This window comes from Panulirus ornatus, chromosome 9 (genome assembly GCF_036320965.1).
Source record: "Panulirus ornatus isolate Po-2019 chromosome 9, ASM3632096v1, whole genome shotgun sequence".
Lineage (NCBI taxonomy): Eukaryota > Metazoa > Arthropoda > Malacostraca > Decapoda > Palinuridae > Panulirus > Panulirus ornatus.
In genome coordinates this window covers 37,459,196-37,531,284 of record NC_092232.1, presented here as the reverse complement: position 1 = coordinate 37,531,284, position 72,089 = coordinate 37,459,196, and the positions used below count along the sequence as shown (strand labels likewise).

At 44.3% G+C, this 72,089-nt stretch overlaps 2 protein-coding genes across 3 annotated transcripts; both read right to left on the bottom strand.

Annotated features, from left to right (window-relative positions):
• Positions 1-4,785: 4,785 nt before the first annotated feature.
• Positions 4,786-9,587, bottom strand: LOC139750348 (lactosylceramide 4-alpha-galactosyltransferase-like). 2 transcript variants are annotated; one of them, XM_071665033.1, is made up of 5 exons: positions 8,678-9,587; positions 8,342-8,440; positions 7,137-7,248; positions 6,091-6,284; positions 4,786-6,007 (listed from the first exon to the last, which is right to left on the bottom strand). In XM_071665033.1, exons 1-5 carry the CDS (start codon positions 9,083-9,085, stop codon positions 5,597-5,599), a joined length of 1,224 nt encoding a protein of 407 aa, XP_071521134.1. In that variant the 5' UTR covers positions 9,086-9,587; the 3' UTR covers positions 4,786-5,596. The 2 variants fall into 2 exon arrangements, with proteins under 2 accessions (XP_071521134.1, XP_071521135.1); XM_071665034.1 differs by lacking the exon at positions 8,342-8,440 and having other exon boundaries at positions 8,678-9,586.
• A 26,859-nt stretch (positions 9,588-36,446) lies between these two features.
• On the bottom strand, positions 36,447-41,255 carry LOC139750110 (probable peptidoglycan muropeptide transporter SLC46). The gene is made up of 6 exons (XM_071664453.1): positions 38,674-41,255; positions 38,389-38,484; positions 38,073-38,216; positions 37,881-37,964; positions 37,545-37,701; positions 36,447-37,417 (listed from the first exon to the last, which is right to left on the bottom strand). Exons 1-6 carry the CDS (start codon positions 39,647-39,649, stop codon positions 36,928-36,930), a joined length of 1,947 nt encoding a protein of 648 aa, XP_071520554.1. The 5' UTR covers positions 39,650-41,255; the 3' UTR covers positions 36,447-36,927.
• Positions 41,256-72,089: the final 30,834 nt, after the last annotated feature.

The window sequence follows — 72,089 nt, the reverse complement described above, 5'->3', positions numbered from 1 at the left end:
CCTGGACGCGGGAAGTACTTTCACCGGCGACACACAGCTGGTGAAGCTGGTAACAATATCTCACATGGTTGCTACCCACGCCCTGCTGGCGTGAGGGCTACCCACGCCCTGCAGCTGGGCCGGGTACTGCGGGGGGGCCGTTGCCTACTTCCTGTTGCTGCGCCAGGCGCTGCGAGGGGGGCGGTGGAGGGACGAAGGCGAGGGCAGGACGGGAGGAGGGTGGGACGGGGGCGTGGGCAGGATGTGAGGAGGGAGGGACGGTCACGACGCAAGCTCGCGATGCCCTCATCACTTGAGGTGATGAGGGCACTGGCACCCGGGGGAGGATCAGGGTAAGAAGGTGCACGTGATAAACGATGTCCGGAGGAGGGAAGTTCCCCTCCACCGCCCACCTACTGCCTGGTTGAGGTTACTACTGCAGGTCTAGCCTTGACGAAGGAAGTGTTCCCTTGTTTACTTCCATAACTAAAACTAACCAGTTGGCTGGAGTGGGTGCAGCCACACACTGTGGAAAAAGATACATCCTCCTCATCTGCTGATGTTATTTCACTCAGGGACCATTGGTAAGTGCACCTCATTTACCTGACGGACATGCACGGCTGGTAGTGTTCCACCAGCATGTACACTTGTGTCGATGTTTCTCCATGGTTCTCTACCTCCCTCATCTTGAACGGTGAGGCAGGACTCTGTACACAGTACAGCTGATGAGTGTGAAGACATCCATTGATGAACTACGAACACATGTGACACATCAATCTGGTGAACATCCGAACCTCTACTGTCTGATCAAGAATGTTTTCATCAGGTCAGATCCACTAGTTTGATATTTTCTACGTAATTATTAACTGGTAATCAATCATGAGATAATACGAAGTAATTACATGTCTGACTCTTCAATATTCAAAGCTTCTGGCCAGAGTGTGGCTACGGCTTCTGGTCTTCAAGCTTCCTTGTTCCGGTTTTCTTCTCTTTCCAGTTCTCTCCCACCAAAGATCCTTCCTGTGATTCTTGTGGACAAACCTTTCCTTCTAGTTTTATTTTTTTACCTTCTTCCTCTTTTTATCGATGACTATCTTTCCTCACCTAATGGTCCAGTTCACTCTGCAGTCCATGCTTTTTCAACGATCTATTTTTTTGTTTTATTTATTCAGTCTTGCACAACGTAAGCGCGGGCCTTCGGCCAGGATCGAGAGTAGGGTAGACATACCCTGGTAAGGTGCACGCATACAAGATCCAATTTCATCTTGATTGTTTCAAAAATTCCTCATAACTTTCCTATCTTCGATGATGAATCTGTAGATTCCTCATAACTTTCCCATCTTCAATAATGGATCTGTAGATTCGACATTCAGAGCAATAAACATACTTGGTATTACGGTAACATCTCATTCATCTCAGTGAACCTACATCATACACATGGTCTGTCTGTCTCAAAACATTGGTTATTCTGTCGTACAGATTCTGTTCAGATGGTGACAGTTCTTCACATGAGAGCAGTCTCCGCGATCACACAAAGGAATGGTTAGCTCTTGTACAGAGCGCTTTTTTGACATTGAAGGTGACTCTACTTTCTGTACGTATTCATCAGGGTTGAACCCGACTTATCAGCTCTCTGTCAGACGTAAAGGCTCGATGCCTCTTTTCGTACGCTGCCCTTTTGGTTCACTTTCTCTATTCTTCATATATTACCTTATCATCTAACATCAAAACACTAGAGTCAAAAACCACCTGGTTTTGATAGACGGTCTCTAACGTCCGCTTCCGTGTGTACATAGATTAACCAGGTCAACGTGTGTGTGCCATAGTGACCCAACTCCACCCTCAGCACTGTAGCTCAAATCCTCCAGACTTCTAATATGTGTCACACATCCAGGTGAGGTGTAGGTCCCATTTACTAAGATACATAGACCAGGTGACACACCATCCTTCCTCTGTCTTCCTACACTGTCTACTATAATGGGTCGCTGAGCAGAAAGAGACAGACCAGTGCAGGTGGACACTACATATATCCGAGGAAATGTACGAACAGCCATAGGCTTCATTAGGTGTAAGTAAATGATGCGGTGTTAGTAGACGTTCCACAAACCGTGGGAAAATGAGGCAGAGAGCAGACAAAACGTGAATTTCTTCTGCGATGGTAAGGTTACATACGCCACTGATACAAGAACACACGTTTTCGATACTACCCACTCAGTACTTACATCACAGCACGTAGATTGCGAAGAAAGGAATCTATGAATCAGGGAGAGGAAATGCAAGGGATCAAGCTATAAAGAGATGAATGCGTTCTGCATGACCGTAAATAGGGAAGCGGGATTCAAGTCAGAGTATAGAACAGTTGTACAAGAGGTTCTTTAGTTATGTCGAGAGGGAGTTGGGAGATGGATTTCAGTGATGGGGGACGGACACAGGTGGATAGAAAGGAAAAATGTGATTTAGTAGATGTTCTATGGAGAAGATTTTACATGTAAAACGGCCAAGCAGCGTCTGACAGGTCGAAGAAATCAAAGAAGGTTTACTATAGGATTAGAGAGGAGAACTGAAGAGGCATTTGAAAATAAACAAAGTTATTGAGACTAAGTTTGACAAAATATAATCCTCAACTGTTATATTATTATATTAAAAAAAACAAGAATGCATATAATTCATAGCGAACTGTACATTCTTATTTTTTCTTCCTATTTTTGGTTTATTCGTTAAGACCAAATGAAGTAAAACCCCTTTGGTATGAATAATATGATAAAGTCTACCATGAAAAGAAACATCGCTCGAAAATATACAGAAAACGATATTAATGGAGAACGACTTTATAAACTACAGTAGTTTTAGAATAGAAGTCTTCGATATGACATCGAATCAAAGTCTTTTGCTTTCTTTTAACACGATGTTTAAATTTTTCATCACAATCTACATAAAGAATTTCAATATAGGAAAAACTTAGAAAAACGGACGAAAACATTGAATTATACAGGTATCATTCAAAACATGCATGTCCTTTTGTATACACACTGTCACAACACACGGGTCGACCTGTGCCAGTAACAGAACACCCGAGAACACACACTGGACCTGTGCCAATAATGGAACACCCGAGAACACACGCTGGACCTGTGCCAATAATGGAACACCCGACAACACACACTCGACTTGTGCCAATAATGGAACACCCGAGAACACACACTGGACCTGTGCCAATAATGGAACACCCGAGAACACACACTGGACCTGTGCCAATAGTGGAACACCAGAGAACACACACTGGACCTGTGCCAATAATGGAACACCCGAGAACACACACTGGACCTGTGCCAATAATGGAACACCCGAGAACACACACGCACCTGTGCCGGTAACGGCACACCGAGCACACTCACCAGACCTTCGCTGTGGTGTGGTGGTTGGTGCAACTGGCCTACACCCGGCCCAGGTGTTCATCTTCCCCTCGAGGCTAGTTGATGAATGGACTCTTTTCTTAGGGTAGTGTGTGTGTGTATGTTTGTGTGTGATACTCACACACACACATACACACACACACACACACACACACACACACATGGATGGCATATGTGAGTGTGGATGTAGTAAACAACACACAGAACGTTTGACAATAGCAGATGATGCTGAAGCGATGACCCACACAAGTGTGGAACTTCCCTCCCGTACAGTGAAAATGGGTCATTGCAGATTTGGTAGTTACACAGAAAATATGTGGTTCTTTTGGCTGCTTAATACCACATGTCTTGAGGATAAAGTGTCATTAGAAATCGTAGTTAGTATTCATAGTAACGACACTAGAACGAAAAATTCTTAACTAAAACATCTTCCCAATAGGCGAGAGTCTTATCCCTGAGGGAACATAGATGCAGTGAGAGAGTGTGGCCCCCTAGAAATGAAGGGTTCCGACTCCTCTGAAATTATATCGGAACCCGTTAATTTGATGGGCCCTGAAGATCCGATTTTCCTTAAATCATTCAAGGGTCAGACAATACTGAGTCTCGAAAATGAGAAGAATTTTTCAAATGAGTTCTAAATGGATTCAAACAAGAGGAAATACCAAATTGTTCTGACGCGAGCCTTAACAAGAAAGAAGGCTAGGGGTGAGGATTATGTGGGTCTGACAACATATACAACAAATATCAACAGTAAAATGAAGGACACTTCCTCTGAGATCAAAAGACTGATAGAAACTGAGAGTAAACTATTGAAAAACAGGATAAGAGGTTACCACTACCGGAGATCATGAAGAAACTGGAGGATAGAATAAAAGAACGTGAAAAGAGTCACCAGATGGGAGAGGAACTCACGAAGTTAAAGGATAGAGTCACTGGACGTGAACATAAGTTAACATCAGTTGAGATACTGAGGAAAGAATACAGAACGATGAAATGTAGAAAACTGTCAGGTGGCTATTTTCTAGATACCCTAAAGGCTGTATAACAAGAGGAGTTGCCCATAACACAGAAAACAGAAATTAATGGGAAGGTTTGGGAAACAAGTACAATTTCTGGGACAGATCAACAGGATAGACTGATGTGGTGGGACAGAGACCTGGGAACAATGAAAAAGTGGGACGGGGAAATAAGTGAAACTGTACTGTATCTGGGGAATTATGGTATGTGGATAACAATATTAGAAAAGTACAACAGGGTCAGTGCTTGTTAGCCTTAGAGAGAAAAGGCGTAACCCATCAAAGCCAAACGAAGGGTCTTTACATCATGAGGATTATATAACCAGTTAGACACATATAAAGATGTATAAGAAGAAATGAAGGTTATGGAAGACATTTCTTTTATTAATCTTCAAGGCAATTTTTCAATGATATCACATTGAAACATAACGAATAGATATTCATTTTCTTTTCCTTTCCCACATGAAACCAGAAACAGTAACTAACATGCAACAAACAACAATAATGAAATACAAACTCAAAATCTTTATGAGTCTGTTGATAGATGATCATAAGCCTGCATGGTTATAGCCATGTTATCACTGTGATATACAGGGTCTTTAGAAAGTCCCAAATACATCTTCAGATTCTAAGTAAGATGCTGGATAACTTTATGAATAGCCTGAATGTATAGTATGTGAGTTGTTCAACACCACACAGGCAATCACCATTCACCTCCTGGCAGGTGAGCAGGTCGTCTGTGTCATTATATAATCGAACACATCTTACACATCCCACCGCCTGGTGGGGCTAACCCGAGCCTTGTGGCTGCCCCAGAGGTCATGACCTGATCACCGGGAGAGGGAACTGGTCGGATAGTGAGGCGTATTTGTGTGTTAGAGAGTTGGTAGGGGAGTAAGAGTAAAAGATAAAGGGGAGATGAGGGAGAAAGATTCTGAGGATGTCACACGCGTGCTGCATCACGTAACGCGGGGGTGTGGTAAGGTGCGTGGCTCCCAGCCGATGGTCACAACGGATGAGGAAGGTGAGGTTATCACAACTGCGGGAACTTGTGGATGGCGGGAGTGAGGGATGATGAAGACCTTCCTTTGTGGTGTTGGAAGACAACATAGCCTGACCACTGCTGCTGGTGCAACGTATCCCCCGCCAGTGAGGGATAGAGACATCCTGTGATGACTGGCAGGGATCCTACAGGAAGGTCCTGTGTTTCCTGAGAATCTGCATCACCTGGGGGCAGTTCCTGCAGAAGGCCTCCTTGAGGATGGAATCCCCAGTGAGTGTCACAAAGCTCCTCTCTGAGAGCGAGTTGTACAGGTGGAGGGAGAAGGCCCTGGTACTGTTGAAGAAGGCTGGGCCTAGTCCCAAGCCCTCCCTGAAGATGCTCGGCAGCTCATGGCTCTCGAAGCCGAAGTGGAAGGGGTAGACGAACTGGCTGGGCCAGATGGTGACGCTGCCGCAAGCCTCAGGCTTGGCCGGGCTGCCGGACGGAAGGGACGCATTGTCAGGACACAAACGTTGGAGGTGTCGGGTGAGGAGCTCCGGCCCGATACTGATGTGGCTGGTGGGGTCGAACGCTGTGGGGATGTCTGCCACCACGGCCTGCCAGCAGAACCACGTGAACAGGGTTAGCAGTATCTATCTATCATCTATCTATCTATCTATCTATCTACCTTCAGCCTCACCTGCAAGAGCGGGTGTCCGGATGTGAAGCTGAGGACGCCGTTGCCCACGAGGTGGTCAGTGACCCGGGCCAGCCAGTTGGTGGTGTTGGGCAGCGGCCGGAGCGTCAGGGCGTCCAGGTCAAGGTAGGTTCCTCCGTACCGCCGTAACAGCTCGACCCTGGCCGCGTCGCCCACTATGGTCACCATATGACCTGCTGGGGTCAGACGTGCTCAGGTCTAGCGAGAGGTTCTTCACTGTGAATGATAATGTCGACCCCCCACTCACACCTTACCAATGACTTTCAAAACCATTTCTCACTTCTATTATTTCACGGTAACTAAACAAACCTGATATCAGCGTTATATGTAATCTACTTTGGAAACCCTTATTACAAAAATTACCGAAGTCTTCCCTTAAGAATCTGCGGAGTTCTCTATAGGAGCCAAAAGTTCTCTTCCGAGGAGTTGCTCCTACCATACAGGGGATTGATCGCCCCTGCATGGAGAAGTGTTCTCACATCCGGGATGATCATTCTTAGCTCGACATACTTGCATGGCAGAGCTGAGTCTAAAGCATTTCGAGTTTTCATTTCTGTTTAACTCTGACATGAAGACCTAACCCACTTGCCTTAAGCTGCTGCGGTGGTTCCCATTTCCTCCTCTGTACATTACACTCATTTGTGACGTCTGTTTCTCTTCGTACACTGCTAAGCTTTAGAACTCTTTACTTTTTTATAACTTTCCTAACGCCCGTGACCTCGTCCTTCGTAGAATGTAAGTCTTCCACTTCCTCCGGGATGCCTAGGTTATCTTTCCTATTCTTTCCTGGATTTATCTCTTTATCCTGTTCTATATTTGCTTTGTGACCTGACTTCGATAAGGACGAAAAAATCATCTGGACTCGAGCTTTTGATAACAGGGAAAGACAACAGTGGGACTAAGTTGCACAGCAGTGCTGGAATGATTTTGTAATACATAAATCTAACCTTCCTGATTATTTCTGTTATTAGAATCCTGGTCCAACACCTTACCTCACCGTTCCCTCAGCCTCCATTCCAATAACTCACTGGCCTCCAGGAGCCATAGGCGCCCACCGTGCCATCTCTGAAGCGGTTCCTCGTTGAACACCTGATCCAGGTCGAGCCATGCCAGCTGCACGTTCCTCAGGCCGGCCAGCACCTGTGTGGACGAGGTTGGGAGACCTAAGATAAAACTTCACCAGCACAACCATATGGTGTCTACGTAAAGTCCAACGGCTGTGAAAGGAACCTTGATAATAGCCTCAGTTGTCTTATCACCGGGAGGTAATGTGTAGCTACCTTTATCCTTGGTCTGGCCTACCTGGACTGAACTTTGACCTGACCTCAAAGGCCAACTCATCATACCTGTGCGGGTTAGACCAGAAGTAACGGCTCATGTTACATGCTGGTGGTTTGTGGGGACACTTGGTAATGTTGGTCTCTGACGCCACAGACAAATAGACATTATTGCTCTAGGGACAAACTGTCATGGATTCCCTTTCATATAAGCCTCCGTGAGAAAGCAATAAGATATGCATATTACAAGATGTTGTAACTGCTAGACTAAGGCTAAGTTATAGGTACTACTGGAGCTCTTGTCTATCTGGAGATGTTAACCGTGTGAATTGTAAAGTTTGCGGTAAAGATTTGGACATAAACTAGAACATTATGTCTTTGATTGTGACAAAATAGTCTTTTAGGGATAGATTTATACAAACCCTGCAAGAAATGTCACAACACCTTATTGTTAATAACAAGATACCTGAAAGTTTAAGTTTGTATCCACTTTTTGCATCTAGTCGGCAAAACTTTCTGTATGAAACTATGTAATGTATGTGCTGAAATACGAATTGTAACATCTTATGTAATATCAACACACTGGGGTCTAAGACCCTTTGTGACCCCTGTAATCATTTTGCGCTTCCGCTCGCACGATGAACATGGGGTGCATGATAAACTCGACAAGGTTACCGGCACAAATCAATCAGTCACGTAGCTGAGTATGTGGAAGTAGATATGTGGCCATCTAGACGAATGGGTGGGTGTAGGGTGGATGAATGGACGGGACTAGACTCTCCAGAGGAATGGGTTCAAATGCTGGGTGAGTGGATGAGTGGATGGAAGAAGAACACTTGGATTAGTGTATTCTCCTGGATGAGTCGGTGGACGCAAATTTACGTGGATGGATGTAAATACTCAGGTGAATGACTGGGGGTGTAGCATTACATGATTGAGTTGGGGTGTCGACTCACCTGGATGAATGGATGAGTGTGGTTGAGGGCTGGGGCGGTCATGAGGACGAGGATCGGGCGATGTGGGTGGTGGTGGGCGGCACTCTCCACAGCACATGCCTGGGAGGGTGAGGGAAATACCCATTTACTGGAGCGAGCGATCACCGTGGCAGGTGTATACCCTACAGTTCTCACTTTTCCCTATCGTTCCAGTCAGACTCACTACTCTCTTGTGCTACACTACATTCATGATGGAGTCTCCTAACATTCGCTCCTTCATAGAAAACGTTTCTAATTGTAAACTTCAAACCTCTCACGTCTCAATCCTCACTACTACTATCCTAGTACTGGTCGTACCTCTCGTCTGGTGAGCGCGGTCCTGCAGGACATCTGTGTGAAGAATATCGTATCTTCTGAAGGTGTTCTCCACGTTAGCTTGGTGAACTTAGATGCGTCTTGCGTCTTGTACCTCGGACACAAATGTTGTATCCAGGTGCCAGACTCAGCCATGGTTCTCTCTGTTACCATAGTCTTAGAAAATATTGTTTCCATGTGTTGTGGTGTAGCGTTTCTAGGATTATTTGATTTCCATGATTCATCTTTGTTTTTGTTATTGATTGAAATAGTATTGATTAGTTTATTGTACAGTGTAGTTGTCTTGCTGTATTCACTGATCTTTGGAGCACACATGATCAGAAAGGTTACTCCCGCAGTATACACTGCTAAACATATCTTAAACTGGCGTTGTCTGAAGATTATTATCATTATATTGATTGACTTTCGTATGCACTGATACTCTGATGTTTGGTTTTCCTGTATTTCGTTAAGCTGATTCTGAGTTCCTCTGTCGTACACGTTACGCTGATCCTAAGTAACGAGGAAAACTTAACTTTGAATCCCAGATCACAAACTGTAATTAACCAAAATATATGAAAGGTTGAACTCCACAGTTTCATTAAATGAACAGGTGTCGTTAGCTACGGATCCAATATGGTAAATATTTATCATGACCTTTGTGTGGATACTGGTGATGTGAGTTGTGGGAGTGTGTGGGCTAGGCTGTTCTCTACTGAGCTACATACATGCTACTTTGGTAACCTCGGCAGGTTTTGATTGGTTGGTGAGAACGAGGCTGGCATGTAGCGTTAAAGATCTGTTTATCATTATCATCACTGTTATAATAATGATAATGATAATGATAATAGTAATAATAATAATAGTAATAATAATAATAATAATTATTATTACTATTACTATTATCATTATTATCATTACTATCATTATTATTATTATCATTATCATTATGGTACCTCACGGTTTGCTGAGCATTATTCAAGCCCCAACCATGTTTACATCGACGGTGATATCCAAGCATCTGTAAGACTAGTGCGAACATAAGTCTAACATACGTGTCCTGGAACAGTACAGTTTTTGCGACTGTCGTGTGACTATCGTGTTGACGACCACTAAAGGCAGTATTGAAAACTACCTCATGTAACTCGGCAATGATCACGTGAGGGAACCCTTCGTGTATTTATGAAATTATCGACAGATTCCTCGTTCGTAAGCTACAATGAAGTCGTATATATTGACGTCGCATGTAAGTTTTTCAGGAAATTGTGTTGGGGCGAGATTAGGTACGGTCAGTGCTAGGAGCTGCTGGAAAGGTATATTCCGACTAGGATACTGGTTTATTGAGATCTTTCCTCATGTTCATACCATGTTTAATGAAATTTTCCGATAATCGGTCATAAATTCTTTCGTCTGCCTCTAACGCCTGTGCTGGGGGCCTGTACATTAATCGTTTTGTTAATTTCTTCCGAGAATAACTTACAACTGCTTCTAAATTGGTTCGATATTGTCAATAGTAATTGTGTTTTGAACCATATTTGTAACTCATGCCCTCAGTAAATTGTACCTCCTCTATTATGGAATCTACCCAAGAACGTAGAGTCCATTGGAAAACCTCTTTCCTTTTTATCTTACGATGATTCAGAGATGCCAATAACATCACCACGATTCTATTATGCAGTGATCTTCGACTCTGAATATTAATTCTTATGTAGTGATCTTCATCTGAATATTAATTCTTATTTAGTGATCTTCAACCCTGAATATTCATTTCTCAGAATGGGCATATAATCATTAAAATGAACGTTAATTGTCGAGAGCAGTACCTACAGAGAGGTCCCTATGTACATATCTGTTTCACTGGTGTTACATGCTTTCAACGAAGTGGTTATTGTACCATGAAACTTAAGAATTTTGTTCCATACACATTTTGGTTGAGGTTAGGCTAGGCTAGATAACGGAGGAAAACCCCCGGTCACGCAATCATCTATTTTACCGACTGGTGACGTGTAAAACGTACTGAACAATATCCATTGCTTGATGTAACGGTAAAGTTTCTCATTATCAAGGGAATCTGAGTCTGTAAATTAACCTTTATTTTTCCTCTTAATTTAGTTTGACTTATCCTTGAGCCATCTCATGTTTTACCTCTACAATCTATCTGTTGAAGTACACCGTTAACACTACCCATTCAATGGACCCAGTTACCGAGGCTAGAAAGCCTTAGAATGATTGTTTTCTATATATATGAGCAGTATGACTGACAAAAGAAGAAGTAATTTTTGATTACCTTCGGCATTATTTCATGTCCATTGCTAAAGTGTTAATGTTCCAATATGTTTCATCCGTTTTCACAATCTATCATTTTTTTTCCCGTGATTACTATTGTCAGAGCCAAGAAATTTCTCGGTGGCACGGTATGTCCGCTGATGTTATTACTATATAGTCAATAGAGTTTGTTGGACGACATGATCACAGTGGATTTCGGACTTTCCTTCCAGAGGTCCACACGTAATTTTAGAGTATTTCCCCAAAGTCGAATTTACATCAGAGGTCAAGAATGCCAAACATGTGTTAAAGATTAAAAAAAAATCTGAATAGTGAGATTTCCACAGTTCTGAGTATTTATAAGATCCATATGGAAGTTAAAAATAAATCAGATTAGATTAGAAAAAACAATATTTCACAGAGTTTTGCGTTTATATTCCTCACTGAGTCGGTAGCTTGGGTATGACTGAGAACCCAACTACAGGGAAAGAAAAGGATTTAATGTCAGGAGGAAAACGGAGAGTTAGTTTCCAGAGGAAGGATAAACGCGAAAATAATTCGTTTCGCCAACACGGCAACATCGTTTGGCGAGGCTGTTCTGTTGTCCTGTACGGTGAGAAACGTTCACAACGGACACCTTTGATGTATGAGATGATGTGATATGCAAGCCTGGGAGAGAGAGAGAGAGAGAGAGAGAGAGAGAGAGAGAGAGAGAGAGAGAGAGAGAGAGAGAGAGAGAGAGAGAGGAGAGCTGAGGAAGTTTCCTCACCACTACAATACCTGAGGTTGGTTCCACATTACCAGAGGAGCTGAGGATGGTTCCCCACCGCTGGTAGAGCTGAGGATGGTTCCCCACCACCTGAGGAGATAAATATGATTTCTCAGCAATGGAGGAGCTGAGCTTAGTCCTCTAGCACTAGAGGAGCAGAGGTCGGCCTCCCAGCACTAGAGGAGGTGAGAATGATTCCCACCACTAGGGGAGCTGAGGATGGTTCCCTAGCACTGAGGGAGATGAGGATTGATCCCCAGCACCACTGGTGGAGCTGAGTGAGTATGTATCCCGAGGACCACTGGGAAGCTGAGGATGGAACCTTAGCAAAGATAGTCTCCCAGGACCGGGGGAACTGAGGATGATCTCTCAGCGCTGAAGGGTTGGGGTTAATCCCCTAGCATTGGTGCAGCTGAGGGTGGTGTCCCCAACACTGGTGCAGCTGAGGATGGTCCCCCAACACTGGGGCAGCTGAGGGTGGCCCCCCACCACTGGGGCAGCTGAGGATGTTCCCCCAACACTGGCTGCTGAGAGTGGTCCTCCAACACTGGGGCAGCTGAGAGTGGTCCCCCAAGAATGAAAGAGGAGTGTGTGGTCCTCCAATACTGGGGGAGGTGAGAGTGTTCCTCCCCTGGGGGAGCGTAGATTGGTCCCCCAGAACTGGAGGAACTAACGATTAGGGGAGGATTCATGATCCCCTCCGGTCCCTTCCGTCCCCTCCCGTCTGGTCCAGGGTCATGTGTAACTCTGACGTCATTGCCTCAAGGTCCCCGACGGGTGGGAGGATGGGTGTAGCTGGGGTATGTGTTTGGAGGAGGAACTGACTGTCCTGCTTATATTAGCATTCGGAAGGACCTGTAAGGACAATGTCCTCTCACTACATCACATTAATCCTGCAATACACACTAAGCTCTTGCTTTTTCTAATCCATGAAGCAGGTTCCAGGTTGCCTGGAAGTGTTCCAGAACCTTCCAGAGGTCAGTTAGATATGTGGTTTCTATTTATAGGACTCCAGAGTACGAGAATAGCATTACTTGGCCACCACGAGACGGGGTAGTTATAATGATCTCATCGCTAACAGAGTTATCATGTCTTTCGCTGGACAAGCAGTTTATACAGTTCTACATCTGGGGAACGAACATATGTATTTTGTAGAATCTGTTCCTGTTCGAGAAAAAAATATTACCTTCAAGAAAATAAAACTCCAAGTATTTTAGGTTTATGTCAAGAAAGTATTTTTGTCAATCCAAACTGAGGTGTGTAAAGTTACATTTGTAAAGTTACATTTGATGGTTGTTGAGGTAATACCTCATACAACGTTCATCCGTCCCAGACACATCAGACATATTGCGTGTTGAGACTGGATAAATGCTGTAGCACGTGTGGTTTTACAACCTGACACTCATCATACCTGGATCCACACCAAACATGCAAACAGATTGGATAAGTTCTTAACCTCCGAGTGCGTGTGTGTGTGTGTGTGTGTGTGTGTGGCTGCTGAAACACAGCTGGTCATGAGCTATGAATCTTCACCAGTCGCCAGCGCAAGAAATGAGGTAAATATCAACAACACAAATCTTGTGAGCTGAGAAGCTTGTTTGAGATACTGGTTCTCGACTGCCAAGTGATCGTCGGGCCAGTATTTGTATCTCACACGTTACACGCACGTTATGTAATATGTTTAACTCATAGATTACGTGATGGTTGAACGCACGTTACGTAATAAGTTTAACTCATATATTACGTGATCGTTTAACGCACGTTATGTAATATATTTAACTCATAGATTACGTGATCGTTAAATGCACGTTATGTAGTATGTTTAACTCATAGATTACGTGATCGTTAAACGCACGCTACGTAATGTTTTATAACAGATTACATGTTACACAGGAATTGTGGTTCGTTTTCTTCGAAGATGCCCCGGTTTATCTGGACCGCCCGTTGGGTTACCGCAACTTTCACATCAGCAGGGGAAACGCCTAGACCACTGCAGCGCTCAGGAGTTAGAGGTAAGAACACCTGTGTCCTTTTTCTTTCCTGCATATTTGATTGCTGTTGTGAGTGATGAGAGGAAGAAGTAAAGTTGTTAGTGAAAGAGAAAGGAGAGGCGTTTGGACGATACTTACAAAGGAGTGCAAATGACTGGGAGATTATAAAAGAAAGCGGCAGGAGGTCAAGAGGAAGGTGCAGGGGTTGAAAAAGAGGGCAAATGAGGGAACGGGGTGAGAAACTATCATTAAACTTTGGGGAGTGAAAAGATGTTTTGGAAGGAGGTTAATAACGTGAGTAAGACAACAAATGGGAACATCGGTGAAAGGGCCAAGGAGGGCAAGTGATAACAAGTTGTGATGAAGTGATAAGGAGATGCACTGAGTATTTTGAAGGTTTGTTGAATGTTTTTGATGATAGAGTCGGCAGATGTAGGGTGCTTTGGTCGGGGTGGTGTGCGAAGTGAGAGGGTTAGGGAGAATGGTTTTGTTAAGAGAGAAGAGGTAGTGAAAGCTTTGCAGAAGATGAAATCCGGCAAGACGGCGGGTTTGGATGGTATTGCAGTGGATTTTATGAAGAAATGGGGTGACTGTGTTGTTGATTGGTTGGCAGGAATATTCAATGTATGTATGGATCTCGGTGAAGTGCCTTAGGAATGCATGTATAGTGCCATTATACAAAAACAAAGGAAATAAAAGTGAATATTCAATCAACAGAGGCATAAGTTAGGTATTACTGGAAAATTGCATGGGATGGTATTGATTAAGAGGGTGAAGGCATGTACACAGCATCAGATTGGGAACGAGCACTGTGGATTCAGAAGTGGTAGAGGATGTGTGGATCTGATGTTTGCTTTGAAGAATGTATGTGAGAAATACTTAGAAAAACATATATATTTGTATGTAGTATTTATGGATCTGGAGAAGGCATATGATAGTGTTGATACAGATGCTTTGTGGAAGATCTTAATAGTAGTGGTGTGGGAGGTAAGCTGCTAGAAACTGAAAAGTTTCTATCAAGGATGAAGGCATGTATACGAGTAGGAAGAGAGGAGAGTGATTGGTTCCCAGTGAAGTTCGGTCTGTGGCAGGGGTGTGTGATGTATTAGGGTGGTTATGGAGGTAAATGCTAGAGTTTTGGAGAGAGGGAGGAGTATACTGTCTGTCGGGATGTGTTGGAAATGAAATATTTGAGGACAATATGTGGTGTGAGGTGGTTTGATCGAGTAAGTAATGAATGGGTAAGAATTATGTGTGGTAATAAAAAGAGTGTAGTTAAGAGAGCAGAAGAGTGGTAATAAAAAGAATGTAGTTAAGAGAGCAGAAGAGGGTGTGTTGAAATGGTTTATGGTTTGGACATATGGAGAGAATGAGTGAGGAAAGATTGATAAATAGGATATATGTGTCAGAGGTGGACGGGACAGGGAGAAGTGGGAGACCGAATTGGAGATGGAAGAGTAGAGTGAAAAAGATTTTCAGCGATCGGGGCCTGAACATACAGAAGGGTGAGAGGCGTGCAAGGAATAGAGTGAATTGGAACGATGTGGTACACAGGGATCGACTTGCTGTCAATGGAATGAACCAGGGCATATGAAACATCTGGGGTAAACCATGGAAAGGTCTGTGGGGCCTGAATGTGGATACGGAGCTGTGGTTTCGGTGCATTACACATGACAGCTAGAGACTGAGTGTGAACGAGTGTGCCCTTTTTTTTTTTTTTTATCTTCCTGACGCTACCTCGCTGAAGCGGGGGGTAGCGATGCTGATTCCTGTGGGGCGGGGTAGCGCCAGGAAAGGATGAAGGCAAGCAGGTATGTATATGTACATGTGTATTCATATTTATGTCTGTGTGTGTACGTATATGTATGTATATATGTATATGTTGATATGTATAAGTACGTATATGTCCGTGTATGGGCGTTTATGTATATTTATGTGTATATGAGTGAAGAGCTTGTAGATTTATGTGCTGAAAAAGGACTGATGATTGGGAATACCTGGTTTAAAAAGCGAGATATACATAAGTATACTTATGTAAGTAGGAGAGATGGCCAGAGAGCGTTATTGGATTACGTGTTAATTGACAGGCGTGCGAAAGAGAGACTTTTGGATGTTAATGTGCTGAGAGGTGCAACTGGAGGGATGTCTGATCATTATCTTGTGGAGGCTAAGGTGAAGATTAGTATGGGTTTTCAGAAAAGAGGAGTGAATGTTGGGGTGAAGAAGGTGGTGAGAGTAAGTGAGCTTGGGAAGGAGACCTGTGTGGGGAAGTACCAGGAGAGACTGTGTACAGAATGGAAAAAGGTGAGAACAATGGAAGTAAGGGGAGTCGGGGAGGAATGGGATGTATTTAGGGAATCAGTGATGGATTGCGCAAAAGATGCTTGTGGCATGAGAAGAGTGGGAGGTGGGCTGTTTAGAAAGGGTAGTGTGTGGTGGGATGAAGAAGTAAGAGTATTAGTGAAAGAGAAGAGAGAGGCATTTGGACGATTTTTGCAGGGAAAAAATGCAATTGAGTGGGAGAAGTATAAAAGAAAGAGACAGGAGGTCAAGAGAAAGGTGCAAGAGGTGAAAAAAAGGGCAAATGAGAGTTGGGGTGAGAGACTATCAGTAAATTTTAGGGAGAATAAAAAGATGTTCTGGAAGGAGGTAAATAGGGTGCGTAAGACAAGGGAGCAAATGGGAACTTCAGTGAAGGGCGTAAATGGGGAGGTGATAACAAGTAGCGGTGATGTGAGAAGGAGATGGAATGAGTATTTTGAAGGTTTGTTGAATGTGTCTGATGACAGAGTGGCAGATATAGGGTGTTTTGGTCGAGGTGGTGTGCAAAGTGAGAGGGTTAGGGAAAATGATTTGGTAAACAGAGAAGAGGTAGTAAAAGCTTTGCGGAAGATGAAAGCCGGCAAGGCAGCAGGTTTGGATGGTATTGCAGTGGAATTTATTAAGAAAGGGGGTGACTGTATTGTTGACTGGTTGGTAAGGTTATTTAATGTATGTATGACTCATGGTGAGGTGCCTGAGGATTGGCGGAATGCGTGCATAGTGCCATTATACAAAGGCAAAGGGGATAAGAGTGAGTGCTCAAATTACAGAGGTATAAGTTTGTTGAGTATTCCTGGTAGATTATATGGGAGGGTATTGATTGAGAGGGTGAAGGCATGTACAGAGCATCAGATTGGGGAAGAGCAGTGCGGTTTCAGAAGTGGTAGAGGATGTGTGGATCAGGTGTTTGCTTTGAAGAATGTATGTGAGAAATACTTAGAAAAGCAAATGGATTTGTATGTAGCATTTATGGATCTGGAGAAGGCATATGATAGAGTTGATAGAGATGCTCTGTGGAAGGTATTAAGAATATATGGTGTGGGAGGCAAGTTGTTAGAAGCAGTGAAAAGTTTTTATCGAGGATGTAAGGCATGTGTACGTGTAGGAAGAGAGGAAAGTGATTGGTTCTCAGTGAATGTAGGTTTGCGGCAGGGGTGTGTGATGTCTCCATGGTTGTTTAATTTGTTTATGGATGGGGTTGTAAAGGAGGTAAATGCAAGAGTCCTGGAAAGAGGGGCAAGTATGAAGTCTGTTGGGGATGAGAGAGCTTGGGAAGTGAGTCAATTGTTGTTCGCTGATGATACAGCGCTGGTGGCTGATTCATGTGAGAAACTGCAGAAGCTGGTGACTGAGTTTGGTAAAGTGTGTGGAAGAAGAAAGTTGAGAGTAAATGTGAATAAGAGCAAGGTTATTAGGTACAGTAGGGGTGAGGGTCAAGTCAATTGGGAGGTGAGTTTGAATGGAGAAAAACTGGAGGAAGTGAAGTGTTTTAGATATCTGGGAGTGGATCTGTCAGCGGATGGAACCATGGAAGCGGAAGTGGATCATAGGGTGGGGGAGGGGGCGAAAATTTTGGGAGCCTTGAAAAATGTGTGGAAGTCGAGAACATTATCTCGGAAAGCAAAAATGGGTATGTTTGAGGGAATAGTGGTTCCAACAATGCTGTATGGTTGCGAGGCGTGGGCTATGGATAGAGATGTGCGCAGGAGGATGGATGTGCTGGAAATGAGATGTTTGAGGACAATGTGTGGTGTGAGGTGGTTTGATCGAGTAAGTAACGTAAGGGTAAGAGAGATGTGTGGAAATAAAAAGAGCGTGGTTGAGAGAGCAGAAGAGGGTGTTTTGAAACGGTTTGGGCACATGGAGAGAATGAGTGAGGAGAGATTGACCAAGAGGATATATGTGTCGGAGGTGGAGGGAACGAGGAGAAGAGGGAGACCAAATTGGAGGTGGAAAGATGGAGTGAAAAAGATTTTGTGTGATCGGGGCCTGAACATGCAGGAGGGTGAAAGGAGGGCAAGAAATAGAGTGAATTGGAGTCATGTGGTATACAGGGGTTGACGTGCTGTCAGTGGATTGAAGCAAGGCATGTGAAGCGTCTGGGGTAAACCATGGAAAGCTGTGTAGGTATGTATATTTGCGTGTGTGGACGTGTGTATGTACATGTGTATGGGGGGGGGGGGGGTTGGGCCATTTCTTTCGTCTGTTTCCTTGCGCTACCTCGCAAACGCGGGAGACAGCGACAAAGTATAAAAAAAAAAAAAAAAAAAAAAAAAATGAGTGGTTGGGCCATTCTTCTGTTTCCTGGCGCTACCTCGCTGACGCGGGAAGCGGCAATTAAGTATAATGAAATGTATATATATATATATATATATATATATATATATATATTTTTTTTTTTTTTTTTTTTTTTTTTTTTACTTTGTCGCTGTCTCCCGCGTTTGCGAGGTAGCGCAAGGAAACAGACGAAAGAAATGGCCCAACCCTCCCCATACGCATGTACATACACACGTCCACACACGCAAATATACATACCTACACAGCTTTCCATGGTTTACCCCAGACGCTTCACATGCCCTGATTCAATCCACTGACAGCACGTCAACCCCTGTATACCACATCGCTCCAATTCACTCTATTCCTTGCCCTCCTTTCACCCTCCTGCATGTTCAGGCCCCGATCACACAAAATCCTTTTCACTCCATCTTTCCACCTCCAATTTGGTCTCCCTCTTCTCCTCGTTCCCTCCACCTCCGACACATATATCCTCTTGGTCAATCTTTCCTCACTCATTCTCTCCATGTGCCCAAACCATTTCAAAACACCCTCTTCTGCTCTCTCAACCACGCTCTTTTTATTTCCACACATCTCTCTTACCCTTACGTTACTTACTCGATCAAACCACCCCACACCACACATTGTCCTCAAACATCTCATTTCCAGCACATCCATCCTCCTGCGCACAACTCTATCCATAGCCCACGCCTCGCAACCATACAACATTGTTGGAACTACTATTCCTTCAAACATACCCATTTTTGCTTTCCGGGATAATGTTCTCGACTTCCACACATTTTTCAAGGCTCCCAAAATTTTCGCCCCCTCCCCCACCCTATGATCCACTTCCGCTTCCATGGTTCCATCCGCTGACAGATCCACTCCCAGATATCTAAAACACTTCACTTCCTCCAGCCTCTCACCATTCAAACTCACCTCCCAATTGACTTGACCCTCAACCCTACTGTACCTAATAACCTTGCTCTTATTCACATTTACTCTTAACTTTCTTCTTCCACACACTTTTCCAAACTCCGTCACCAGCTTCTGCAGTTTCTCACATGAATCCGCCACCAGCGCTGTATCATCAGCGAACAACAACTGACTCACTTCCCAAGCTCTCTCATCCCCAACAGACTTCATACTTGCCCCTCTTTCCAAAACTCTTGCATTTACCTCCCTAACAACCCCATCCATAAACAAATTAAACAACCATGGAGACATCACACACCCCTGCCGCAAACCTACATTCACTGAGAACCAATCACTTTCCTCTCTTCCTACACGTACACATGCCTTACATCCTCGATAAAAACTTTTCACTGCTTCTAACAACTTGCCTCCCACACCATATATTCTTAATACCTTCCACAGAGCATCTCTATCAACTCTATCATATGCCTTCTCCAGATCCATAAATGCTACATACAAATCCATTTGCTTTTCTAAGTATTTCTCACATACATTCTTCAAAGCAAACACCTGATCCACACATCCTCTACCACTTCTGAAACCACACTGCTCTTCCCCAATCTGATGCTCTGTACATGCCTTCACCCTCTCAATCAATACCCTCCCATATAATTTACCAGGAATACTCAACAAACTTATACCTCTGTAATTTGAGCACTCACTCTTATCCCCTTTGCCTTTGTACAATGGCACTATGCAAGCATTCCGCCAATCCTCAGGCACCTCACCATGAGTCATACATACATTAAATAACCTTACCAACCAGTCAACAATACAGTCACCCCCTTTTTTAATAAATTCCACTGCAATACCATCCAAACCTGCTGCCTTGCCGGCTTTCATCTTCCGCAAAGCTTTTACTACCTCTTCTCTGTTTACCAAATCATTTTCCCTAACCCTCTCACTTTGCACACCACCTCGACCCAAACACCCTATATCTGCCACTCTGTCATCAGACACATTCAACAAACCTTCAAAATACTCATTCCATATATATATATATATATATATATATATATATATATATATATATATATATATATATATATATATATATATATATATCTTTCTTTTCTTTCTTTTAAACTATTCGCTATTTCCCGCGTTAGCGAGGTAGCGTTAAGAACAGAGGACTGGGCCTTTTTTGGAATATCCTCACCTGGCCCCCTCTGTTCCTTCTTTTGGAAAATAAAAAAAAAACGAGAGGGGAGGATTTCCAGCCCCCCCGCTCCCTCCCCTTTTAGTCGCCTTCTACGACACGCAGGGAATACGTGGGAAGTATTCTTAATCCCCTATCCCCAGGGATAATGTATATATATATATATATATATATATATATATATATATATATATATATATATATATATATATATATATATATATATTCTGATATAAGGGTTAGTTTTGATGATATTCCAGATGTCTCTTATTCATTAACTCTTCACGTCTGCGTACCATTGGAAAAGACTGCCACAAGATTAAGTCACTTTCATCATAATTTATTTGCTAACAATACTACAATACCGGATGTTTTATCCTTTTCAAAAGACCTTCAAAATGTCTCGTCTCGTTTCATATCTTTTCGTCGGTATCCTTGAGAGATATAAAAACGAGCATCATTATCTTGTGGTTTCTATTTACAAGAGGGTTTCTGAGTTCAGGGAAACGGGGAATTTCCCCTGGCCAGTGTCGAGGTGGCGGGGGAACAAGCCAGTCTGGAGGGCAGGACTCGGTCAACTCTCGCCAGTTTTTACCCTACATGAGAAAAGCGACCTTTGAACGTGAATACAGTGGCTGTTGAAGGTGTGTCAATGTCAAGTACGTAAGGAACTTCTGTTCCTTTTTAAGAATGGCTTCCATGAGACACATTGGCCGTCATTGCTTGCATTAGTAAGGGTTGAGGCTGGTCGGAATATATTTGCGACCAACGACCCCGGGAGAGTTACTACCTCAGGCAGCATTTATGCCTCGTCAGCAGACCGAATCATCCTGCCAACTGTTGCTTCATGAGCACAACGACGGTGCGATCACTGAGCACGACATGCCGACCCTTGAGCACGACGGTACGACCATTGAGCACGACGGTACGACCATTGAGCACGACGGTACGATCCTTGAGCACGACGGTACGATCCTTGAGCACGACGATACGATCCTTGAGCACGACGGTACAACCACTGAACAACCACTGAGCACGACTTGACGACCATTGAGCACGACGGTACAACCCTTAAGCACGACGGTACGCCCCTTGAGCACGACGGTACGATCCTTGAGCACGACGGTACGACCCTTGAGCACGACGATACGACCTTTGAGCACGACGGTACGACCCTTGAACACGACGGTACGACCCTTGAGCACGGCGTGACGACCTTTAAGTATGATAGCCTGGCCTTTGATTGAGGGTCAGTTAAAGGTCGTATCATCATATTCGAGGGTCGTACCTTCGTGCTGAAGGGTCGTACCATCGTGCTCAAGGGTCGTACCTTCATGTTTATGGGTCGTGCCATCATGGCCGAGGGTTAACCTTGATGTATGAGGTATTGCCCAAAAAAAATATCTCGGCCAGGAGTTAGGTTACAATATACTGTGTAGAGATGCAGGGGAAATCACTGTGGGTGATGAGCGAGTTTTTTCTATGATGTCGAAGGTTCTCGTCTCATACAGATGCTCCCACCACCAAGGCCAGGCCTTATATGAAACAGAGAATGGGCTAAAAAAAAAAAAAAAACTGATGTAAATATAGAACAGAAAAAAAATAATCTAAAACTTTTGTAGGAAGTGGAAAACCTGCCCTTTTAAAAAGTGAGTAGGTTGAGTGTTTTAGAAGAGCGATGATTAGAATAGCGTTGTAAAGTAGATATGTGAGGCTGTGGCTTGCTGAGTATTGTGTGGTTTAGCTTCAGGCAGGTTTATATATACAGCCAGTTTTAGGTAGAAGGAACTGGAGTAATATCTTTAAGAGAAGGAGAGAGAACCAGCGCTGCGGCGAAGGGAAAGTTTTAGGTATTAAGAGTAGACTAGGAACGTTAGTAAACCGGACTGGTGTGGACTGGACTCTGTCAAGTAGGTCTGTAGATATTGAACCTCCCTGACGTGTGATCAGTACTGTATATGAGGACGAATCAATCCTTTCTATAATCGGAGAAACTGTACAGAAGATTGGAATTTTCGGCATCTCTCTGTTTCTTAAAGTCAGACATAACTCTTAGTATAAGGTAGGGTCTCCAAGATGGCTTAGAAGTTGCATTGTTACCAAGTATGTTTACTGTGTTCAGTGGCAATACAGAACCTTCGAAGTTATAGAAAAAAAACAGACTCATTATCCAGGGTGATTTCCCTCATCATTTATATAAATACAAGGTTGCTGACCTAATTTCTGGTAATTTATGTCTTTTAACGAAACCTTGATCATCACGGGTTACTAACCTTTGAGCACGAGAGTGCAACATTGAAGTATGATGACGTGACCTTTGGCTTGGCTCCACCAAAGACCAAGAACTTAAGCCCGAGGGTCGTATCGTCGCGCTGACCACCGTACCATCGACCCCGGGTAGGCTGGTCTTGCCAGAGGTGTCTGGATGACGGACGACCAAGCTTTGTTGACGACGGAGGCGGGAGAGCTGTGTGACGGGGTTGTAGAATGAGGAATGGCAAGAAACTGAGGCTTAGAATAATCATATTCACCCAGGGTGCATCTGACCCTGCAAAGTTTTGTCCAGATCTGAGTTTACGTAAGTGAAAGTAACGTAGGTAAAGCAAGTAGAGTTGGAGTGTTGTGGAGGAACACAGGGTTGAGTCGTTAGGATGGAGGTCCTTGAAAATAAGGAAGACCAGCGTAAGAGACCAGACAGACCCATGAAGAAGACCAGCGTAAGAGACCAGACAGACCCATGAAGAAGACCAGCGTAAGAGACCAGACAGACCCATGAAGAAGACCAGCGTAAGAGACCAGACAGACCCATGAAGAAGACCAGCGTAAGAGACCAGACAGACCCATGAAGAAGACCAGCGTAAGAGACCAGACGGACCCATGAAGGGCACTTCTGCAGGTGGGAAAGAGGAGGAGACTGATCCCCATCAACACTGACGGAGAGAACTGAGGAGGGATGAGGGTGAGGGAGCTGGGTGACGAGACTCTGATGCCACGCCTCCGTCAGGGGGATGACCAGACATGGATAAGTAAGACAGGGAAGGATGATACCCGTGGCTCTCACCTCAGTCCTCAGTATACTATGAAATGAGGACGATGCATGGCATGATATGCTCTTGCACGGGAGTCGTGTTAAGAACCTAACCTTAGATGCGTTACGACTTTTCAGTCTAGGCCGAGGCAAGCAAGTAACATTTCTAACATCATGTTGCGTCAGCGGGAGAATAACCTATTAGAATCGATGGCTTTGAATTTCTCATAGATTTTCGAGTTAGTCCATAGATGTGTTTACCCTTGTGACCAAAATCCTTCCCGAAGACGGATGTTTTGGCACAGCCGTGATCAACATCCTCTCCATAAACAGACGTACGGACGCAGTAGTGACCAATATCCTCCCTATAGACACACATTTGGCCACAGTAATGACCGTGTCCTCCTGTGGGGGGGTCACCATAGTTCCACAGTCACCTAAGGAAGCCCGGATGATCTTACGGGTCGGTTCATCACGACGCTCACACTGAGGCAGGGTAAACACTATAAACATGATGGTAAATGAATGATTATTCCGTGGTCATTACTTACTTACGTGTGAAGTAAGTAAACTGCTTTCCCAGGTGGCAAAGGATGGGATAAACGTACAGAGCGAGTGGCTTCGTCTGGTAAGTGTGGCTTAGTTAAGTATAATATGCTTTCATGTAAGATCACGTGAGTGTTCAGTCGTCTGGTAACACACCGTGTCCTACCAAACAGACTGAGGCCAAACGCTCTGTGATTTTGCAGATTATTTACCACCTGGAATAATAGTCCACTTGCTGCTAGGCAGACACTGTGGTCACTACATCATGACAGTCTGATCCTGGTGTCCATTATGGCGGTGCTCAATATTCGCTATTGATAGTGTTTGTCACGTACTAATGTACACTAATGGTTATCCAGATGTTGAAGGAGGTTCAGCTAGGCGTATACATTGTGTGTGTGTGTCATGGAATACGCATGAACTGATGATTCAGACGTCAGGTATTGCTGGTAAACTGATGATACACACAGACAGAAGGTCACCAACACAAAACCCTGTACACTCGCACTGGTCATGTTACGACAAGCAAGTTCTTATTTAGGAAGTGGAGTTACACATCTTGTGTGTGTGTGTGTGTGTGTGTGTGTGTGTGTGTGTGTGTGTGTCTGTTGAACGTGTTAAAAGCTAAGTCTGTTTTGGAAATGTTCCGAACCACGTTTCATAGTTGCTGTGAGAGTCACTTTAGTTGGTTCACTTGTGAATTTTCAGCCACAGTTTTAGTCTTCGTAATCTTACTTGTGTCTGTCTCGTGTCGTCACGTTTGTGTTGCATCTGTTTGTCTTTTGTCTTAGTCCGCGTGGCACTCATGTCGGTCTCTGTCACAGCCTCTGTCTCATACTGTGTGTGTCTCTGCGCTTCTCCCTCACCCTCGTAGCCAACACCAAGCACAAGGAACCGATGTTTCCCGCCGGAGACGTCCGGCAAATGTGGGAGTCGTACGTCCGGCAAGTGTCGGCATCGTGCGTCCGGCAAGTGTCGGCGTCGTACGTCCGGCAAGTGTCGGTGTCGTACCCCGTCATCCCACTGAAGGGCCATTACCACCCGATCCATGACCCCACTTGACCTTTTCCTGACTCTTACCCTTTTGAACTGGCACATGTTCCTCCCGTCCCTTCCATCCCTCCTGGCTAGTATGTCACCCCGTGACCTGTGTCGGGGTGAGACACGTCCACAAGCCCAGTGGCAGCAGACACTGCAGGCAGGCACTCGTCACGGAGGGAGGAGGGATGCCAGATTTTTTCTCTTGGTTTGAACTGTGACATTGGTTGACGGTTTTCCCGCAAGAATCAATGACTCTCCAGCCCAGTGTCCGAGACGCGGGCGATACTTACGTCAGATAGAACAAGATTTTAGTAGTTTAGTTTTGAAGTTAATCATATCTTCCGTGGTAAAACATTACGTCATGAAACGCTTTAAGATCAGAAGGAAGTTTCACTGCTGGATTACAGTGCAAATGTGATCTAACTTTGAGAAAAGTAAATTGATATATTTGGACAGTGTCAAGCGAGGTCATATAACAGTGCCAACACAGTAAGGTAACGAGTCGTACCGCACACAAGCCTGGACAGTTCCCACAGCCTTGATTATATATCTTTATTGCTTCAACGAACACGAAGGAATCAAAGTCTCAAGAAACAGGAGCGGGATATATCATTACCTAACGTAATTGAACAAAAAAAGGGTCTATTCTCCTTATTCATCAGAAACCCAACGAACGTAGCGGGAGGACATGGGACCAAGCCAGCGGATCTTTCCTGGCTACCGGCAGCTACAGCAACACACACTTCGTCACCACAACAAAAACTGGTAAGGTGTGGCTCGGCCGCCCGACCCCCCGCCCTCACGTTGCTCCTCACCTGGGACCGCGCTCCTCTGTGGCACCCAAGTCATCAAGGGACCCAGAGGGTTTATCACTGGTGTAATATCGTCCTCTTTCTCCTCGTTCTCAGCTGGAGTCCAGGACCTGGCGATCCACACCACTGCATGACAGTTCTCGATCTAGTCATGATTTTTGTCCTACAATCCTAAGAGGTCTGTCATGAGGCTCGTGCACCTTCCAGGCTGCGCTACCATTACGAGCAGTGATGCAATTCCTTCCAGGTGAGAAGGTCGTTGACGAGACCACTTCCGTCTGACGGTGATACATGGTCGTCCAAGGTGACGTTTCGCTTGCTATTTAACCATACGCTGTCGGAGTCCTGTAACCCCTCTGACTATTCATATATATATATGTGTGTGTGTGTGTGTGTGTGTGTAGCGTTAATGGGATGACCCTGATTAAAGCCTCAGCTGCCTGTGCCGCTTCAGCTAACATAAAAAAAGTATATATATATATATATATATATATATATATATATTCCTATGAGTCCACGGGGAAAATGAAACACTATAAGTTCCCAAGTGCACTTTCGTGTAATAACCACATCAACAGTCAGTTGATATACAACGAAGAGACGTAGTATATTGATGATGAGTTTGAGAAGATTATTCTATTGGATCTAAGTTAAAGTACCCTAGATCTTTCATTGATAAATCCCTTAAGTTAGCAAACAAATCATTTTATAGAGTTGAGTCCAAACCTCCCATTGACACCAAGAATCTTTTAGTTCTCCCTTTTAGTAATAATTTTACTTTACTTCCCACGTTGCTTAAATCCTTTAATGTAAATGTTGCCTTCAGCGACAATAATACTATAAAGAATATCTTAATCAGGAACTCACCAGAAAATTCTCCTGGGTAGATCTATAAAGTGCCATGTAGAAATTGTCGTACGTTTTATGTTGGGCAGATTGGGAAGGATCTTTCTGTTAGACTTAAGCAACATAAATATAGTATAAGAACGGGACAAGAATCAAATGCCTTGTTTAATCACGTTAAAAACTATGATCATTGTATTGACTGGAGTAATGCCACCTCAGTTATTAACTCTAACTCCAGTACCACGAGAAACATCACTGGATCTTCTATCATTGAATACACAAAGAATTATAATCTTGATATTAGTGATGGTCTATATAGATTGGATAACTTTATTGTTGGTAAAATTTGTAAACAATTCACCTTCTTGTCCACATAATAGTTTATGATACGCTCGTTGTCTGTCTTGGACAATCGCATGTTTACCAGATGGCGTCCTAGCTACGTCTCTTTGTTGTATATGAACTGACAGTTATGTTTCTCTCTTGTGTCTCCCCTGATGATGTGATTATTACACGAAAGTGTACTTGGGAACTTATCGTGTTTCATTTTCCCCGTGGACTCATAGGAATATATATATATATATATATATATATATATATATATATATATATATATATATATATATATATATATATATATATATATATATATATATATGTGTGTGTGTGTGTGTGTGTGTGTGTGTGTGTGTGTGTGTGTGATAGTTGTACTTTCCTTTCCAAAAGATATCAGGTGATGAAACAGTTTCAAAAAAATGGGTCAGAATATTTTCTTTGGTTGAAGTGTGTCGGCAGACATAGACAACTGTGAGAGTTATTAACTGCACGTATGAGAGTCACTGCCGGTGTTGTGGTTACAGTGAAGGTTGCTGTAGTGTTGGTTACAGTGAATGTTGCTGTAGTGCTGGGAGAGAGTCAGGTGAGGATACCCAGGTGAGGTGTGGGTGAGGACGTCTGGCCAAGAGTGAGTGTCATCACACCCGCTACCCTCCTGGGAGCAGGCGAAGGTCGCCTGCTGCATTATTGTTGTTCGTTCCCCGCTGATGATGCTGCTACCATCCATCCCCCACCCCAACCCTAACCCCCTTCTCTCTCTCTCTCTCTCTCTCTCTCTCTCTCTCTCTCTCTCTCTCTCTCTCTCTCTCTCTCTCTCTCTCTCTCTCTCTCTCTCTCTCTCTCCTCGATGTATATTTTCCTACATTCCTCGGGGTAGGCCAGCCTCCTCCTCCGCTCCCGGCTCCTGAGGCCAGCCCCGCTCGGGCCTACCTCGTATCTTCAGGAAGCGTACTACCACTGGTGCACAGCAGTTTCTGTCCCCGTGCGTCATAGAACCGCGTCACAGTCCCGGGGTTCGAACCAACAGGACAGTACACAGGAACTACGAGTATTTTTGTTGAGATGTTACAGAATCAATTTCCAGTATGATTGCTACAATCTTTCATGATTGATCAAGCAGTGTTGTTCCTCATCCTGTCTGTGTTGCACTACCGTCTCCAGACTGTGGTGTGCTACGTGATGGAGTCGAACCTCTGAATGTCTTTCTACGTATTTCTAAACTGAGTGTTATGAGTAATAAGTCTTCACAATAGCAGGTACATAACTGGTGCAATATATATATATATATATATATATATATATATATATATATATATGGTGTGAGGTGGTTTGATCGAGTAACTAATGAAAGGGTAAGAGAGATGTGTGGTAATAAAAAGGGTGTGGTTGAGAGAGCAGAAGAGGGTGTTTTGAAATGGTCACATGGAGAGAATGAATGAGGAAAGATTGACAAAGAGGATATATGATCGCCCCTAACAGAGTAATGACTATTCGAATACTATGTGCTCGAATACCCTTCGTCTCACGTTGGTGAGCAACGGGGTCTACACCGGTCATTTCCCATCAGGCTCACACAGCCAGCAGATAGCATTTTACCGAAACTAACTGTATAACGCGGAGGTATTTGAATAGGATCAAAATACATATGAACGCGCACCTTCATAGAACATACAAACCTCCAACAGCCAGGATCGAACCCGGGACCCCTGTGCAACTGGCGGGAGCGCTACCGCTAGGCTATGATCGCCCCTAATAGGGTAATGACTATTCGAATACTAAGTATTCGAATACGCCTCGTCTCGCGTTGGTGACCGGTGTAGATCCCGTTGCTCACCAATGTGAGGGAAGTGGGTTAGGAATAGATATTTAGGGCAGCAGTGATGGTATGTGCAAGAGATGCATGTTGCATGCGAAAGGTGGGAGATGGGCAGATTAGAGAGGGTAGTGAGTGGTGGGATGGAGAAGTAAAGTTGCTAGTGAAAGAGAAAAGGAAGGCGTTTGGGCGGTACTTACAAGGAAGGAGTGCAAATGATTGGGTGATGTACAAGAGAATGCGGCATGAGGCCAAGAGGAAGGTGCAGGGGTTGAAAAAGAGGACAAATGAGAGTTGGGGTGAGAGAGTATCATTAAACCTTTGGGAGAATAAATCACCCCAGAATTGCGAGCGGTACATCACACTGGGACGATTAATACCCTCGTAAATATGGATTAACTGATAACAAGAACACTGATCACAGCATCTTTATAACAGTCTCAACTTATGAGGAATAAATACTATAATGTTCATTATGTGTTTCCAGGATACGCTAGAGGTTATGATTTACGTCATAGTAGGGGTGAATTTACAGTGTTGTAAATTGTGAGTGGGATCCGAGTGAGAATGAAAAAGCGGTACAAGTGGAAATTTTGTTTTTAGCATTATACATATATTTTATTTTCATACTTAACCGCCGTCTCCCGCGTTAGCGAGGTAGCGCAAGGAAACAGACGAGGAATGGCCCAACCCACCCACATACACATGTATATTTGTATATTTATAAACGCCCACACTCGTACATGTACATACATATACAATTCAATGAATACATACATATACAATTCAACGTATACATACATATACATACACAAACATATACATATATTCACATGTGCATATTCATACTTGCTGCCTTCATCCATTCTCGTCGCCACCCCGCCACACATAAAATGGCATCCCCTCCCCCTCCAGCGAGGTAGCGCCAGGAAGACAAAAAAAAAAAAAAAAGGCCACATTCGTTCACACTCAGTCTCTAGCTGTCATTTGTAATGCACCGAAACCACAGCTCCCTTTCCACATCCAGGCTCCACAGACCTTTCCTTGGTTTACCCCAGACGCTTCACATGCCCTGATTCAATCCATTGATAGCACGTCGACCCCGGTATACCACATCGTTCCAATTCACTCTATTCCTTGCACGCTTTTCACCCTCTAGTATGTTCAGGCCCCGATCGCTCAAAATCTTTTTCACCCCATCCTTCCACCTCCAATTTGGTCTCCCGCTTCTCCTTCTTTCCTCCACCTCTGACACATAAATCCTCTTTGTCAATCTTTCCTCGCTCATTCTCTCCATGTGACCAAACCATTTCAAAACACCCTCTTCTGCTCTCTCAACCACACTCTTTTTATTTCCACACATCTCTCTTACCTTTTCATTACTTACTCGATCAAACCATCTCATACCAGATATTGTCCACAAACATTTAATTTCCAACACGTCCACCCTTCTCCGCACAACCCTATCTACAGCCCATGACTCGCAACCATATAACATTGTTGGAATCACTATTCCTTCAAACATACCAGTTTTTGCTCTCCGAGATAACGTTCTCGCCTTCCACACATTCTTCAACGCTCCCAGAACCTTCGCCCCACCCCCACCCTGTGATTCACTTCCGCTTCCATGGTTACATCCGCTGCCAAATCAACTCCCAGATATCTAGAATACTTCACTCCCTCCAGTTTTTCTCCATTCAAACCTACCTCCCAATTAACTTGTCCCTCAACCCTACTAAACCTAATAACCTTGCTCTTATTCACATTTGCTCTCAACTTCCTTCTTTACACACTTTACCAAACTCAGTAACCAACTTCTGCAGTTTCTCACCCGAATGAGCCACCAGCGTTGTATCATCAGCGAACAACTGACTCACTTCCCAAGATCTCTCATCCACAACAGACTGCATGCTTGCCCCTTTCTCCAAAACTCTTGCAAACCATTTTACATATATATATATATATATATATATATATATATATATATATATATATATATATATATATATGAAGGTGAAATCGCACTTCATTAGTTTATACAATTTTATTTAACTAGTAATCTTACATGTTAAATAGAATTGTATGAACTCCTTCTGAAGTGCGATTTCACCTTCATAACTTTCCTCACGAACAAGTGTGGGCATCCTATTCGTATATACATATATAAAACTCTAATGATATGGCCTTGATGAGGGCGTTCACTTGCTGGAGTTAACACAAAAACAAGTAAACCATGTGGCTTGCATTGTGACCTGAGACGCATCTAAACGTTGAAGTATCCATCAACGTCCTTCGTAAGCCTGGCCAAGAGTAAAGAAGATCCTCTGGTTGTTGGCTGGCAATAACGAGAGCTGAAAATCCTCCTGTGCAAAGTAAACTCTCCTTCTCCCAGACAAATGGGCTGATGACCACGTCAAACGAGAGTAGCGTCATCCACGTGAAGTATAGAGTAGGTCTGGTCTAAGAAAGGTACACAATCAGATTCCATGAATGATCATTCATTTGTGCCTTTAATTCCTGGTCCTAGTCCATGACGGAACACATAATATTATACATATCCAGACCAACGCCCATACTTGCACCCTTCAACCATAGTGTCTGTTCCCCAATCTCTTTCGTAACATTACTGGATTTTCATCATGTTTGATGATATCAATAAAACACCACCATCTGTTGACGATTGTTTACCAATGACGTCTTAGCTCCGTCTCTTCCCTGTATATCAAGTGACTGCTCAACGTCTTCTTTCTCATTCTTGTATCTCCCCTGACGATGTGATCATGACACGAAAATGCACGACTGACCAACTTCTAGGAATGGATGATCAGCTGGGTTGACTGTGGACCTACTGCCACAACCAGGATTCGAACCTATGCGTGCAACCTTGGGCGGCCCGTGAATGCGTCACGGTCAGGAACGCTAACCGATACACCACGGAAGTCCACAGTGCATTCATCCATAAACACGTACACAACGTAACCATCCATGACCACACACACACAGTGCATCCATCCATGAACACACACACTAACTGCCACTATCTATACACATACGTATACACGTATATACCAGGCTGGCGCGGGTGGGAAAATGGTTGTTTGTTTTAAATACGACCAAATCTATGTGGCACCGTCGACTTGCACGTGGCGTGGCTGCTCTCGTTATAAAGAAGCAGTAAATGACGTAATTACACTCAAGCAAATACATGAACTTGATTCAGTGTCACCCATAAAAATACACAAATGTACTTTCATGAGAAATAAAACCCGTAATTCTAAATCCGAGGTACAAGGTCTTATAATGTGAGGGATTTCTCTCTCTCTCTCTCTCTCTCTCTCTCTCTCTCTCTCTCTCTCTCTCTCTCTCTCTCTCTCTCTCTCCCCCACTGTGGGCGCCTGTGAGGCAAGGCTCCAGATCTGTTGGTGTGTTGTGGTGTTCGGTCGCCAGTCGCTCCTCGAGAGAAGGGTCGTAGCTTCTGAAGCGCAATATCTCCATTCATGATCATATTTCAATATCAATTACGGTTCTTTTGAATGAAAACAGTGGCAATATTTTTAAAGAACTTGTTTTAATCTTACAAGTCACAGGACTTACCCCATTTTTCTCCACAGTTGTTAATTATACACCTGCTACTGAGCTCAGATTCTCTACGTATACGCAGGGTCTTCACTTATACGCACAGAGTCTTCACCTGTACTCAGAAAGCTTAATTTGTAGCCACAGGACCTGTGCGATGCGAACTGAGCCTACGCCTATATGTATCAAGCCTCCAGCTACGTACATAGGGCTTTCTTTCACCTGTCCTATGCACAATTCACTGATGTAAACAAAAAAAAAATGGGGAATTTGGCTGTTAACAAAAGAAGACGAACCTGGTCCTTCCATTGTTGAGACGCACACCCCCGTCACGTCGTCTTCTTTGACCTTCGCTCCGCTCTCACGACCTGCCGGAGTGAGGCACCCATGTGTGGTACTGTGTATAGGTGTTTACAGGGCGCCTTAATCAACTTTTGAATTAACACCGGCATGTATTTGTGCTGCCTTGGTGGGGAAGTAGGAGGGCGTTGATGGAGGACAAGGAGGGAAGGTAGGAAGGTGGGTTGATGGAGGAGAAGGGTCCGTGTCCTTGGTCTTGAGTTTAGTCATGACTATTGGTGTGTAAGACCTTAGTCAAGAATGTATCCTGTGCTCTGACGTCGTGAGTCAGCCCAGGAGTGTCCTCATACATTGCATCAGGTACAGATTCATTTAAGTGAATTCGTGTTGGTGTAATCGATAATTTGATAGATTTTGACGTGACTGAAAGTATGTAATTCAAGGACATAGAATATTATAGTTGAGCTTTGGTTGCTGGGAGAATTACGTTATATCCTGAAGATGGCCTAACCTTACTCTGTTAAACAAAGGTTAGAGATACCCACGGGGTAGGCAACCTACGGCCCGCGGGCCAGATCCGGCCCGCGAAGGGATTTTGACCGGCCCGGGAGCAAGTAATTAGAAACTAGGCTTATCCGGCCCTCAAACAATTTTTCCATATTCTGGATCATGCATGGCGTCTTTTTACACTGGCCTCAGGTTCCGTTTTGTTCCAAACCAAACACCAAAAGTGACGGAAACACTGGTGTATATGCGAATGACAAGAAGGCAAACGGTAGTACCTTATTAATATGTATAAGCCTTTAGGTACTCTCCTTGCGCGCGCAGGTTTTCAGGTGGGAGCATTCAAATTTGTAAACAGAAACAGCGTCACTGTGTCTTAACAAGAAATCAACGCTAAATATCTACTCGATGAAGAAAATGTAATTAATTCCAGTATGGCATGTATTTTGTCACCTCTTGTGTGGTTTGATATAGTGGATAGACAAGTGATATGTAAGGAATGTTTCGGATTTATCACACCTTTTCTACGTCCGTCGCTGAGTGATGCTTCCTTAGATTGGGTGGTTAACAGCCATGCTAGGATGACAGTTCACATATGTCACGCAACGTCTCGACCTCTTGCAACAACAGGATATCACGTGAGAATAACTTCTTTGATCTTAAGTTGACACGAAGATGAGTCCAGAATTGTGAAATAATCCTCCGAACAAACGCTCTCGCACAATTCTGATCTCTGAAGCTGTTTGTGAGAGCTGCCATCATCCGTCAACATATGTTCTCGAACACATGTTGCTATGTGGGCAGGTTTGACCCACATAACAGGCACTACAGCTGCGCAGGAACACTTGTAAACAACTCGTGAACGGACGGAGTGTCTTTGGGCTAGGATCCTTCATGCTAAACATGTGCTACCATACTTGTGGAATGACTCGTGTCTCGAAATAACATGCTAAACACATGCTACCATACTTGTGGAATGACTCGCGTTTTGAAATAACATTGAAGAATTATAATCCAATGGCAATGAATGCAAGACGCAGGTAGGTGGACGCTGAGTGCCGAAATTTCCAAGACACTTGGACACTAGATCACTTCTTCATCGAGCACGCTGGGAAACCAGTTTGTCTCAGCTGCCGAGAAAATGTTTCGGTGAAGAAGGTGGCAGATATCACGCGCCATTACGTGACCCGCCATAGTGGAAATAACAGGGTTAAGGAAAGATGAAACTGAGCGACTGAAGGCTACTTTTGAAAAACAAATGTCATCTTTTGCCAAGAAAGGCAGTGAAAATGAAGGAAATACTCTTCCCAGCTACGAAGTGGCAAAACGTATTGCAGGAAAAATGAAGCCTTTTACAGACGGAGAGTTTGTCCAAGAATGTTTACTGGCAGTGATGGATATTGTTTGTCCTGAAAAGAAATCTTTATTTACATCTATCAGCCTGTCTGGAAGAACGATCACACAGAGAGTTGAAGAAATGTCAGCAGATGTTCAAACTTGTTTAAGGGATGTCTGCAACGAATTGCAATCTTCTTCAATAGCGACTGATGAGATCACAGACTTGAGACACGCTGCACAACCTGAGGAGAGACCTCAACTTGTCAAATTTTTGAAGAGTTTATTCAATTAATCTCTATGGAGGACACGGTTACCGGAGCAGACATTATTGAAGCTGTGTTGAAAATGACGTCAGAAATGAAGCTTGATGTATCGAAGTTAATTGACATCACAACTGATGGGGACTCGCAATGGTGGAGGGAAAATGGTATCATCACATTGCTGCTGTGAGGACAAATGGACAACTCTGGAATCATATAAAAACTGGGTAACATTAATTGCATTATCCATCAAGAGGCATCATGTGCCAAGTGTTTGAAATTATAGGTTGTTATGGACATTGTTGTTAAGGCAGTGAACCTGATCCTATCTCATGGATTGAATCCGCCAGTTTCAACAGTTTTTGTTGGATACGGAGGCAGAATATGAGGACCTGGCTTATTTCTGTAATGTACGCTGGCTTAACCGAGGGTCAATGCTGGAAAGAGTATTTGCATTGCATGAAGAGGTGGCAATATTCCATGAGAGCAAAAATGAAAATGCTTCATATTTATGTGATCCTGATTTGTTTGCAACCTTGGCATTTCTTGTGGACATTACATCTCATATAAATAGCATGAATTTACAACTTCAAGGAAAAAAATCAGCTGATACATGAGATGTTTCGTCATATTGTGGCATTTGAAATCATTTATGGGGTGGCGTGACTACGTTTAGAATGCTGCAGACACTAGCGAAGAATCAGGGACATAGACAAGCGAAACTTCTCCAAGGGAAATGTTAGGTATGGGAGGAGAGCAGTTAGGCTGTATGTGATCTTCTCTGGCATCCTGTGGTGTAGGGAATTTTTGTTTTATCTTTTTTTGAAATTGTGTTCGTGAAGAACCTTTAATGGACAGAAGAATCCAGGTGACAACCAGAAGATATAAAGGGAAACTCAAATTGAAGGAAGAATGAAGAATAAATAATATTTGGGATAACAGTGTGTTCATGATGGAGATGTGCCTGAATGGTATGATAGCAGCTCCTGTTCACGTAATATTACTTACGGAAGATATGGAGTGCTAATGACCACACTCGAGCCATCAGAATAGACACTCGCGAGAGGATTCCAGGGGAGACATAGTAATGCTCATCCTGGTGATGCCATAAGATGTTGCGTCATTACACGGTGCTTTAGTCCAGGTGAAGAGCTGCTCTGACGTTAAACTGGCGGAGAACGTGGTGGACAAATGCTCTCCAGAGCAGAACGATATGGTGTCTGGGTAAGGAAACTATGGCCTGTCTAAAGTTACACTTTGTGGGAATGAGTTCCTCTTCATAAGCAACAAGAAGATTAAAAGGGATTCTTGTTCCAGGAAGACCACTGAGGGCGAGTACGATGGTCTAACAGTAATCAACAACTGAAGCCAAGTGACCAAAGGAAGGACACAACTCAGATATATTTACATCATTATGTTAAAAGAAACTTTGGAAAACATAAGGTAGCAAAATGATGAGATATATGTCGTAAATTATTCCTCTGTTATGATAGTTTCCCAAGCCTTACAACTATTATAATGCCAAGTCAAATACTTGATTTACTGTCCCTATTGAGATAAAGGCACATAATCTTTTTCAGTCAAACATTTATTTAAAAATCATCAACATTCTAGAAATAAATAATAATAATGATAAGGCAGTGACAAAGCGACATGAAGGACATAAATAATGAACGTGTCCAGCAACAACAACAACATAGGAACAAATCGAAATATCACAGATCAAGAGACTAGCAACCTAGCGCTACCCGCTGTCATCGTCAGCTTTGGTGCCATTCCTTTACTTCGAAGCTGACTGACTCGAAACTTTGTTGTCATATACCGTCCCTTGTTTCAGTGCTCCCAGACACCTTTTTCAATGATTTTATTTAAGGTTTGTTCGGCAGTCCAACTATCTCAGGAAGAGCACTTACATTCTCTCAAGTAAGTCTGAATCATCACCATCAAAAGAAGGAGACTTCATGATCGAATATTTGTAAGGTGTTAGCACGGGACCTTAGTTTCTACATTTAGTATTGCTCTCCTAATGTGGACAATACACAAGGGATTCGTGTGCAATATTTCTGATGTGATTAGACACTTCAGTGATGTATCACCTTCACACTTGGGAGACTGTGCCCTTAATTCTGTCCACACTATTGTGAGTGTTATCCAAATCCTTTTCCGACTCTTGACTGCATTTCAGAAAGAAAACTTTGTTGTCAGTGTTACTAGAACTGTTGACGACGTTACTGATTGTGTGACTGGCTTCGGGGTTGTGGACAAGACCTTGTGATGAGCCTTCTGGTCTGACGATGCCTTTTAAGGAAGACTTCAGACTGGGCATCAATATTTGTGACACAACATTCGATTTAGTTTCAGACATGGTTCTCGATACAGTCTGAGGCTGAGTTTGTTGGTGAACGTTGTGATGCCTAGGTAAGACGTGAGGGTCGGGTATGGATAGTGCCAGAGCCAGGGTGTCGGTGGCCAGCCAGCAGGAGTTGCTCCTCATTACCAGCGACTTGTTGGTGACGGGACCAGGGGCCACGCTGGGCTTGGCTCCTTCCACGTCATATTGGCCAGCCTTGTCCGCGCCCATGATGATGCTGTTGGAGGAAGTCATAATATTACCTTTACATTTATGTACACGCAAATCATCAACAGTTTCATTATCTATTCACTAAAGAATGACAAGTGTTGCCTTGCAGGAGCAAAGTATAGCAATGGACGTACCAGAAGAAGACGATCATGAAGGCGCTGGCTGAGGCGCCCAGGAAAAAGTGCGCTGCGGGGAAGCTGCTGACGGAGGCGTGGTAGACGGCGGTGTAAAGGGCAGAGTTCACCATGGGCATCATGCCATCAAGTGCTCCCAGCACCGCTGATACCTTACCTGAAGGTGCAAGGAAAGGAATGTTACCACCTGACATAGTGTCACAGTCAGTATATTACTCTGTATGTCACATAGAATATTAATCGTTATATTACTCGATATATTGATCTATACATTACTCAGTGAAGCTGGTATTTACTCAGGAGTCATCAGTAATCATGTCACTTGTGGTAACTTACCGATTTCATCGTTGGCGATGAACTTGGTCATCATGGCGCGCTGGGCGATGGTGCAGGAGTTGAGGAGCAACGCCGCTACCGGAGCTGAGGGAAGAAGCAACAGGTCACTTTGTGCTCCTGGACACACAATATCAGTCTTAACAAGTGTCAACCAGTCACCAAGTATATCACCTGACAGGAGGAGGAACTCACCTATCCAGATAAGATATGATCGAGTGTCGGAGACGGCGCCGTACACGACATACTCTAGGACGCCAGACATGGCCCCCACCATGGCCAGCAGGTTGTCTGACACTCGCAGACGACCACTCAGCAGCGGCACCGCCACCAGCGAACCTGAAGGAGCACCACACCCGGGTGAACATGGGCAAATATGTCTCATGAGGAAAATATACCAGTTTGACACCACCAATCTATTGAGTAACTGCAGAACGTAACATGTTTTCACTGATTGTATTATGAATATATCAAACAAAATGAAGGTATTCATTATCATCATTAGTCTTACCAGTGGTGGCCATAAGGTTTTTGTAGGTGACCCAGAGGCTGTAGTCGGTGGCCTGCCAGCCCAGCACGTGGCGTGTGAAGGCGAACACGTACGGAGCTGAGGGGAAGGAGATCAAGTGTCAGCAAACTTGAAGATGTTTGGAAAACTTCTGATAACATTGTGTTGTATGGCTAAAAGATCACACGTGGTTTGAAGGACATTACATGTGGAGGACAGTAACAGTATAACATTTGGTGTCAGTCAATATATCATTAGTGAGAGTTGAAGGTTGTGATGATGACTTACATCTTGTGAGTCGTCTGAGGAGACTGGTGAAGATAAGGGTAAGGACCAGTGCTCGCGTGTTACCCTCGCGTTTCCTCAGCGTCGCCTTGAAGCTGTCGAGGATGCGACGCGGGTTGAAAAAGTCCTTGATCATGGTGGAGAAGGTTGGGCGGGTGTGGTGGGCGTTGTGGGTGGGCGTGGCCTTCATCTCCAGCCCGTATACCGCTGCCACACTCTCCCTCAGCTCCACTTGTGCCTTGTGTCCCGGGGCCTCTTGGTCGGCTGTCTTGGCGAAGGGTCCGTGGCTCTCGGGAAGGAACACCACCACGTACACTACAGCCATTACGGACAAGGTGAGGGAAGTAGCGAAGAGTGGCAGGTAGCCGCCCTGACTGTAGATGTAAGTGCCCATCAGTGTGCCGGCGGGCCCACCCAGGAACCAGATGCTGTTGGCCAGACCCACCCTTGACGTGCGAGACTCTTCTGAAGACACGTCGCCGATGTACGAGTTGGCGGCAGTCAAGAAAGAGACGGTGCCGCCACCCAGGGTATCGAGCAGTGTGACCAAGAGCAGCACTTCGGCCGGCCACCAGGGTGCCAGAGAGGCCAGTAAGTAACCTGCGGCGTGGAGGACGTGACCCACCTGCACTGCCACCAGTGGCACCTTCCTGCCGTACTTGTCACTCCAGGCGCCCATGAAAAGGATGAAGAAGAGGGGCAGGGCGGCGGCGATGATGCCGTTATAGAGGGCGAAGACGCTGTACCTCTGCTGTACGTGGACGCTGGCTGCTGGCTCCGACCTGAGGTTGTCGCACACCTGCTGGGAGAAGCCGCTGCTCACTCGGCACACTCGATCCATCTGTAGGTTCTCTATGTACACGTGCATGTTGGAGAAGGCCAGGCCGTCTAGCAGCATGAGCGGCTCCACCGTCACGTTTTTTGCTACAGCAAGCACTCGCTCCCATGCACTACCCACACGTTTGCGCACGTCCTCCATTTCCTTGTAAAAATCAAATTAAAAAGTCTTTCGTCGCCCCTCTTGCTTAGTCTGACTGTGTTGGATAATGTGAGGCGCTACCTAAATCTTTCTTCTGAAGGGAACTTTAGACCCTCGCTAGTTCATGTTACTCCTGCTGAGCAGTGTTACAATTTAAACTCGGGCTTGGGTTGGCGCGGGTAATATAGCTACCAGTATCCGGCAGTTGTCAGGTACCTGGTGACGTCAAAGGTCGGGAATCGGCCCCGTCTACCTTGGTAGGTCGTCTGAGTTCCCCCGTCCACCTTGGGCCTCACTCCCTTCGTTCGGTCGGGAGATGAGGCTGGGCATTATCGCCTTCCCCTCAGCTGTAGCGGCATGAACCATGAGATCATTGAGTCAAGATGTGTTGAGTATAACAACAACAAACACAAGTTAACCATCGGTGTAGAAATGATCATATGTCATGTGCTGCTGTAATCATGACCCGAAATACCTTGATAACTGAGTGTCAGATCAAAGAAGTTAATTCGATGCAGTTTACATATCTTGTAAACGAGGCGAAATTTCGTTCCTTGTAGGATGTGGTTCTGAGTGATAAAGACTGCAATACCAAGAACCAGGACCGTCCGGAGACTCACTCCTTACCAGTAAATGTTTATTTTACATGTAAATTGTAGGGTGCTGAACGGCGGCGTGTGGCAATAGGTGAGGTAAAGGCTGGCCCTTCGCTCCGTGGGTTCCCTCTTCCGCATCCTGTACTGAGTGCATACTTCGTGGCAGTCATTGCCTCACACTCACTTCCCCTGCCCTACGCAGCCCATCAACAGGTTTCTCACTCGAAACTAATTAGAATCGCGGTAATTACGGTTTCTTCTTTCTTTCACTAACCTGTTTGCATTATAGTCCATATCATTTATACTCAAGTACAGATGCCACTCCATGTGCGTCTGGCCGTTCGAGCACCAAGAGATATCCAAGAATCCTCAGTGACTAACTACTTTTCACCTGCCGTTAAAGTGGTCTAAATGTGACTTGAATTCTGATTCGAACTCGACGACACAGTGTTGGCCAGGTGGGCCGTAGGCACACCAGCATCGGCACTGATCTCACCCTTAGTCACCTCCAGGAGGCCACATTGTCATATCGTTGCTGGAACCCTCACATTACCATACATAATTATACAGTACGTTTCAAATGAGTGTATGAACAGTGGGGGAAACCTCCATTCCAAACCCGTCACCACATGCGTGTGTAACATGGAGCAAGGATGATTAGAGATCATAAATGCAAGAACTTCCTCCTCCGGTGTGGCCACAAGCTGGAGAACATTCTCCTCTGGTGTGGCCATATGCAAGGGGTATATCCTCCTCTGATGTGGCCTCATACAGGATATATCCTCCTATAGTGTGGCCACATGCAGGAGTATATCCTTCTCTGGTGTGGCCATATTGCAGGGGTATATCTTTCTCTGGTTTCGTCACATGCAGGCTATATCCTCGTCTCGTGTGGCCACATGCAGGGGTATATCCTCCTCTGGTGTAGCCACATACAGAGTACATCCTCGTCTGGTGTTGGCCACACAGGGTATATCCTCGTGTGGTGTGTTGAGGAGAGCTTTGATAGTAAGGAGAGCGCTGGTAGTGAGGAGAGAGTGGGTAGTGAGGTGAGCGTTGGTAGTGAGGAGAGAGTGGGTAGTGAGGAGAGCGTTGATAGTGAGGCGAGCGTTGGTAGTGAGGTGAGCGTTGGTAGTGAGGTGAGCGTTGGTAGTGATGTGAGTGTAGGTAGTGAGGAGAGAGAATGGATATTGAGATGATCGTTGGTAATGAGGTGAGTGTTGGTAGTGAGGAGAACGTGGGTAGTAAGGTGAGCGTTGGTAGTGAGGTGAGCGTTGGTAGTGAGGAGAGCGTAGGTAGTGAGGTGAGCGTGGGTAGTGAGGTGAGCGTTGGTAGTGAGGTGAGAGTGGGTAGTGGGGTGAGCGTTGGTACTGAGGAAAGCGTTGGTAGTGAGGAGAGCATTGGTAGTGAGGTGAGCGTAAGTAGTGAGGAGAGACTTGGTAGTGAGGTGATCGTTGGTAGTGAGGAGAGCGTTGGTTGTGAGGTGAGTGTTGGTAGTGAGGAGAGCGTTGGTTGTGAGGTGAGTGTTGGTAGTAAGGAGAGCGTTGGTAGAGGTGAGCGTTGGTAGTGAGGAGAGCGTTGGTTGTGAGGTGAGTGTTGGTAGTGAGGAGAGCGTTGGTAGTGAGGTGAGCGTTGGTAATGAAGTGAGCGTTGGTAGTGAGGAGAGCGTTGGTAGAGGTGAGCGTTGGTAGTGAGGAGAGCGTTAATAGTGAGGAGAGCGTGGGTAGTGAGGTGAGCGTTGGTAGTGAGGAGAGCGTTGGTAGTGAGGAGAGCATTGGTAGTGAGGAGAGCGTGGGTAGTAAGGTGAGCGTTGGTAGTGAGGGGAGCGTTGGTAGTGAGGAGAGCATTGGTAGTGAGGAGAGCGTGGGTAGTGAGGTGAGCGTTGGTAGTGAGGAGAGCGTTGGTAGTGAGGAGAGCATTGGTAGTGAGGAGAGCGTGGGTAGTAAGGTGAGCGTTGGTAGTGAGGGGAGCGTTGGTAGAGGTGAGCGTTGGTAGTGAGGAGAGCGTTAATAGTGAGGAGAGTGTGGGTAGTGAGGTGAGAGTTGGTAGCGAAGAAATCTTTGGTAGAGAGGGGAGCGTGGGTTATGAGGTGAGCGTTGGTAGTGAGGATGGCGTTGGTAGTGAGGAGAGCGTGGGTAGTGAGGTGAGCGTTGGTAGTGAGGAGAGTGTGGGTAGTGAGGTGAGCGTTGGTAGTGAGGATGGCGTTGGTAGTGAGGAGAGCGTGGGTAGTGAGGTGAGCGTTGGTAGTGAGGAGAGCGTTGGTAGTGAGGTGAGCGTGGGTAGTGAGGTGAGCGTTGGTAGTGAGGAGAGCGTGGGTAGTGAGGTGAGCGTTGGTAGTGAGGAGAGTGTGGGTAGTGAGGTGAGAGTTGGTAGCGAAGATATCTTTGGTAGAGAGGGGAGCGTGGGTTATGAGGTGAGCGTTGGTAGTGAGGATGGCGTTGGTAGTGAGGAGAGCGTGGGTAGTGAGGTGAGCGTTGGTAGTGAGGAGAGTGTGGGTAGTGAGGTGAGCGTTGGTAGTGAGGAGAGCGTGGTTAGTGAGGTGAGCGTTGGTAGTGAGGAGAGCGTTGGTAGAGGTGAGCGCTGGTAGTAAGGAGAGCGTTGGTAGAGGTGAGCGTTGGTAGTGAGGAGAGCGTGGATGGTACTGAATTTGTGGGATAGGAGACGCGGGTGGTGGGGGCATGTGTGGTGAGGAAGGCGCGGGCTGTGAGGTGTGGAACTGTAACCCGTAATGAGAAAGCGTGAGTGATGATGAGGGCGTGGATGCTAAGGAGGGCGTCGGCCTTGGGGAAGATGAGGTGTGGTTGGTGTGACTGATGAGGCGGGAGTAAGCAGCTGGGGGAACATCATTGAGGGGAAGCTTCGTTGGTGAGGAGGACATACCTGGTAAGAGTCATTACGTAGTTAGGAGGGTGTGGACGGTGAGGATGAGGAAGGTGTGGAAGGTGAGGAGGGTGTGGACAGTGAGGTGTGGAAGGTGAGGAGAGTGTGACAATGAGGAGGGTGTGGAAGGTGAGGAGGGTGTGACAGTGAGGAGGGTGTGACTGGATCAGTAGCTATAGCGAGAGATGACAGGAATTTGTGGAATTAAGTAGCCAGGTTTACTATCAAAAGGCAGAGGGAGGGAGGGAGGGAGATACAAGCGTGAGAGAGACCAGCAGGCATGGGTGAGGCCAACAGGAGTGGGTGAGGACAGCGGGCGTGGGTGCGGACAGCAGGCGTGGGTGAGGACAGTGGACATGTCCGGGGTCAACAAACGGGAATAATGCCAGTCATTGGTGGAGGTGAGGCCAGGCTGCGTGAGTGGAGGCAGTAGGCGCGGGTGGACCTAGGGGGTGTGGGAGGGGGTTAGCAAGTGTGGTTCCGTCAGGGTGATGAACGATATGGCAAGGGGAGAGGCAGTGAGGCGTGGCCTCTCTACCTGGCAGCGTCGGTCATGCCAGGACAGCTGGATGAAGCCTTCAGGGGTGGATGTTGCAAGCAGGCGTGGCTCAAGTCGTGACGTGTAGATGAGGCCAGCTGGCATGGGTGGGGACAGAAGTGTCCTGAAATAGATGAGACCGAAAGATAGCTGGGTCTGATAGATAATGGTGAAGTCAGGAGATAGATAAGGCCAATAGTCGTGAGTCAGGCCAGAGGATACTGCAGTTGGCAGTGGGTAAGGTTATGAGACAGATAAGGCAGACATTGGTTGCATGGGAGTGGATGGTGTGGGTAGATAACAAGAGACCTAACGGTCCTTGACGAGGTTATCTGTCGCGGTGACCCAGAAATACTGTTAGGAGAGCAGAGCAGAAGGCACCTACCCACCCACCTCTCCGTCCGGCTCAAGTGCCGGCAGAAAACAAAAGATGTGGAAAAATACTATGTAGGTTGGAGAAAGATACTGCCATAAGAAAGTAAAAATTTTATGAGAAAGTTTTTAGTGGGAACATTGTGTATCTCTTTAAGATATCGTCTGCGAGGCTGCTGGATGCTGAAAGATGCGTGTTGCGGTCAACTGGATTTTTTTTAAGGTTAACAGATATTTGTGAAGTATCTGTATAACCTTGAATTGATGGTATTTATAATCTTTCATTTCCTATGAGGTAGGCAGTTTATCCCAATTCTCAACAACTCTACAGGTTAAACATCTTTCGCCTACATTGTTATTAAACAGCCTTACTCTTACTTTCATACTTTTATTTCTGGTCATTGAATCTGTCTAAAGTGAAGAAATTTTGAATGCTATGTTTTCAGAATTATCAAGTATTGTGAACACTTCTACCAGACCTCCTCGAAGTCTGCGCAATTTGAGGAGGAAGGATTTTAGGACGGTGAGTCTTTCCTGATCAGACTTACTTCTAAGTGAGAAAATTAGTTTGGTTGCTCTTCTCTGAATTCGCTCGAGGTTAGACCAGGAAATAGATAAAGTCAGCGTATATAGATAAGGCCATTAAATTGTGGGACATAGCTACGATCAGCAAGCGTGAGTGAGGCCAGGCGATGTCATGTTCCAGCAAGTGGAAGCCGAGATCGATCACATAAACCTATGCAGACCCTCCTCTCCCTTCGATGCTCAGTTAACTTGCAACGCTGCCTAGAATTACTGTGGATTCGATATTTGTACAAGGAAGAACAACACTTCCAAAGGACATTTGATACCGGTAGTTTCTGTTTTCACCAGTGGGTTTTTATTCTGGTCTTAAACTCTTAATTATAACGAAGCTCATATTCTGATAAAGCCACTCTTATTGATTCCCTTGTATGTAAATCTTCCTTGGATCACCCTGGCGCTCCCTTACCTACTCATGCCCTTTCCCTCGTCAGCAAGATAACACCAGGAACAGATGACAGAGGCTTTTAGGAAGAACCTTCGCTGGGATTCATGTTCTGCTGAATCTTCTTTAAGAAAATTATTACAAGAGGGGAAGATTTCCAGGGCAACCCCCCACACCCCCACACACCTGCTGCCCCAGCACCACCACCATCACCAAGTACTCCCGTCCGTCGTAGTTGGCTTCTACGACACGCACCTCTCCATATATATATATATATATATATATATATATATATATATATATGAGAGCAGGGGTTGAAAATTCTCCCCTCCCGTTTATAATTTTCCAAAAGGAGGAACGGAGAGGTGGGCCAAGTGAGCATATACCCTCAAAGGCTTACTCCCCTGTTCCCCTCGTTAACGCATGATAAGGCGAATATGTATGAAAAAATTGATATATATATATATATATATATATATATATATATATATATATATATATATATATATATATATATATAGCAAATTGTATTCTTCTCTTTGGACATTTACCTAAGGAATAAATTCTTTCCGTAGTCTTTGAAGCGTGCGTTATTAGGGCCCATCCTATAAAGGCTAATCATATTCTTTTAACATATACGATCCCCCTTTTTCTTAATCATCATGAATAACATGTCTTTTCCTGGGTCACTGGCATGGTTTCCGCCAGGCGAGATCCACCAGTGATACCGTCTCATATGTTGATAACTTCTGGTCACTCTCTCTCTGAAAGTCATTGGGAAAGTTATTACGTTGACCTTCATATCTGGTAAGCTTTTTATATGGTGTGTCATCAGGCTCTGATCTTCAAGCCCGTTTCTTTCACCTCTCCTTTCTTTTTCTGTTTTCTTGTCCCATTTTTATTCTGGTTAGTTAATTACCTGCCTATTTTTGTCACTGTTGATGGAACAATCTCTCCTCAGGGAGTTAATTCAGTCTTCTACCCTTTACCTCCTTTCATCGATGAACGGTTCTCTTCAACAAAGAACCCACTTCACTCATAAGATGATGACTCAACTCTTCACGCTTCTTTCGCATCAACTCCATCTTCTCTTGCTCGATCAACGTCTCGTGTTAACTGCAGTAAACTCAGATGTAGATGATTCTTCCTATACCAGTTAACGCAGCTTGGTCAAGCTCAACACTTCTGAAACCCAGTTTTTCTATATCTCTTTTTAAAACTTTTCACGATGTATCCGTCTCCTGTGAAGGTTCCCTGACTCCATCTCAACACAGTCAACATACTTGGGACGATAATGTTTGATATGTCCAGAGCATCTAACAATACACAAATAGCTATGAGGTTCTCTTCAGTAACTGGAAGTCCTGTTTGGATGCCGAATGTTCCTTTGAGCATTTACTCTAATCAAATAAAGAACAAATTGACCTTATAGGTAGGGACGCTTTTAAATCTTATTGTGGCTGTAGCTCTGTAATTTTGACAAAACTTAAACTAACCGACTTATCAATTCTCCCACTCTTGCCTCAAAACTTGGCCCACCTTTCCTATGCCGTGATTTCGGCTTTCTCTCATTATCATTGTTGTGTGGCTGCTACTTCTGCATCTGCGTCTGTCCACACTATTAGCAAGGTTAGATGGTACCCGGCAAGCAGTGCTTCTCGTACTTATTGGATGGCTGTTGGCAACATGGGGTAGGCCGATGTAATGCCGTAATTGCCTCTCCATCCCCACATCGCTGAACTTTGGAGCTATATGCCCTCACTTGTTCTGGAAAACATTACTGTGATTCCGAAAAAAAAAAAAAAATACTTGTTCACAATCATTTTTCTCTACCGTGCGTTTTCTTATTTTTTTTTTTCATTTAGTACCTGGCCTCGAGGAGACCTCCTGGTCGTGGCTGAAGACTGACAAAAAAAAAAAAAGTATTCTGAGACTAGATAATGATTAGGGCCAGCAGACGTGGGTTGCGCTAGGACATGACTGTGGCCAGAAAGCGTGAGTAAAGCAAGAGATGGTTGAGAGGATACTAGGCTTGGGTGGGGCCGCTTGTCCTGGGTATGTAGAACAAGGAATGTGTGGGCGCTTCCAGGAAGACACTGGTGTAACATATCCTTCATAATTTCTTCATGTGCCACAGTCACTCATACCAAAAGTATTTACGTTACTGTTGTTGCCGACTCATTACTTCCGGCAAAAGTAGAGAATATTTGCACCATACCAGAATAAGAGGAAAAGTATTATTTACACAAGCAGGAAAAAAAATACATAGACGTGATAAAGTAATCAGTACAACAGAAAGAGCGCAAAATATCAAAATATTTTAATGAAATATATTAAGCATGCCGTAATTAGATCATAGAAATTTTAGATATAAAAACCAGACCTTGAAAATCTAAGAATAAAAGTTTTAAAGGAAAACATCAGCGTCCCGTTCACTGCAATAAAAGACACCGAAACCCACAGTCGTAAAAGATTCAGCTTTCAGAGGAGACTTATCATAAAGCACGTAAGGTATCAGTATAAAGGAGATAAGAATAATAATATTCTGCACTTTTTGTGGAGACATGATGTAATTCAGGAGGGGAATCAGTCATGCAGAAATCGTTTACAGATGTAGAATAACAGCATTGTCATTGTAAAGTACGTTAGTTGATTAATGCATTTTCTAATGGAAAATGTCTTCAGTTTTGACGTCAGGAAACACATTATGTTTATCGTGACAGTAACAAACACAACCTAGGGAAATGGGAAAAGAAAACGAAGAGTAAAATGAGTATATGACAAGAGAAAGTAGATATTGACTCGGTGTTGGATGGAGGTATCAGACTTAGTAAAGATGTTAATGTGAATCATAATGTTGATTCATATAAATTCAATAGCTTGGTAAGTGAGTAAAAGAAAAAGAAAGGTAAATTTGTTTCCCATATCATGTCTTGAAGAGAGGAAGGGTTGTTGAGGGTGGCCTGTGCTAGGCCTGGTCCTCTCACCTATTTCTTGGTTCTTTTGCTTCCCAGTCCAACAAAATGACCCACTCGTCCCCGTCATCATGGGGTGCTAAAATCTCTGGCTTTCCTTCTAAGTCTGCCGTCAGTGAGAGGCAGGGCTCAGACAGTGGTTTTTCCGGCCCCTCCCACAATCTTTTCCTCTCTGAAAAACCTGTTTCTGTCTCTTCATTTAACCAACATTCATGGTCTCTCTAGTAACGTCTCATCTGTTGAAAACCATCTATCTAGTATACCTCTCCTAATCTCTAACTTCTCCCTGAAACCCCTGTTGTCTAATGATGTTCTCACCAGCCCCTTTTCATTTCCAGCTATTATCGCCACTCATGATTCCGACTCAAAGGTGCTATCTTGAGACTCCAGATTTTAATGCTATTTGGCTCAGGTCTGTCTCCCAACTACCACACTTTTCCGTTGTTTCACCTGCTGCTCTCCTGACTTCCACAAAAATATTTATCTTGATTGGACTATCTGAATTCCTGCCATGAGACTGTGACATCCTCTCATCGCAAGACGAAATTCTCTACTCAGAGAATATCAATGTTCACCATAGGGAATGGTTGAATTCCTCCCATGCGGATGGTGAGGGGATTGAAACCCTCACGTTCTCCATCCTCAATGAACTGGAGCAAATTCTCTCTCACCCTATCCTTGTTCCTGACCGCCGTGACCACTATCCTAATATCATGGATCTCTTTTTCACCTCTTATCCATCGCGCTGTAACTACACCATCTCACCCCACCTGGTTCATCTGATCACACTTTCATAAATATATGTACTTTAACGGCGCCTCTCCTCCCTCTCCAGCGCCCCTTTCTAAACGTAAATAATAGCACCTCAGCAAAGCAGACTTAATAACTTACGTAACTCCTTTTCTGACTTTCCTTGGGTAAATTACTGTCTCTTATGTGGTGATGCTTCTGTTTCCTCCAACCGTATAGTGGAGGTTATTCTTAGGGAGATGGAAGTATTTATCGTTTCTTACTCCAAAATAACCTATTCTTTCAATCTATCGTTCAACCGTTCCTGTTCTGAGGCCATTCAGGCAAGGGATCAGGCATATCGGGCGTGGAAAAACTCTCCTTCCTCTGACTCTTCAGCATTTATCACTGTCTGTAACTATTGCAAGTATGTTATCCGTGAGGCAAAGCGTTCCTTTATTGAAAGGAAGTGCGATAACCTCGCCTCGCAACTACAAATATGTCTTTCTGGTTTTAACTAATGGCATCTCTAGCAGCTTCTGTCGCTCTACCTTTCCTTCTGACGGTATTATAACTGTCTCTCCCGTAAACAAAGCAACTCTCTTTGGTTCCCGTTTGTCTTGTTAACTCTACCTTGGTTGACTGACATTTCTACTCATCTCTTTATCGAAAATTCCTTAAATCTTTCCCCTCTCCTTTGACGGTTCAGTACTTCCACCTCTTGGCCCATTGAAATTACTAAGTATTACTGTAACATCCACTCTGTCTTGGAAACCAGACATTACGGAAATAGCAGAGTCTGCCTCTAAGAAACTGTGTCCTGTTTAGGTATCGAAATTTCTTTTCTTCTGAACAGTTGCTCCGTTTATACAGAGGATTGATCTGTCCTTGTATGGAGTACTGCTCTCACATCTGGGATGGTTCCAGCTCTGCCTCCTTACATGACAAAGTTATAGACTTCCAGGCTAACTTCCAAACTTGACCCGCTTGCCTTACGCCGCAATTTTGTCTCATTTTTTTCCCTCTTCTATAGGTATTATTTTGGTTTTTGATCCCAAGAGCTGGCTGCTTGTGTGCCCACACCTGTAGCTAGAGCCAGGAGTCGGCAACCTTTTTGCCTCTGCGGGGCCGTATTGCGCATTACTGAGTGAACGGTGGGTCAGATAAATACCATAAAGATACTTGAAATATGGAAATTGTCCATTCAAATACACCTAGTTATATTTTGCCTCAAATCCATGGATAACGCATATTAGAAAATCATTTGTGCTTAACCCAGGTTGCCAATTAGAAATCAAAGAACTCAATGTGTAGTCGCAATATATTTCAATCAAGGTATCTTTTGAATCTATTAAAAAGGCTCAAAGAATCTTTATAACGCAGAATGTATGAAAAATGATGCATTGACTAGTGGTAAATAAAGTATGATGAAAAAGTCAACTAATTCTAATGAAAACAGTCTATGAATCACTGTCAAACTTGATGTTTGTTGCTTGAAAGCGTCTCAGTATTGGGTATCAGACTCGTTGATGCCAGGAGCAAGACATTATCCAGATGGGCATCAGTCGATCTTGTTCTCAAACGATTCTTGGTGTGTTCCATTTTTGAAAATAATTGCTCATACAGGTAAGTTGTGCCATTGATGCCATCTTGTTTGCATGGTCCATTGAGTTAGGATAATTCCCACTTGGATGAATATATTTTCCATAGAAGTCAAGCATTGACACATCTTCAGAATGAAATTTCGATCTCAATATGTCGTCACACTGCAGTGTCCACTTCTACATTGAATGGAGTAGTAAGCACTCATTTGCATGCACGCGAAAATCAGCAAAACGAGATGAAAATTCTTTTCACAATTCTTGGACGATAGTCACAAAAATGCCTGGATCTTGTGCTTTACTTTTTTTGAAAAGTGGTAAAATGTGCACACTTTCCCTTCTGAACCTGGTATTCCCACGATTGTAGTTTTCTTTCAAAGGCCACAATATGACCAAACATCTCATGTATCAACTGTTTTTTTCTTTGAAGTTGTAGATTCAAGTTATTTAAATGAGATGTAATGTCCACAAGAAATGCCAAGGTTGCAAGCAAATCAGGATCATATAGATATGAAACATCTTCATTTTTGCTCTTAAGGAATATTGCCACCTCTTCATGCAATGCAAATACTCTTTCCAGCATTAACCCTCGGTTAAGCCAGCGTACATTACAGAAATAAGCCAGGTCCTCATATTCTGCCTCCGTATCCAACAAAAACTGTTGAAACTGGTGATGATTCAATCCATGAGATAGGATCAGGTTCACTGCCTTAACAACAATGTCCATAACAACCTATAATTTCAAACACTTGGCACATGATGCCTCTTGATGGATAATGCAATAAATCTTACCCAGTTTCTATGTGATTCCAAAGTTTTCCATTTGTCCTCACAGCAACAATGTGATGATACCATTTTCCCTCCACCATTGCGAGTCCCCATCAGTTGTGATGTCAATTAACTTCGATACATCAAGCTTCATTTCTGACGTCATTTTCAACACAGCTTCAATAATGTCTGCTCCGGTAACCGTGTCCTCCATAGAGATTAATTGAATAAACTCTTCAAAAATTTGACAAGTTGAGGTCGCTCCTCAGGTTGTGCAGCGTGTCTCAAGTCTGTGATCTCATCAGTCACTATTGAAGAAGATTGCAATTCGTTGCAGACATCCCTTAACAACTTTGAACATCTGCTGACATTTCTTCAACTCTCTGTGTGATCGTTCTTCCAGACAGGCTGATAGATGTAAATAAAGATTTCTTTTCAGGGCAAACAATATCCATCACTGCCAGTAAACATTCTTAGACAAACTCTCCATCTGTAAAAGGCTTCATTTTTCCTGCAATACGTTTTGCCACTTCGTAGCTGGCACGAGTATTTCCTTCATTTTCACTGCCTTTCTGGGCAAAAGATGACATTTGTTTTTCAAAAGTAGCCTTCAGTCGCTCAGTTTCATCTTTCCTTAACCCTGTTATTTCCACTATGGCGGGTCACGTAATGGCGCGTGATATCTGCCACCTTCTTCACCGAAACATTTTCTCGGCAGCTGAGACAAACTGGTTTCCCAGCGTGCTCGATGAAGAAGTGATCTAGTGTCCAAGTGTCTTGGAAATTTCGGCACTCAGCGTCCACCTTCCTGCGTCTTGCATTCATTGCCACTGGATTATTTTTCTTCGATGTTATTTCGAGACGCGAGTCATTCCACAAGTATGGTAGCACATGTTTAGCGTGAAGGATCCTAGCCCAAAGACACTCCGTCCGTTCACGTGTTGTTTACAAGTGTTCCTGCGCAGCTGTAGTGCCTGTTATGTGGGTCAAACCTGCCCACATAGCAACATGTGTTCGAGAACATATGTTGACGGATGATGGCAGCTCCCACAAACAGCTTCAGAGATCAGAATTGTGCGAGAACGTTTGTTCGGAGGATTATTTCACAATTCTGGACTCATCTTCGTGTCAACTTAAGATCAAAGAAGTTATTCTCACGTGATATCCTGTTGTTGGAAGAGGTCGAGACGTTGCGTGACATATGTGAACTGTCATCCTAGCATGGCTATTAACCACCCAATCTAAGGAAGCATCACTCAGCGACGGACGTAGAAAAGGTGTGATAAATCCGAAACATTCCTTACATAACACTTGTCTATCCACTATATCAAACCACACAAGAGGTGACAAAATACATACCATACTGGAATTAATTACATTTTCTTCATCGAGTAGATATTTAGCGTTGATTTCTTGTTAAGACACAGTGACGCTGTTTCTGTTTACAAATTTGAATGCTCCCACCTGAAAACCTGCGCGCGCAAGGAGAGTATCTAAATTCTAACCCATATTAATAAGATACTACCGTTCGCCTTCCTGTCATTCGCATATACACCAGTGTTTCCGCCACTTTTGGTGTTTGGTTTGGAACAAAACGAAACCTGAGGCCAGTGTAACAAGACGCCATGCATGATCCAGAATATGGAAAAATTGTTTGAGGGCCGGATAAGCCTAGTTTCTAATTACTTGCTCCCGGGCCGGTCAAAATCCCTTCGCGGGCCGGATCTGGCCCGCGGGCCGTAGGTTGCCTACCCCTGAGCTGCTAGACCACGCAATGCTCAGCAAGCTGCTGTGTCACATGATTGCTGTGTCGCCGTTGGCAATTCAGTTGTGGGCTGTTTTGATAACTGTGTCTTTCCCTACACCTCGCAGATTTGGAACTCTCTACCCTCTCATGTCTTTCCCAATAATCATAGCCTGGCATATTTCAAAACACAGGTTTTTCACTTCCTCCAAGTTCGTGAATACTTTTCCTTGTCTCTTCTTTTTCCTTTTCATTGACTTTCTATATTTCTAGTAAGGCCTGGCCTTGATATGGACTTTTTGTCCATGACTGAAGTCTCCAACGCAAAAAAGAAAAAAGATCTAGAAATAAGTGGAATATAGAAAAAAAGTGACTGTGAAAAGGGAAAAGATAATTGATATCGGTTACAAAAACGAGAGGAAACTGAGGAGACGAGGAGGAGCCAAAGCAGGGAACAGTAGGAGCAGCCTATAGCAGGACGTGCTGCGGGACACGTATCAGAGGGCGGCCCGGGCGGCATACTCGAGGTGGGTCTAGTTTTTATTGTCACTGACGGAGAGTGTGACGGCAAATGCTGCTGGTCCGAGGGGGGGTATGACGCCCTGAATACCAGAACGTAGCTTCAGATCCAGATGAATAACCCAAGGCGGTTATGACTGAAATACAATGTATGAAACTCATCTCAAATACTAATCCTACTTCTCTTGCTTATGACTTTGAAATTCAGAGTAACCATTTCATCATCATTATTGTTGTTCCTTTATTCAAAGAAACTGAGTGTGATAACCTCTTTCTTCATCCACTGACAGATCTTTAGCTAAGGGCATTGCTAACAACTTCTGTCGCTCCACCTTTCCTTCACTTTTCCGTTCTGACGGTACTGTAGCTCTCTCTCTCTCTCTCTCTCTCTCTCTCTCTCTCTCTCTCTCTCTCTCTCTCTCTCTCTCTCTCTTAGAGAAAGCAACACTCTTTGTTTCCCGTTTCTTCTCTAACTCCACCGTGGATGACTCTCAACATTCCTTCACCTCCTGATGCTCCTCTTACTAATCCTACACCTCTTTCCGTAATTTCCTTTCAAACTGTCCGAAAACCGCTTCCTTCTCTCTGAACACAAGCAAGGCTTGTGGACCTGAAGGCATATATCCCTGTGTACTGAAAGAATGTGCCTCTGAACTTGCACCTGTGATTGTCTCTTCCGTTTCTGTTTAGAAGCCAGAACTTTCCCTCCTTCCTGAAATCATACGTTGGTACATCCCATCCCTAAGAAGGATTGAATATTCTAACTCCTCTAACTATCGCCCTGTTGCTTTGACATATACCATTTCCAAAGTTTTTGAATCCCTCCTCAACTCCCATATCCTCAAACATCTTGAATCACTGTCTTCTCTTTCATCATCAGTATGGCTTCCGTAAGGCGAGATCCACTGATATTCTTTCCTATCTTACTGAAAGATACTGGGGGGTCATGTGTAGTTGCCCTTGATATGTCCAAAGCTTTTGACAGGGTGTAATATCGGAGTCTTATTTCTACTCCCCCTCCTTTGGCTTCCCACCCTCACTTTGCTGCCTCATATGTAGCTTCCTCTCTGAACGATGTATCTCCGTGGTTGTTGATGGATCAGCCTTTACCCCTTTCTCTAACAACAGTGGTGTCCCGCAAGGTCCTGTCCTGTCTCCGACAGTTTTTCTCATTTTTATCAACGATTTCCTTTTTAATACAAATGCCCAAATATACTCATACGTTGACGACTTAACACTGCATTCCTCCACATTCTTCAAATCTGCACCTTCTTCTATCACTCGACCTGCGTCTCGTCTAGGCACAATAACCCTCAGACATGGACATGATATTAGTAGGGTGGACGAAATCTGGTTAGTTTAATGCTTCCAAGACCGTGTTTCTGCGCTTCTCTCTACTGAAAATCCATGTTACTTTTCTGTCTCCTTTGACGGTTTTGTAATTCCACTTCTCGATTCAACGTACGTATAATATGACATTACTGTAGTATCCACTCTATCTTCGAAAAAGCGGAGTCTACTTCTAAGAAACTGGATGCCCTGTTTAGATGTGGAAATTTCTTCTGTTCCGAAAAGTTGCTCCGTATGTACGAAGAACTGATCAGTCCTTGTATAGAGTACTGGTCTCACATCTTGGGTGGCTCTAGGTCTCCATACTTGACAGAGCTGAGTTAGAAGCAGTTCGGTCTATGTTCAGGCTAACTTCAAAACTTGACCGGCTTAACTTAAGCCACAACGTTGGTTCACTTTCCCTCTTCTGTATGTATTTACTTTGATCTTTGCTCCCTGAGAGCTGGCTGCTTGTGCTTAACCCAGGTTGCCAATTAGAAATCAAAGAACTCAATTTAGTCGCAATGCATTTCAATCAAGGCATCTTTTGAATCTATTAAAAAGGCTCAAAGAATCTTTATAACGCAGAATGTATGAAAAATGATGCATTGAGTAGTGGTAAATAAAGTATAATGAAAAAGTCAACTAATTCTAACGTAAACAGTCGATGAATCAATGTGAAACTTGTTGTTTGTTGCTTGAAAACTTCTCAGTATTGGGTATCAGACTTGTTGATGCCAGGAGCAAGACATTATCCAGATGGGCATCAGTCGATCTCGTTCTCAAACAATTCTTGGTGTGTTTCATTTTTGAAAATAATTGCTCGTACAGATAAGTTGTGCCATTGATGCCATCTTGTTTGCATGGTCCATTGAGTTAGGATAATTCCCACTTGGATGAATATATTTTCCATAGAAGTTAAGCATTGACACATCTTCAGAATGAAATTTCGATCTCAATATGTCGTCACACTGCAGTGTCCACTTCTACATTGAATGGAGTAGGAAGCACTCATTTGCATGCACGCGAAAATCAGCAAAACGAGATGAAAATTCTTTTCACAATTCTTGGACGATAGTCACAAAAATGCCTGGATCTTGTGCTTTACTTTTTTTGAAAAGTGGTAAAATGTGCACACTTTCCCTTCTGAACCTGGTATTCCCACGATTGTAGTTTTCTTTCAAAGGCCACAATATGACCAAACATCTCATGTATCAACTGTTTTTTTCTTTGAAGTTGTAGATTCAAGTTATTTAAATGAGATGTAATGTCCACAAGAAATGCCAAGGTTGCAAGCAAATCAGGATCATATAAATATGAGACATCTTCATTTTTGCTCTTAAGGAATATTGCCACCTCTTCATGCAGTGCAAATACTCTTTCCAGCATTGACCCTCGGTTAAGCCAGCGTACATTACAGAAATAAGCCAGGTCCTCATATTCTGCCTCCGTATCCAACAAAAACTGTTGAAACTGGTGATGATTCAATCCACGAGATAGGATCAGATTCACTGCCTTAACAACAATGTCCATAACAACCTATAATTTCAAACACTTGGCACATGATGCCTCTTGATGGATAATGCAATTAATGTTACCCAGTTTCTATGTGATTCCAAAGTTTTCCATTTGTCCTCACAGCAACAATGTGATGATACCATTCTTCCACCACCGCCATTGCGAGTCCCCATCAGTTGTGATGTCAATTAACTTCGACACATCAAGCTTCATTTCTGACGTCATTTTCAACATAGCTTCAATAATGTCTGCTCCGGTAACCGTGTCCTTCATAGAGATTAATTGAATAAACTCTTCAAAAATTTGACAAGTTGAGGTCGCTCCTCAGGTTGTGCAGCGTGTCTCAAGTCTGTGATCTCATCAGTCGCTATTGAAGAAGATTGCAATTCGTTGCAGACATCCCTTAACAACTTTGAACATCTGCTGACATTTCTGCAACTCTCTGTGTGATCGTTCTTCCAGACAGGCTGATAGATGTAAATAAAGATTTCTTTTCAGGGCAAACAATATCCATCACTGCCAGTAAACATTCTTAGACAAACTCTCCATCTGTAAAAGGCTTCATTTTTCCTGCAATACGTTTTGCCACTTCGTAGCTGGGAAGAGTATTTCCTTCATTTTCACTGCCTTTCTTGGCAAAAGATGACATTTGTTTTTCAAAAGTAGCCTTCAGTCGCTCAGTTTCATGTTTCTTTAACCCTGTTATTTCCACTATGGCGGGTCACGTAATGTCGTGTGATATCTGCCACCTTCTTCACAGAAATATTTTCTCGGCAGCTGAGACAAACTGGTTTCCCAGCGTGCTCGATGAAGAAGTGATCTAGTGTCCAAGTGTCTTGGAAATTTCGGCACTCAGCGTCCACCTTCCTGCGTCTTGCATTCATTGCCACTGGATTATTTTTCTTCGATGTTATTTCGAGACGCGAGTCATTCCACAAGTATGGTAGCACATGTTTAGCATGAAGGATCCTAGCCCAAAGACACTCCGTCCGTTCACGAGTTGTTTACAAGTGTTCCTGCGCAGCTGTAGTGCCTGTTATGTGGGTCAAACCTGCCCACATAGCAACATGTGTTCGAGAACATATGTTGACGGATGATGGCAGCTCTCACAAACAGCTTCAGAGATCAGAATTGTGCGAGAGCGTTTGTTCGGAGGGTTGTTTCACAATTCTGGACTCATCTTCGTGTCAACTTAAGATCAAAGAAGTTATTCTCACGTGATATTCTGTTGTTGGAAGAGGTCGAGACGTTGCGTGACATATGTGAACTGTCATCCTAGCATGGCTGTTAACCACCCAATCTAAGGAAGCATCACTCAGCGACGGACGTAGAAAAGGTGTGATAAATCCGAAACATTCCTTACATATCACTTGTCTATCCACTATATCAAACCACACAAGAGGTGACAAAATACATACCATACTGGAATTAATTACATTTTCTTCATCGAGTAGATATTTAGCGTTGATTTCTTGTTAAGACACAGTGACGCTGTTTCTGTTTACAAATTTGAATGCTCCCACCTGAAAACCTGCGCGCGCAAGGAGAGTATCTAAATTCTAACCCATATTAATAAGATACTACCGTTCGCCTTCCTGTCATTCGCATATACACCAGTGTTTCCGTCACTTTTGGTGTTTGGTTTGGAACAAAACGAAACCTGAGGCCAGTGTAACAAGACGCCATGCATGATCCAGAATATGGAAAAATTGTTTGAGGGCCGGATAAGCCTAGTTTCTAATTACTTGCTCCCGGGCCGGTCAAAATCCCTTCGCGGGCCGGATCTGGCCCGCGGGCCGTAGGTTGCCTACCCCTGAGCTGCTAGACCACGCAATGCTCAGCAAGCTGCTGTGTCACATGATTGCTGTGTCGCCGTTGGCAATTCAGTTGTGGGCTGTTTTGATAACTGTGTCTTTCCCTACACCTCGCAGATTTGGAACTCTCTACCCTCTCATGTCTTTCCCAATAATCATAGCCTGGCATATTTCAAAACACAGGTTTTTCACTTCCTCCAAGTTCGTGAATACTTTTCCTTGTCTCTTCTTTTTCCTTTTCATTGACTTTCTATATTTCTAGTAAGGCCTGGCCTTGATATGGACTTTTTGTCCATGACTGAAGTCTCCAACGCAAAAAAGAAAAAAGATCTAGAAATAAGTGGAATATAGAAAAAAAGTGACTGTGAAAAGGGAAAAGATAATTGATATCGGTTACAAAAACGAGAGGAAACTGAGGAGACGAGGAGGAGCCAAAGCAGGGAACAGTAGGAGCAGCCTATAGCAGGACGTGCTGCGGGACACGTATCAGAGGGCGGCCCGGGCGGCATACTCGAGGTGGGTCTAGTTTTTATTGTCACTGACGGAGAGTGTGACGGCAAATGCTGCTGGTCCGAGGGGGAGTATGACGCCCTGAATACCAGAACGTAGCTTCAGATCCAGATGAATAACCCAAGGCGGTTATGACTGAAATACAATGTATGAAACTCATCTCAAATACTAATCCTACTTCTCTTGCTTATGACTTTGAAATTCAGAGTAACCATTTCATCATCATTATTGTTGTTCCTTTATTCAAAGAAACTGAGTGTGATAACCTCTTTCTTCATCCACTGACAGATCTTTAGCTAAGGGCATTGCTAACAACTTCTGTCGCTCCACCTTTCCTTCACTTTTCCGTTCTGACGGTACTGTAGCTCTCTCTCTCTCTCTCTCTCTCTCTCTCTCTCTCTCTCTCTCTCTCTCTCTCTCTCTCTCTCTCTCTCTCTCTCTCTCTCTCTCTCTCTCTCTCTCTTAGAGAAAGCAACACTCTTTGTTTCCCGTTTCTTCTCTAACTCCACCGTGGATGACTCTTAACATTCCTTCACCTCCTGATGCTCCTCTTACTAATCCTATACCTCTTTCCGTAATTTCCTTTCAAACTGTTCGAAAACCGCTTCCTTCTCTCTGAACACAAGCAAGGCTTGTGGACCTGAAGGCATATATCCCTGTGTACTGAAAGAATGTGCCTCTGAACTTGCACCTGTGATTGTCTCTTCCGTTTCTGTTTAGAAGCCAGAACTTTCCCTCCTTCCTGAAATCATACGTTGGTACATCCCATCCCTAAGAAGGATTGAATATTCTAACTCCTCTAACTATCGCCCTGTTGCTTTGACATATACCATTTCCAAAGTCTTTGAATCCCTCCTCAACTCCCATATCCTCACACATCTTGAATCACTGTCTTCTCTTTCATCATCAGTATGGCTTCCGTAAGGCGATATCCACTGGTGATATTCTTTCCTATCTTACTGAAAGATGCTGGGGGGTCATGTGTAGTTGCCCTTGATGTGTCCAAAGCTTTTGACAGGGTGTAGTATCGGAATCTTATTTCTACTCCCCCTCCTTTGGCTTCCCTCCCTCACTTTGCTGCCTCATATGTAGCTTCCTCTCTGTACGATGTATCTCCGTGGTTATTGATGGATCAGCCTTTACCCCTTTCTATCAACAGTGGTGTCCCGCAAAGTCCTGTCCTGTCTCCGACAGTTTTTCTCCTTTTTATCAACGATTTCCTTTTTAATACAAATACCCAAATGTACTCATACGTTGACGACTTAACAATGTATACCTCCACATTCTTCAAATTATGCTCCTTCTTCTATCACTCGACCTGCATCTCATCTAGGCACAATAATCCCAGACTTGGACATGATATCTTAGTAGGGTGGACGAAATCTGGTTAGTTTAATGCTTCCAAGACCGTGTTTCTGCGCTTCTCTCTATTGAAAATCCTTATTACTTTTCTGTCTCCTTTGACGGTTTTGTAATTCCACTTCTCGATTCAACGTACGTATAATATGACATTACTGTAGTATCCACTCTATCTTCGAAAAAGCGGAGTCTACTTCTAAGAAACTGGATGCCCTGTTTAGATGTGGAAATTTCTTCTGTTCCGAAAAGTTGCTCCGTATGTACGAAGAACTGACCCGTCCTTGTATAGAGTACTAGTCTCACATCTTGGGTGGCTCTAGGTCTCCATACTTGACAGAGCTGAGTTAAAAGCGGTTCGGTTTATGTTCAGGCTAACTTCAAAATTTGACCGGCTTAACTTAGCTGAGTTAAAAGCGGTTCGGTTCATGTTCAGGCTAACTTCAAAACTTGACCGGCTTAACTTAAGCCACAACGTTGGTTCACTTTCCCTCTTCTGTATGTATTTACTTTGATCTTTGCTCCTGAGAGCTGGCTGCTTGTGTGCCCCCCACCACTAGCTAGACCACGCAGTACTCGGCGAGCTGCTGCGTCACATGATTACTGTGTGGCCAACAGCCTTCCCTCGTCTCTGGTTTTCCCCATTCATTAGCTTCTCTATATTTCAATTAAGGCCTGGCCTTGATGTCGACTTGGGTCCGTGTTTGGAGACTCCAATATAAAGATAGAAAAATAATGAAACAAGTCGATTTCTTCGAATGAATTGAAGAATAAAAAACCTTGCATCTTCATTATCCGCAGCCGGGAAGGTCTTGTTCCACGTGTTCTTCTGCTGGGAAATTAAGCCTTACAGTATTATATGCTTAATCACTGGATGATCCAATAGTTCCTTCTGTTTTTCCGAGGCTACTGTAGCGCTAAGGAAGCTGATCACGTCCACTGGTCCGGATTCATAAGTCACGAAGTGTTGCGATGGTCGTGCGTCTGTGTGCGGAAAGTGCAGGGCAAGTGAGGAGTTAAGTGTTCAGTCATCGTCGTGGTTGTTGCATCGTAGGCATGAAGCGTCTTGGGATACGATCAAGTGGTGTTTGTTGTGTTGTAGTGAGAGCTGGTGTCCAGAGCGTCGACGGGAGAGCGTGTCTACCTGATGGATGGATGGATGGTTGTGTGGAGTTTAAGACTTGGGTTGGGAGTGCGGTTGTATAACGCTTGAGGGTTAACTTATGTGTATGTGTATTGTTAGTCTCATATAATATATCTATCTATCTATCTATCTATCTATCTCTCTATCTATCTATCTATCTATCTATCTATCTATCTATCTATCTATCTATATATATATATATATATATATATATATATATATATATATATATATATATATATATATATATATATATATATATATATCATAGGTGTTCGCCATTCCGCGTTAGCGAGATATCGTTAAGAACAGAGGACTGAGCCTCATAGGGAAAATCATCACTTGGCCCCCTTCTCTGTTCCTTCTTTTGGAAAAATGAAAACAGGAAGGGAGGATTTCCAGCCCCCTGCTCCCTCCCCTTTTAGTCGCCTTCTACGACACGTAGGGAATACGTGGGAAGTATTCTTTCTCTCCTATCCCCAGGGATATACATTGCAAGAGGTGACAGTGGTGCGCGTGTTCTAGTACTTGCATATAACCAAATAAAAAAGTGAAGCACGATAAGTTCCCAAATACACTTTCGTGTAATGAACACATCATCAGAGGAGATGCAAGAATGAGATAGAACTGAAACAAAGAATTGTAACATTGATATTAATGAAGGTCTATACAGACTGGATAGCTTTGTCTTAGGGAAATTCTTTTAAACCTTTCCCTCTCCTGTCCACATGATAAAGAATTTCATGCCAGGCATGATGTGATTATTACACGAAAGTACACTTGGGAACTTTTCGTATTTCATTACCCCGTGGACTAATATATATATATATATATATATATATATATATATATATATATATATATATATATATATATATATATTATCCCTGGGGATAGGGCAGAAAGAATACTTCCCTCGTATTCCCTGCGTGTCGTAGAAGGCGACTAAAAGGGGAGGGAGCGGGTGGCTGGAAATCCTCCCCCTCTCGTTTTTTTTAATTCTCCAAAAGAAGGAACAGAGAAGGGGGTCAGGTGAGGATATTTCCTCAAAGGCCCAGTCTTCTGTTCTTAACGCTACCTCGCTAACGCGGGAAATGGCGAATAGTACGAAAAAAAAAAAAAAAAAAAATATATATATATATATATATACATATATATATATATATATATATATATATATATATATATATATATATATATATATATATATATATATATATATATATATATATATATATATATATGGAAAGGTCTGTGGGGCCTGAATGTGGAAATGGAGCTTTGGTTTCGACAGCTAGAGACTGAGTGTGAGCGAATGTGGCCTTTTTGTCTTTTCCTGGCGCTACCTTGCTGGAAGGAGGAAGGGGGATGCTATTTCATGTTTGTCGGAGTGGCGACGAGAATGGGTGAAGGCAGCAAGTATGAATATGTACATGTGTATATATGTATATGTCTGCGTATGTATATGTATGTATATGGGCGTGTATGGGCGTTTATATAAACATATATGTGTATGTGGGTGGTTGGGCCATTCTTCGTCTGTTTCCTTGCGCTACCTCGCTAACGCGGGAAACAGCGGTGAGAGAGTATCATTAGATTTTAGGGAGAATAAAAAGATGTTTTGGAAGGAGGTAAATAAAGTGCGTAAGACAAGGGAACAAATGGGAACTTCAGTGAAGGGGGCAAATGGGGAGGCGATAACAAGTAGTGGTCATATGGGAAGGAGATGGAGTGAGTATTTTGAAGGTTTGTTGAATGTGTTTGATGATAGAGTGGCAGATGTAGGGTGTTTTGGTCGAGGTGGTGTGCAAAGTGAGAGGGTTAGGGAAAATCATTTGGTAAACAGAGAAGAGGTAATGAAAGCTTTGCGGAAGATGAAAGCCGGCAAGGCAGCGGGTTTGGATGGTATTGCAGCGGAATTTATTAAAAAAGGGGGTGACTGTATTGTTGACTGGTTGGTAAGGTTATTTAATGTATGTATAATTCATGGTGAGGTGCCTGAGGATTGGCGGAATGCTTGCATAGTGCCATTGTACAAAGGCAAAGGGGATAAGAGTGAGTGCTTAAATCACAGAGGTATAAGTTTGTTGAGTATTCCTGGTAAATTATATGGGAGGGTATTGATTGAGAGGGTGAAGGCATTTACAGAGCATCAGATTGGGGAAGAGCAGTGTGGTTTCAGAAGTGGTAGAGAATGTGTGGATCAGGTGTTTGCTTTGAAGAATGTATGTGAGAAATACTTAGAAAAGCAAATGGATTTGTATGTAGCATTTATGGATCTGGAGAAGGCATATGATAGAATTGATAGAGGTTCTCTGTGGAAGGTATTAAGAATATATGGTGTGGGAGGCAAGTTGCTAGAAGCAGTGAAAAGTTTTTATTTAGGATGTAAGGCATGTGTACGTGTAGGGAGAGAGGAAAGTGATTGGTTCTCAGTTAATGTAGGTTTGCGGCAGGGGTGTGTGATGTCTCCATGGTTGTTTAATTTGTTTATGGATGAGGTTGTTAGGGAGGTGAATGCAAGAGTTTTGGAAAGAGGGGCAAGTATGCAATCTGTTGTAGATGAGAGAGCTTGGGAAGTGAGTCAGCTGTTGTTCGCTGATGATACAGCGCTGGTGGCTGATTCATGTGAGAAACTGCAGAAGCTGGTGACTGAGTCTGGTAAAGTGTGCGAAAGAAAAAGCTGAGAGTAAATGTGAATAAGAGCAAGGTTATTAGGTACAGTAGGGTTGAGGGTCAAGTCAATTGGGAGGGATGGCAGCGGATGGAACCATGGAAGCGGAAGTGAATCATAGGGTGGGGGAAGGGGCGAAAATTCTGGGAGCCCTGAATAATGTGTGGAAGTCGAGAACATTATCTCGGAAAGCAAAAATGTGTATGTTTGAAGGAATAGTGGTTCCAACAATGTTGTATGGTTGCGAGGCGTGGGCTATGGATAGAGTTGTGCGCAGGAGGGTGGATGTGCTGGAAATGAGATGTTTGAGGACAGTATGTGGTGTGAGCTGGTTTGATCGAGTAAGTAATGATAGGGTAAGAAAGTTGTGTGGAAATAAAAAAAGAGCGCGGTTGAGAGAGCAGAAGAGGGTGTTTTGAAATGGTTTGGTCACATGGAGAGAATGAGTGTGGAAAGATTGACCAAGAGGATATATGTGTCAGAGATGGAGGGAACGAGAAGTGGGAGACCAAATTGGAGGTGGAAAGATGGAGTGAAAAAGATTTTGAGTGATGGGGGCCTGAACATGCAGGAGGGTGAAAGGCGTGAAAGGAATAGAGTGAATTGGAACCATGCGGTATACCGGGGTCGACGTGCTGTCAATGGATTGAACCAGGGCATGTGAAGCGTCTGGGGTAAACCATGGAAAGTTGTGTGGAGCCTGGATGTGGAAAGGGAGCTGTGGTTTCGGTGCATTATTACATGACAGCTAGAGACAGTGTGAACGAATGGGGCCTTTGTTGTCTTTTCCTAGCGCTACCTCGCACACATGAGGGGGGAGGGGGTTGTTATTCCATGTGTGGCGAGTTGGCGATGGGAATGAATAAAGGCAGACAGTATGAATTATGTACATGTGTATATATGTATATGTCTGTGTGTGTATATATATATGTATACATTGAGATGTATAGGTATGTATTTTTGCGTGTGTGGACGTGTATATATATATATATACATGTGTATGTGGGTGGGTTGGGCCATTCTTTCGTCTGTTTCCTTGCGCTACCTCGCTAACGCGGGAGACAGCGACAAAGGAAAATTATATATATATATATATATATATATATATATATATATATATATATATATATATATATAATTCTTGTTTGCCGTTTCTGACGTCAGCGAGGTAACGCCAGAAACAGACGAGAGAAAAAAAAAAAACTCATTCGCCCACATCTATTCCCCAGTTGTCATGTGTAATGCACCGATACCACAGCTCCCTATCCACAATCCTGGGCTATGATACTACTGAGCTCCTGGGGCACAGGTCACCTAAGCCAGTGACCCCTTGCCAGCGTACAGGGTGATGGTTTCCTTAGGGGATATAAATGTTCCGTGTGCACTCACATCAGACGAGCCGTCATGTAATGCCTGAGCTTCTTGCCGGATGTTACTAGAGTCTGCTGCCTCCCGGACCTTACTTTCCTCTGGTGTTGTGACCTGGCAACTCAGCAGTTCCCCCGCGCTCTTCATCTATCATCCAAAACTTTATTCCCCTTTTCTCTCCGACATCCAATGATGATGCCAAGACTCGGGTATGAACCATCAGAAACGTAACCCTTGGTGCGTTGTCATTTAACTCGGCAGATATAACGATCACTCTGGCCATAGTGGAACACAGTGGCTCACATCACGCTTATCTTCACCCCAACAGAAGTACATGGAAACTTCCCATCAGCATCGAGCCAGGGGTTCGTCCTACCTGAACCAGACACATGAATCTTACTGCTAACTCAAATCAGAAGCTCGGGGACTCAGTAGACGCAAGAGTAATGAGAATCCGCGGCTGGAAGCGAGGCCATTTCTGAGATCGTCATCTTCCAGATGGACAAAATCAGAGTCCAGTTTACACCGTCCAGCCGCGACAGAATGGTGTGATTGTCAATCGTCCGGGTATCTTCGTCACTCGTCACAAGGCGATGGTAAGTAGACAATCTACTCAAGTTTAGCTGGCGAGCGACCTCCTCCCGTTGAAGGACGAAGCTCAGCCATGAAAATGTGGAGGCCGAATGTTGGATGAGCTCAAAGCACACAACCATTTTGCTTCAGCCTAGCTCTTACCATCAGAAGAGGACATAAGAGAGCCTTACTCCGAGCTCCAGTGGAGCAAGTGATTTCACAGATGACGGATTTTGAATGATGATTCGGGATAGGGTTCTGTGAGGGTGATTATAGCTGTTGTTTCTTGAAATTTTCAAGTCAGACTCTTGTAGGCTCTTATGATTACAGCAAGGATGCAAAGGTAGTTCAATGAAACTTTATTTTATGAAGAGCAGGATCATTATTAGAACTGTCCATCACTGTAATTAAGCTCACTTTCTCTAACTCTCTGGTCAACATGTCCATTGGCCGTCTCATGGAATCTCAGACTCTCGTGGGTTGAACGTGTTTGCATCGCAGGGAGATCCCGGACACGACTTACCTCGTCATCTTAGTGTTGCCATAGCAATACACCAAAGGCCAACTCCTACCATCTGGTTGGGCTTTAAGTTCATCAACTGCCAGGGTCATTAAGGTCGTCAACATCAAACGACATGCAACAAACGGGAAATCCTTACCATTTTCAGGTGTTAAGACCACATACATGTGGCCTATATTTCTATTGTGCCACGAAATCGACTTTATACGTTGTTGACGAACCAGATCAGTAAGGTTGGCTGGTCTTGTAAGTTTCCTTACTTTGATGTGTTTTGTGGGTTCCTTAAGGAATTACATCACTGATAACGAAAACCAAACAAACCTTTTTTAATAACTGATATATGATATATGTGAATGAATATATATATATATATATATATATATATATATATATATATATATATATATATATATATATATATATATATATATATATATTACTTATTATTTGAATGAACATAGACCAAGTCGAAAGTTTGAATTGTATTTTCGTGCATTTCTTCTTACGAAGAAATGATGATTCAAATCTATATAAGAATGATGATCGCGAACTCGAAAAAAGTATAGACGTATTACCTGATTTAGCCAAGTATGGCCATAAAAAGAGCATATGGTGGCTATAGATATATACTTAGAAGTAAACAATCCACACATTCAAGACATACATTGCAATACGTAAACACAGTTTCAACCGTGCAGCTTGATCCAGTCATCACGTTCAGCCGTGCAGCTTGATCCAGCCATCACGTTCAGCCGTGCAGCTTGATCCAGCCATCACGTACTCAGCCGTGCAGCTTGATCCAGCCATCACGTTCAGCCGTGCAGCTTGATCCAGCCATCACGTTCAGCCGTGCAGCTTGATCCAGCCATCACGTTCAGCCGTGCAGCTTGATCCAGCCATGACGTTCAGCCGTGCAGCTTGATCCAGCCATCACGTTCAGCCGTGCAGCTTGATCCAGCCATCACGTTCAGCCGTGCAGCTTGATCCAGCCATCACGTTCAGCCGTGCAGCTTGATCCAGCCATCACGTTCAGCCGTGCAGCTTGATCCAGCCATCGCGTTCAGCCGTGCAGCTTGACCCAGCCATCACGTTCAGCCGTGCAGCTTGATCCAGTCATCACGTTCAGCCGTGCAGCTTGACCCAGTCATCACGTACTCAGCCGTGCAGCTTGACCCAGTCATCACGTTCAGCCATGCAGCTTGACCCAGTCATCACGTACTCAGCCGTGCAGCTTAACCTAACCATCATGTTCAGCCGTGCAGCTTGATCCAGCCATCACGTTCAACCGTGCAGCTTGATCCAGTCATCACGTTCAGCCATGCAGCTTGACCTCAGACTCTCGTTTACGTTTCAGCCGGGGGCAGCTTGACTCACCGTATCAGTTCGCCTGCAGCTTGACCCAACCACTCTACCATCGTGTGGCTTGATCCAGCATCACGTTCAGCATTGCAGCTTGACCACATCAACGACTGATCAGCATCACGCGCGTGCAGCTTGATCCAGTCATCCAGCGTGATTGATCAGCCATCACGTTCACGTGAGTGCCACTATTCACGTTCAGCCGTGGGTTGACACCATCAGTTCAGAGTTGCGCTTGACACTGCATCACTTCAGCGTGTGGTCTTGATCAGCCATCACGTTCGAGCCGGCACTTGATCACAATACGTTCACTGCTTGATCAGCTATCACGTTCAGATCGTAGCTTTACCAGTCATCACGTATTCAAGCGTGCATGCTTGTATCAGCCATATATTCAGCGTCATTTGATAACATAGCACCGTGCAGCTTGATCATCGTTTCAGTGCAGTTTGATCTGTCATCTCTTCAGCTCATCACGTACTCAGCCGTGCAGCTTGACCTAACCATCACGTTCAGCCGTGCAGCTTGATCCAGCCATCACGTTCAGCCGTGCAGCTTGATCTAGTCATCACGTTCAGCCGTGCAGCTTGACCCAGCCATCACGTTCAGCCGTGCGCTTGATCCAGCCATCACGTTCAGCCGTGCAGCTTGAACTAACCATCATGTTCAGCCGTGCAGCTTGATCCAGCCATCACGTTCAGCCGTGCAGCTTGATCCAGCCATCACGTTCAGCCGTGCAGCTTGATCCAGCCATCACGTTCAGCCGTGCAGCTTGATCCAGCCATCACGTTCAGCCGTGCAGCTTGATCCAGCCATCACGTTCAGCCGTGCAGCTTGATCCAGCCATCACGTTCAGCCGTGCAGCTTGATCCAGCCATCACGTTCAGCCGTGCAGCTTGATCCTAAACATCATGTTCAGCCGTGCAGCTTGATCCAGCCATCACGTTCAGCCGTGCAGCTTGATCCAGCCATCACGTTCAGCCGTGCAGCTTGATCCAGCCATCACGTTCAGCCGTGCAGCTTGATCCAGCCATCACGTTCAGCCGTGCAGCTTGATCCAGCCATCACGTTCAGCCGTGCAGCTTGATCCAGCCATCACGTTCAGCCGTGCAGCTTGATCCAGCCATCACGTTCAGCCGTGCAGCTTGATCCAGCCATCACGTTCAGCCGTGCAGCTTGATCCAGCCATCACGTTCAGCCGTGCAGCTTGATCCAGCCATCACGTTCAGCCGTGCAGCTTGATCCAGCCATCACGTTCAGCCGTGCAGCTTGATCCAGCCATCACGTTCAGCCGTGCAGCTTGATCCAGCCATCACGTTCAGCCGTGCAGCTTGATCCAGCCATCACGTTCAGCCGTGCAGCTTGATCCAGCCATCACGTTCAGCCGTGCAGCTTGATCCAGTCATCATGTTCAGCCGTGCAGCTTGATCCAGTCATCATGTTCAGCCGTGCAGCTTGACCCAGTCATCACGTTCATCCGTGCAGCTTGACCCAGTCATCATGTTCAGCCGTGCAGCTTGATCCAGTCATCACGTTCAGCCGTGCAGCTTGACCCAGTCATCACGTTCAGCCGTGCAGCTTGATCCAGTCATCACGTACCCAGCCGTGCAGCTTGATCCAGCCATCACGTTCAGCCGTGCAGCTTGATCCAGTCATCACGTACCCAGCCGTGCAGCTTGATCCAGTCATCACATACCCAGCCGTGCAACTTGACCTAACCATCACGTTCAGCCGTGCAGCTTGACCCAGCCATCACGTTCAGCCGTGCAGCTTGATCCAGCCATCACGTTCAGCCGTGCAGCTTGATCCAGCCATCACGTTCAGCCGTGCAGCTTGACCCAGTCATCACGTACCCAGCCGTGCAGCTTGATCCAGCCATCACGTTCAGCCGTGCAGCTTGATCCAGCATCACGTTCAGCCGTGCAGCTTGATCCAGCCATCACGTTCAGCCGTGCAGCTTGATCCAGCCATCACGTTCAGCCGTGCAGCTTGATCCAGCCATCACGTACGCAGCCGTGCAGCTTGATCCAGCCATCACGTTCAGCCGTGCAGCTTGATCCAGTCATCACATACCCAGCCGTGCAACTTGACCTAACCATCACGTTCAGCCGTGCAGCTTGATCCAGCCATCACGTTCAGCCGTGCAGCTTGATCCAGCCATCACGTTCAGCCGTGCAGCTTGATCCAGCCATCACGTTCAGCCGTGCAGCTTGATCCAGCCATCACGTACGCAGCCGTGCAGCTTGACCCAGCCATCACGTTCAGCCGTGCAGCTTGACCTAACCATCACGTACCGAAAGCAGTGTAGTATTAAGCAGGGGAAAATAGTAGTGACTGCGAGGACATGGCCACCGGCCCCGACCCCTTACCCTGGCAGCGCTATCTACGAAGGGGAATTTACCTGAGGGTAAAGTAGACTAAGGCTGGCTGGGATCCAGTTGACCTTTTAAATCTATAATTTATCAAATAATGCCGGGTCGAGGGAATCACCCCAGCCAGGTCCGGAAGCAATAAAGTGGGTGAGCAAGGGTCAAGTTTGACTGCCTCGGTTGCCATGTTGTCTCCGCCGCCTGGTCAAGCTAGGCTACTGTGTGTGTGAGCTGTGCCATCATGATCATGTGAGAAAGTGTTTGACGTGTATGTAACTATGATGACATGTCTGTGGTTATTCCTGAATACGCAATGGATGTTTATGGTTCGTATTTCTCAACAAAAAAAGAAAGAAAAAGAAATATAACGTCGTTGCTTGTATCAAACTTTGTCAGTTCCTGTAGCCTGATAAATGCGAACACAGCTTTGATGCCATTGATATCTTTCATTATCTTCTACGCTGGTCTGAAATGTAACATAAAAAGTTGATTCGTCAGCCTAAGGTAGGAATCACTCACAAGACAAAGAGAAGGATTCTCCAATTTAGTAAAATCTATACTGACTTTGACACAAGTGTTTTTCTATACGTTTGAAAGCTTCATGGCACGGCTATATGATGCTTTATAGACTATATCAAGACAAGAATGGATCAAATAAAGACGAACAGACTGACAGACAAAGAGAGAAGACAACGAGAGCAAGTTGCTGCTGGTCCCAGATTGCTTGCGGGAGGCTGATCACCCCAGCTCCACCAACCGAAGCATCGCCGAAGGTAAGAAATTCCGTTGTGATTTGCTGTATCAATCAATCGTGAAGCTTTGTGGTGTATACAGCATTGCAGACATGATGCCTATACCTCAGTAAGTTGCGAGAGCCTAAATGTCAAATGTTAGTTTGCTTTGGACACAAATCTTTGTGGTATACTTCATGAATTCGTATCGTTTCCGGATTACACGAGTTTTCTGCTGTATCGCTGTTTCCATCAGATAGGTACGTTAGACATAGAGTTTCCTGAGTCATGTCAACTTAAGTCACACACACACACACACACACACACACACACACACACACACACACACACACACACACACACACACACACACACACACACACACACACACACAAACATACCCATCTTGTATTTCAATATCTAAACGAAGAGACACAAGAAGAAGTCAAACGGGGAGTGCTCATCCTCCTCGAAGGCTCAGACTGGAGTGTCTGAGAGTTTGAGGATGTATCCAAGATGAGAAGAGATGAGAGATAGGTAGTATGTTTGAGGAAAGAAACTTGGATGTTCTGGCTGTGAGTGAAACAAAGCTCATGGTAAAGGGGGAGAGTGGTTTGGATGTGTTTTAGGAGTAGAGTCAGGGGTTGGTGTGAGGACAAAAGCTAAGGAAGGAGTAAAACAACTCCTGAAGCAGGAGTTGTGAGAATGTGTGACAGAATGTAAGGGAGTAAATTCTAGCTTCATGTGTGTAAAACAAAGTGGATGGCGAGAAATGGGTGACTATTAGTCCTTCACATCTGGCCATGAGATGAAAGATAATGGGAACGCTAAAGAATGTGTAGAAAAAAAGAACGTTATCTGGGTTAGGGGGGGGGGGAGAGAATGGGTAGATTGAAGGAATGATAATCCCAACAATAATGAATGAATGTGAGGCGTGGGCCAGAGATAAGGCCGTGCGGAGAAAGATGAATTTGTTGGAAATGAAATGTTTAAGGACAATATGTGGTGTGATTGGGTTTGATTGGATACATGATGAAAGAGTAGGAGAGATTTGTCGAAATAAAGAGTGTGATTGAGAGAGCAGAAGTAGGTGGGCCGAAATGATATCTGTGTCAGAAGTGGAGGGAACAAGGAGGACAGGGACACCTAATTCGAGATGGAAGGATGGAGTGAAAAACATTATGAGCTTCGGGGACTAAACATGCAGGAAGGTGAAAGGCGTGCACGGGGCAGTGTGAACTGGAACGACATGGTATTCTGGGGTCGACACACATCAGAGGACTGAACCAGGGGATGTGAAGCGTCCGGGATAAACTATGGAAAGGTCTGTGGGGCCTGGATGTAGATAGGGAGCTGTGGTTTCGGTGCATTACACATGACTGCTAAAGAATGGATGTGAGCGGATGCAGCCTTTCTTCGTTTGTTCCTGAAGCTATCGATAACGCAGTATACGGCAATCCATACATATTCGCCCTTCACGTGTTAG

Coding starts and splice junctions, on each gene's coding strand:
- LOC139750348 (XM_071665033.1), bottom strand. CDS start 9,085: ATGATAATAATCTTCAGACAACGCCAGTTTAAGATATGTTTAGCAGTG. Junction 8,441..8,677: donor CCGCGCTCACCAGACGAGAG/GTACGACCAGTA, acceptor TCACCCTCCCAG/GCATGTGCTGTGGAGAGTGC. Junction 6,285..7,136: donor CCTATGGCTCCTGGAGGCCA/GTGAGTTATTGG, acceptor GTCTGACCCCAG/CAGGTCATATGGTGACCATA.
- LOC139750110 (XM_071664453.1), bottom strand. CDS start 39,649: ATGGAGGACGTGCGCAAACGTGTGGGTAGTGCATGGGAGCGAGTGCTT. Junction 37,702..37,880: donor CATCGCCAACGATGAAATCG/GTAAGTTACCAC, acceptor TTGCACCTTCAG/GTAAGGTATCAGCGGTGCTG. Junction 37,418..37,544: donor TTCATGATCGTCTTCTTCTG/GTACGTCCATTG, acceptor TTCCTCCAACAG/CATCATCATGGGCGCGGACA.